Source organism: Budorcas taxicolor, chromosome Y, assembly GCF_023091745.1.
Source record: "Budorcas taxicolor isolate Tak-1 chromosome Y, Takin1.1, whole genome shotgun sequence".
In the NCBI taxonomy this organism is placed as follows: Eukaryota; Metazoa; Chordata; class Mammalia; order Artiodactyla; family Bovidae; genus Budorcas; species Budorcas taxicolor.
Genome location: NC_068936.1, coordinates 2800963 through 2873051, shown reverse-complemented (window position 1 = coordinate 2873051; position 72089 = coordinate 2800963). Strand labels below are relative to the sequence as shown.

Below are 72089 nucleotides of genomic sequence, written 5' to 3'. Positions count from 1 at the left end.
CTTGGATGAGAAGAATCAATATCATGGAAATTATTATACGACCCAAAGCAATCCAAAGATTCAGTACAATCCTTATCAAAATACAAATAGCATTTTTCACAGAATGAGAATAATTTGTATAGAAACACAAAAGACCCTAATTAGTCAAAGCAATCTTAAGAAATAAAAACAGAGCTATAAGAATCAGGCTTCCTGAAGTCAGACTATACTACAAAATTACAGTATTCAATACAGTTATGATACTGGCACAAAAACACATATACAATCCAATGGTAAAACAAACAAACAAAAACAAGCCCAGAGATAAATCTACACCTATGGTAACCTAAATGTAAAACAAAGGACAGAACATGCAATATAGAAAAAACAGTGTCTTCAATAAGTGATGCCAGGAAAACTGGGGAGCTACATGCCAAAGAATGAAATTTGAACACTTGCTGAAATCATACACAATAATAAACTCAAAGTGGATCAAAGATCTAATGCAGGATGAGACAGCATAAAATTCTTAAAGGAAAAACACTCCTTTTTCTGTAATGAAAATGAAAACAAGCAAATGGGACATCATTAAACTTCCAGGCTTTTACATTAAAAAGGAAACCTTAAACAAAATTAAAACACAACTCTAAGAATGAGGGAAATTATTTGCAAACAAAGTAACAAAGGATTCGCCTTCAAAATACACAAAGATCTCACATAGCTCAATAGTGAAAAAAAAAAAAAAAAGAAAAAAAAAAAAAAAAAAGGAAATAGCCCAATCAAAAAATGGGCAAGGACAACTCTGGTGGTCTAGTGGTTAAGAATCCCACTGGCAAGGCAGGGGGCTTGGGTTTGATCCTTGTTCTGTGAAGATTCCACCTGACAAAGGGCAACTAAGCCCATGAACCACAAGTACTGAGACCACACACTGCAGCAACTCAGACCTGCAAGCCCTAGTGCCCTTGCTCTGCAACAAGAGAAGGCACTCAATGAGAACTCCTCATACTGCAACTAGAGAGTAGCCCACACACTCACTGAAACTAGAGAAAAGCCCACGCACAGCAAGGAAGACATAGTGCAGCCAAAAATAAAAAAATATAATATAAAAAATAAATAGGCAGAATGCCTAAATAGACATTCCTCCCAAGAAGACATACAGATTGACTAGATGTACATGAAAAGATGCTTGATATCCCTACTTGTTGGAGAAATGCAAATGAAACTAAAGTGAAGTATCATCTCACAACAGTCATAATGGTCACCATCAAATACTCTATAAATAACAAATTCTGGAGAGGATGTGGAGTAAATGTAACCCTCCTACACTGCTGGTTTTAGCTTACGTTTGTACAGCCACATGGAAAATGGTATGGAGGTTCCTCAGAAAAGTAAAACTATAATTATCATGTGATCTAGAAATTCCATTCCAGATAAAACTGTAATGTCAAGAGATACATGTACTCTGATATTCATAGCAGCACTATTCACAATAGCTGAAAAATAAAAACGTTCCAAATGTCCATTGAAAGTGAATGGATAAAGAAAAAATGGTACATATACAAAACGGAATCATACTCAGCCCTAAAAAGTGAAATGATGCCATTTGCAGCAACATGGATGGATTTAGAAATTATCATACAAAGTGAAATAAGCCAGACAGAGAAGGACAAATACCAAATGTTATCACTTATATGTTGAATCTAAGTATGACACAATTGAGCGTATCTATGAAAGAGAAACAGACTCATGGAAACAGAGAACAGACATGTGGTTTCCAAGAAAGAGGGGGTTGTGGAGGAAGAAATAGGAGGTTTGGGTTAACAGATGTAAACTATTATATATTAAATATATAAACAACAAGGTCTTTCTGTAGAGCACAGAGAACTTTATTAAGCATCATTTGATAAACCATATTGGAAAAGAATATAAATATATGTATATATGGGATTTCCCTGGTGGTCCATTTCCCTGGTGGTAAGACACTGTCATTGCAGAAGGTGTACGTCTAATCCCTAATCAAGGAAATAATCTCACATACCTGGCAGAATATTTTTTAAAAATAAGATTAACTATCTATCTATCTATCTATATTTATTTATATTTATATATATATATATACACACACATACACAATGTGTATAATGTGTATACATACATATATACATATAACTGAATCACTTTGCTATGAAGCAGAAATTAACAGAATATTATATACTTAAATTTTTTAAAATTAACATAAATGGGAATGAATTGGTATATTTCATTGAATGTAAGTTTATATGCAAAGACTAGTCCTTAGACAAATACAGCTCATCAATTCATGGCAGGCTTGCAGAAATACTTACAAAGATGCGTACTGAAGGCGGCAGTTTATCACAAAATACACCAAGGAATAAGATGCACTGATGGATGGATAGTGGGATGGACAAATAGATAGACATATGAGAAAGGAGGTATTGTAAAATAGTTACAGTAGAATCCAGGTGGGATATCTTTGTGTATTAGCTAGAAAAAAATGTTTAACCTCTTTGAATGTTTGGAAATTTTTATAATAAACTGCTGCATTTAGGTATCAGGACTTTATAAAGGGTGATTTAGGTTGATCCTCTCACCCCTCCCAGCCCCATAGGCCTGGGGTGATGGGGTAGGCTGAGGCATGTTCTCACCGGAGACAGGATGAGAACAGAACCACTTTGAAAGGGCCTCTGTACAATAAATATGCTTACTTCAATTCCTCTGGCACTGGTGAGTTGTGGCCCTTAGCGAGATACTGCCCTTAGCATCTCTGTATTTAGAGATATTTCACTCCTAAATCTCTTTCTATAGTGATAATTTCATGTCTGTGTCACATTTTTACTTGTGGGCAAAAGTTTTATATGAGAAGCATGGAACTCAGTATTTCACATATGAATATATGCATGTCATTTTGCTGTAGTAATATGGAATTCTCTGTATTTCACCTGTGAAGATCTCAGCTCAAACATTCCAAAATGAACATCTAATTCTATATATTTCATATGAAAATCTGTGTACACATTCTTCTATGTGAAATTTGGAATCCTACATATTTCACACATGAAGACCTGGGTGCTGACTTCCCCCCAATCTGGAATTTTGTATATTTCACTTATAAACATTTGGCCATTTATGTTAGTACACAAAAAGCAGAAATTTGATGATTTTATATATGTAAATCGGGGCATTTTGAAGGAAGTTAATATGGCCACAATAGGGAAGCAGAGATGTGCCTGCAAACGGGACTCTCTGCTCAGGCAGAATGTGCTTGCAAACAAGATGTTCTGCCAAGGAGTCTGGACACAGCCTTGAGTTTAATGGTCCCTTGCAAATGAGGGAACAGTCCCTTCCTGTGATAAGGAGGAAGAAAGGGCTCTGGACAGACTCTACAGTAAACAGGAATTTCACTCCCTTTTGCTGTATGATAACATTTATGCACATGCGCTGTACTGAGAAGGCTTAGTCATGCAGTCTGGAATTCTGCCAAGGGGGCCTTATAAAAATAAACCGCACCTTGTTTGCACAGTTCTTCTCCTCCGGCTGGAGTTGTGTCTTTGTCTGTTTCTTGTGTGTGTGTCTTGTCTTTATGTCATTTCACTCGCAACGTCTGGTGCCCAACGTGGAGCTCGAGTCAATCAGAAAGAGTGAGTAACCCAGGGAGGATTTTATATCCATAGCAGGGGAACTTTCGGGAAAATCATGGGGAATTCCTAATCATTACGGACCCAATACATGGAGTTGGTCAAAGGACTTCTCCACTCCATAGGCGTTAAGGCCTCAACCCACCGATTGAGTGAGCTCTTTTGCTTGGTGGAACAATATTGTTATTGGTTTCAATATCAAACTAAATTGCAGTTAAATTTGAAGGAGTGGAAAATAATTCAAAAAGAATTGAGAAAGCAACATCAGAAGGGTAATGTGATCCCTTTGAAGCTGTGAATTTTATGTAGTGCTATAACACAGGCTTTGACTTTGCTATCTACTGATAGTGAAACTAAATCCAATGTTTCAATGAAAGGAGAGGCAATTTATGAGGATGTGCCTGAGGTTGGTGGGGCTTCTGCACCGCCTGAAGGTAAGGATACAGTTGCGCCTCCTCCTGTAAATGGTGAGACATCTGATAGTTAGGAATCAGATTCAGAGGCTTCTTCGGTTTTGTCAGAGGAGGGCAAAGAGATTAAAGAAATGACCCATCTATTCCAGGAGTGATAGAAACCCCGTAAAGAAGAGAAGAAATCTGCACCTTCTGCTCCTCCTTATGCTTCTCTGTTCCCCACTGGGGTTGATCGGCCTGATATAGGCATGAACATTGTCAGTTCTCCTTTCCTTTGTCTATGCTTCATGATGATGACTTACCTGCTCCCCCTGGTGGATTCATCGATCCTCCACAATTATTTCCTATTCAGAAACAGCAAAATGCCGATAAGATAAATGTTCAATATACTCCTTTGAAATATAAATTATTTAAAGATCTTAAAGCTGCAGAACTCTGGGAGATGGTGATGAACAGGGAGGCCTGGCATGCTGCGATTCATGGGGTCACAAAGAGTCAGACACGACTGAGTGACTGAACTGAGCTGAACTGAACTGAAAGCTGCAGTAGCGCAATATGGTCCACAATACCCCTTTGTTTTGGCTATGTTAGAATCATTGGGAAAAGGCAAATTAATTATTCCATTAGATTGGGAATCCATTGCCCAAGCTGTCTTGGAGGGTTCTCAATGGTTGCAACTCATAGTTGGTAGGAAGAGGAAACTAGAAAGCAGGCTCAGATTAATGAAGGACAGAATCCCCCTGGTCCTCTTGAGGACATGCTAATGGGAGAGGACCATTAATGAGCTTTACAAGAACAGGCTCAGTACTCTAACCAGGACTTACAACAAGTTCGCCAGGTCTTTTTACGAGCATGGTGCCATGTGGTGCCTACTGGCCATGCCCAGCCTTTCTTTGTCAAAACCATACAGGATTCCAATGATCCATATACTGATTTTCTAGCAAGATTGACAGTAGCTGTGGAAAGAGCTGTAGGGAGGGATGAAATTTCAGAGATATTATTACAAACCTTAGCACTTGAAAATGCAAATCCTGAATGTAAGCATATACTGGGACAATTAAAGGGACAGTGTACATCTTTGGCTGAATATATCAGAGCCTGCTCTGTAGTAGAAGGAACAGAGCATCAGGCTAATGTCTTTGCTACAGTTTTGGCCAAAGCTATGAGACCACCAAAGGGAGGTAACTGCTTCCATTGTGGAAAACCTAATCATATGAAAAGAGAGTGTTGGAAATTAAAATCTGATCAAGTTGCAATTCCTAAAGACAGATCTCTTGCTGGGAAGAATAAGACTCCTCTTGGACCTTGCTGTTGGTGAGGGAAGGGGCTTCATTGGACTAATGAGTGCAAATCTAAAACAGATAAAATGGGCAACCCAATACTGGGAAACTATCCTGTGGGCCTAAGTCCTTGGGGCCCAGGAAAAATACCGGGGACTTCTCCTCCCTGCCCTCCTGCCATCCCACCTATCCCAACACTGTTCCCCTCCAACAACCGTTACGAGTCAATGCCCCATTAAAAGGACCTCAAATGATGATCTCAGATTTGTGGTCTGCTACTTCAGGGAGTGCTGCTGCTGATTTGCCACTAGCTGAAAATGGTCTTTTGTCACCAGGAGGAAGCATTTACAAGTTAAAAACAAATGTATTTGGACCACTGCCTAAGGGTACTTTTGGCCGTAGCAGTGCTGCTTTGAGAGGTCTAACCATAATTCCTGGGGTAATAGACTCTGACTACGTTAGGGAATTTTTTTTATGGTTTCTACTTCTACCACACTTTCATTGTTGGCTGGGGAACATATTGCTCAAATATTTCTCCTATATTATCATCCTTTTTAGGCTCTTCCTAATGAACGAACAAGAGGCTTTGGAAGTACTGGGCGACATATATTTTGGGAAATGCTTATCAAGGATTCTCGCCCTGTTCTCTCCCTGATTATACAGGGGAAAAACTTAGAGGGACTAGTAGACACAGGGGCAGACGTTTCAGTCATTTCTTCTCAACAATGGCCCCAAGATTGGAATAAAGAAAAAAGCCCTCTAATGCTGACGGGACTGGGCTCAATTGCAGATGTCTGGAAGAGTACCCATCCCTTACAATGTCAATTCCATAATGGAAGATCAGTGTTTGTTACCTTTTATATTGTAAATATACCTATTAATATATGGGGAAGAGATCTTCTCTTTCCTTTGGGGGCTTCTGTAACCATCCCATCGGAAAACTAATAGCCACTGCTCAAATTCCTTGAGCACTCTCATTAAAATGGTTAACCAATACTCCAACATGGACTGAGCAGTGGCCATTACCACCAATGAAGCTCGAGGCGTTAGAACGATTAGTACAAGAACAACTCCAACTTGGTCATATAGAACCCTCTACCTCCCCTGGGAATTCTCCTATTTTTGTTATAAAAAAGAAATCTGCAAAATGGAGAATGTTAACCGATTTAAGAGAGGTTAATAAATGTATTGAACCTATGGGAGCATTGCAATTGGGACTCCCCTCTCCAGCTCTAATTCCTCAGAATTGGTCCTTAATGGTGATAGATCTTAAAAACTGTTTTTTTGTGTTGTTTTTTTTTTTATGATTCCTCTGCAATTGCAAGATAGAGATAAATTTGCTTTTACAGTTCCTGTTCTTAATCATGCTCAGCCTGTTAAACATTATCAATGGACAGTTACCACAAGGAATGATAAATAGTCCTACCTTATGCCAAGAATTCGTAGCTCGTTCTTTATGACCCATCCGTCAAGAATACCCCAATTATATTTTATATCACTATATGGATGATCTATTAGCAGCTCCTCGTATTGCTGAACGTGATGAATTCTTTCTAAAAGTACAGGAGGCTTTAAGACAATAGAATTTGCAAATAGCTCTGGAAAAAGTTCAAAAAGACTTTCCTATTTCATATTTAGGGACGGTATTGGAGCAACATAGAATAAAGCCCCAAAGCTGCAAATTAGAGGAGATCATCTCAAAACCTTAAATAATTTTCAAAAGTTATTGGAAGATATCAATTGGCTACACCTGGTACTTGGGATTCCTACTTATCAGTTATGACATTATTTTTCTACTTTAGAGGGAGAAATAGCTCTGGATAGCCCCTGGACATTAACCCCATTGGCTTTACAGGAACTTCAATTTGTTAAGAAACGAATAAAGGAAGGCTTTTTGACCTATTTACATGCGTCTCAACCTATTTCATTTGTAATATTTCATACCCCTAATTCTCCATCTGGTGTAATCACTCAAGAAAAAGGATTAATAGAATGGGTTTTCTTACCTAACAGCTTTTCAAAAAGATTGACTACATATATGGATAAATTAGCCTTCCTTATACAGAAAGATCGCCATCATATTTTACAATTGTCAGGATGTGAACCACACCAGATTGTTACTCAATTAACAACTGCTCAAATATCTCGATGTTTACAATTTAATGAAAACTGGTAGATTTCTCTTGCTTCGTTTCCTGGTTCGTTTTCTAATCACTATCCATCATCTAAATTGATTGATTTTCTTGGAACTAACTCTATGATATCTCAATTCCCAATTTCAGATGTTCCCGTTAAGGGACCCACTATTTTTACTAATGCAAAAAAAAAAAAAAAATACTGCTGGATATTGGACCCTGGAAAGTTCTAAGGTTCTGCCCAACTCATTTTCTTCTGTACAGCCTGCTGAGTTGTGGGCTATCTATTTAGTCTTCCAAGATTTTCCCCGACTTCCTATTAACATCATTTCAAATTCTCGATATGCTGTTCTCTCTTGCCTAAAGCTTCCCCATGTCTCCTTTCCACTGACCCTTAAAACAGCTATTGATAAATTGTTTTACCAAGTACAACAATTGCTCTTTCAGCGTTCAGAGTTAATTTTCTTTACTCACATCCATGCACATTCTGCCCTTCCTAGACCCTTATCATTTGGAAATGCTACAATTGATGCCTCACTTTATCCTATAGAAGCAACAAAACAAGAACATCTCTTACAGCATACCAATTCCACAGGGTTACAAAAATCTCAAGCTATTACTTGAAAACAAGTTCAAAATATTGTTCGTTCTTGTTCCATAAGTGCACCCTTTGCTTTGCTGTTTACCCCACCAGATGTCAACGTGAGAGGACAACAAGCAAACCAGATATGGCAAATGGATATAATTTACATTTCTTCTTTTGAACAACAAAGATGTGTGCATTGTACTATAGATACTTGCACACATTTTCAATGGGCCACTGCATTACATTCTGAAAAGGCTGACGCTGTTATTACTCATTTGTTATCTTGTTTTGCAGTTATGGGACTAACAATTGAATTGAAAACTGATAATGCACCTGCGTACCAATCCACGAAATTAGCTCACTTTTAATCCCAATACCATATAACTCATACTTTTGGTATTCCTTACAATAGTCAAGGGCAAGCTATCATTGAAAGGGCTAATCTTACCGTGCGTGAATATCTTGAAAAAAAAAAAAAAAGGGAAAACAAGAGAGATTTATGAAACCAAAAGACATTCTGAATAAAACCCTACTTACCCTAAATTTTTTGAATATTTGGAGCAAGGGAAAACTATCAGCAGCAGAGATGCATTTTCAAGGGAAAGAAGAGGATAAGAAGATCTTGAATATGCCTATTTGGTATAAAGAGAAAAAGAAAGGTTGGATCCCAGCATCATTAATATATCTGGGACAAGTGTATGCTTTCATTTCTGTTAATAATTACAGGTTTTGGACCTCAGCGATATTGATCAAAATCAACAATGGCTGATCCCTTTGTTCAAAAATTCGAAGAGCTTACTATGCACAGAAGCTTTACTTTCCTTACAAGGGAAGCAAAACCTCCTATGTGGGGTCAAATGAAGAAGTTGACCCAGGAAGCAGAGAAGACATGAATGAAGGCGGGGCAACCTCTGAATCCTACCAACATTTTGCTTGCCATGATAGCGGTGGTGACATGTCACGTAATCAGTGTATCGGCAAGTAATCATACATATTGAGCATATATACCTAATCCCCCATTAGTAAGAGCAGTTTCCTGGGGGGAACCAGAAGTACAGGTATGTAGTAATGAGACTGCCTTCTTTCCCCCACCAGCTTGTGGGGGAATAGAACAACTATCTCCTTATAAACAACAATATAATATTAGTAATTTGACCATTGCAGTGGAAGGTATTCCTTTGTGCATAGGAGGACACCCTTTTTGTCTGTCCACCAGGGAACATTCTCATCATTCCTATAATACATGGGGGGTAAAGTATAATAATTATCATTTTGCTACTTTTACTGTGCTTGTTTCCACCAGGGGATTTAACACCTCGACAGAACCAATAGACATTCCTAATGGAATATATATGTCACTATGTCCTGTTAAATTTTTTGCTCCTTCTTTAGAATCTTTGGAATGGGAACGTTGCCAGGGTCATCGACCCTTTAAAGTCATGAAATTTTCTGGGTCTATCATTGTAGATTGAAGTCCATATCATGGGCAATTCTTAGAAAAATGGGCAAATAAATCTCTTACGTGGCATCGTGCAAATAGCACTTTGATGGGCAATGGTAATGAAACAGTTAAGTGGGAACAGTTTGCACTTGTCCCTCCTCAATTACAATTGCAAGGATATCTGCACATTCAAGGGGATATTTGGAAACTATGGGCAGTTTCTGGTAATCTCACTATATGATCTGGAAACTATACTTTGGATAGCGGTGACTTCTCAGGTCCATTTCATGTTAATTTACATGTTAATAAGTCTTATCTCGCAATGGCATGTGTAAAATATCCTTTTGCATTGTTATATGGGAATTGGACTTGGAATGATACTGTGGGGTCCGTACCACGTGATTATTGTAATCTAACTCATTGTGTAAATCAGTCTTGGTGGGAAGAATTTGACAGACAAGCTAATAACTCCAATTTTTCATTAGTAATTGTTAAAACTCAGACAGAAGTATGGTTACCTATAAATCTGACTCGGCCATGTTCGGATTCTTTTGCTGTTTCTCATCTAGTAACCATTGTACAGACTTTGCTATATCGATCTCGACGTATGCTTAGTGTGGTCATTGCTTCGATTCTAGCAGTTGTGTCAGTAACTGCAACAGCAGCAGTGGCAGGCCTTGCATTTTACCAAGGAATTCAAACACCTGATTTTGTTCAGGACTGGCATAAAGACTCCCATTTGTTATGGCAACAACAGCGAGATTTGGATGCCCAACTTGCTACCGACATGCTCAATCTTCAACACGCAGTTTCCTGCCTTGGGGATCAAGTAACTGTTTTATCTACACGAAGTGTGTTGAAATGTGATTGGAATTCTTCTCAGTTTTGCATAACACCTGTACCATTTAGCATGAGTGAGGGATGGGAAAGAGTAAAACGATCTTTGACTGGGCATCAAAATCTCACTACGGAGATTATGGACCTGGAACGACAAATTTTGTCTACTTTTAGCAGGACTTTACCTGATATTCCGGGGTCTGATTTATCGAAAAGTCTTCAAGACGGTATGGATAACTTAAATCCATTAGGGCATGTATCCGCACTAATTGGGTCTACATTTGGGAACGTTGTGTTTATATTAATTTTATGTTGTGTTGTTTTTCTAGTCTTCCAGTGATGGGGGAAAGGGAAACAACTAAAGTGCAAAGCAGAGAAGATCCAGACCATGCTACAATTTATTAAAGCAAATAAAAAAGGGGGAGATGAAGGAAGTTATTACGGCCACAATAGGGAAGCAGAGATGTGCCTGCAAACGGGACTCTCTGCTCAGGCAGAACGTGTTTGCAAACAAGATGTTCTGCCAAGGAGTCTGGACACAGCCTTGAGTTTAATGGTCCCTTGCAAAAGAGGGAACATTCCCTTCCTGTGATAAGGAGGAAGAAAGGGCTCTGGACAGACTCTACAGTAAACAGGAATTTCACTCCCTTTTGCTGTATGATAACATTTATGCACATGCGCTGTACTGAGAAGGCTTAGTCATGCATTCTGGAATTATGTCAAGGGGCTTTATAAAAACAAACCGCACCTTGTTTGTACAGTTCTTCTCCTCCATCCAGAGTTGTGTCTTTGTCTGTTTCTTGTGTGTGTGTCTTGTCTTTGTGTCATTTTGCTCGCAACACATTTATTTTCCTCTCTTGAGAAAGGATTTTCCTATATTTCACGTAAGAAAATCTCGGCAGAGATTGAATCCATGAAATAATGAGTTTTCTATATTACAATAGGAAAATCTGGGTCGTGGTTTTCTGACATGAAATATTCAATTTTCTATATTTCGCAAATGAAAATCTAAGCATCGGTTTTTCTACACGAAATACGGATTTCTCTACTTTGGCATTTGAAACGCTAGGCACAGAGATTTTTCCATGAAATATGAAACTCTTGTATCTCACACTGAATTGGGAATAAACATGGTCATGTTTTGTAACATGAAATAAAATGGAATTTTTCATATTTCTCATTTGAAAATCTGTACGCCAACTTTTCTTCATGAAACACGGAATGCTGTATATTTAATATTAGAAAGACGGCATCAATTTTCCCACAAAAAAATATGGAATATTCTATTTCATATATGAAAGTGATTTTCACACTTGAGGTATGAAAGTCTCTATATTTCACCCAAGTCTCTATATTTTCACTCCATTTGCATGACGCTTTCCCAATATGAAATATGGAATCTTGTATAATTCATATTTACAACCTGGGGACAGATTTATCTCATATAAAATATGAAATCTCAAGTATTCACATATGAACATTTGTATCAGATTTTCACACATAAAATACGGAATTTTCCATGATTCGGAAATTAAGATCTGGGGCAAGCAGTCAAATACACAATCAACTATATTTCATGTATGAAACTTTGGTCACAGATTTCCCTATTTGTGATTCTCTTGATTTCACCTGTGAAAGTCTGGGTAAAGGTTGCCCCACGTGATATATGGAACAATCTATATTTCACACATGAAAATCTAGGTGCCAATATTTCTACACGAAATGCATAAATCTCTAGAGTAACATTTGTATTTCTAGGTTTTGATTTTTCCACATAAAATATGCAAATCTGTATGTTTCTCATATGAAATTGCGGATGCCGTTTTTTTTCCTGCATGAAATACGGAATTCTCTGTGAAGGCCTTACTACATGAAACTCTGTATATTCATCACAAAAAAAAAAAAAAAAACAAAAAACTGGGCATCCGTTTTCCTACATTAACTATGAAATTATAAAAATTGCCAAGATTTACATCAGAGCACAGATTTAATCACATAAAATACAGAATTATTTACATTTCATATCTGAAAGCCAGGGTGCAGATTTCCCTGAACGAATTATGATATTATTTATATTAATCGTTTGAAAATCTGGGCACCATTTCTCCCACAAGAAATATGGAATCTCTGTGATTCCTCCACAAAACTGAGGGTGGCAATATTCTTACATGAATTTTGGATTCCATTATATTTCCCATATAAGAATCAAGGCACATATTTTCTTGCATGAAATATGCTATTCTTTATATATCATATTTCACCATCTAAGTGTAGATATTTCTAACTGAAATATGGGAACTTTGGATGTCGCATATTTAAGTCTGCAAGCAGATTTTCCTGCATGCAACATGGAATGCTCTATATTTCACATATGAAAACCTGATGAGGAATTTTTGACATGGAAATATGCATTGTTTTTTGTTCACTTGACGTAGGAAAACCAGGGTACAGATTTTCTTAGAAGACATATGAGCTGCATATATTTCAGATATGAAATGTTGACTGCAGCTCTTGTATAAGAAACACGGAATTTTCAGTATTTCAAATATGGAAATCTTACTTCAGATATTTGCATATGAAATACAGAATATTTACGTTTATTGTGTGCAATTTGCTACATGTCACATGTGAATTACCGGGTATAGTTGCTTTTATTATTTCCTGTATTTCCCTTATCAAAATATGAGCACAAGATTATTTTGTAAAACATGCAGTTCTTCATATTTAATATTTGAAAATACAGGTGCTTTTAATATTATTTCTACATTGAATATGTAATGAGATGGATTTCTGTATATTTCACATTTGTAACTCCAGGCACAGATTTTCTTACATGAAACAGGGAATTTGGTCTATACTGGAATGAAGTATTGAAATGCAGACCCCAGTTCGATTCCTGGCTCGGGAATATCCACTGTAGAAGGATTAGGCTACCCATTCCAGTATTCTTGGGCTTTCCTGGTGGCTCACCTACTAAAGAATCTGCCAGCAAGACGGGAGACCTGCGTTTGATCCCTGGATGCAAAACCCCCAGGCCACAAAGAGTCAGACATGCCTGAGTGACTCTCACGTTCACTTATCTTTGAAATTCGGGGTGCCATCCATGGCTCAGTGGGTAAAGAATCCGCCAGCAATGCTGGAGACATGGGAGATGCACATTCGATTTCTAGATCAGGAAGATCCCCTTAGGAGGTGCAACCCACTGCAGTAGTTTTGCCTGAAAAATCCCAAGGACAGAGGAGACTGGTGGGCTACTGCCCATGTGGTCACAAAGAGTCTGACTTAAATGAATGATTGAAATTGAAATCATCCTGCATAAGGAGTAAGAAGAAAATGGGGGAAAAAATAAAGTAACAGAGACTACAGGATTATCCAGCGAAATGTGAAATATATACCTTCCCCTGCCCCCGGAAGGAATTCAAGGCCTCAGGGTATATACATTGGCAGTCCTAAGTGAAGAGGAGAGAGAGAATGGGGAAGAATAAGTACTTCTAGAAGGCATGCGCCATAGACCCTTCAAATACAGCAAAAGATGAAAATCTACACATCAACTTAAACTATGGTCACACTTTTCCCTTCCTGAAGCCCGTGTGTTCCTTCAACACCACCTAGACAACAACATCGCTTGGTGGCTTGGATAGTGAAGATTCTGCTTTTCCGTGCAGGTAACCTGAGTTTGATCCGTAGGTCAGGAAGATCCCCTGAAGGAGGAATTGGCAACAACACCCCACTTTTCTTCCCTGGGAAACACCATGGATAGAGGAGCCCAACAGACTATATAGTCCATGGGATCGAAAAGAGTGAAGACGTGACAGAGGGACTATCTTGTGACTTACTTAATCCTCTGGGTAAGGGTCTGCCCAATGATTTGGTATGCAGTATGCCTGGTGGGCTGCCGTCTCTGAGGTCACACAGAGTCGAACACGACTGAAGCGACTTAGCAGCAGCAGCAGCAGCATGCTATTATTAGGAGAAGGCTACGGCACCCCACTCCAGCACTCTTGCCTGAAAAATCCCTGGTAGGCTGCAGTCGGTAGGATTGGGAAGAGTCAGAAACGACTGAGTGACCTCACTTTCACTTTTCACTTTTAGGCATTGGAGAAGGAAGTGGCAACCCATTCCAGTGTTCTTGCCTGGAGAATCCAAGGGATGTGGGGGATGGTTGGCTGCCATCTATGGGGTCACACAGAGTTGGAAACGACTGAAGCAACTTAGCAGTAGCAGCAGCAGCATGCTATTATTAACTGATTATGCTCCCCCCTTTCACTGGGCTATAGCAGGTCACTGAAGACAATAATTCTTTAGCGATTCTTTCTTCAGAGAGAGGCAAGCTCTTCTGTGAGTGATGCTTTACTTAAATTCATGAAGAAATTCTCCTTGGGGAACGTCAGTTTAAAGACCAATGCAAGAATTCATGGGGAGAGGTAAAACTCAATTCCTTCATTTCTGCAGTAATGTTTAAAGAACATTTAAAAAGTCAACCGCAAATATTTCCTGACAGATAAAAAATTTCCTAACATGCATTCACACAATATCTTTGCCTTTTGTGGTCCTAATTAATATTCTCAATTAACCATTGATCTTGATCCTTAGATGTTTTTCTAAGCATGTAGGTATTCTTGTTTCCAAACGTGTGTCCCTGTTAACTATATGTGCAACAAAGCATTTCTTGCTTTGTACAAAGAACATGGAATTCATTTAAAAGGTCACAGTTCAAAATAGTGGAAGAAATTGATCCAGGAATGAAAGGGTCAAATTCACAAGCAATCTAACAAAGATATACAAACTTAAAAAAACAGGAAAAAATTAAAATGAGTGAATGCAAGCAACACGAGGCAAGTCTGTTGAACGGGAATATGCAAATACTGAGACAACTATGGCAACAGAGCTGGCACAAGCATGGGTGCAACATCAAAGAGATGAAGGCATAAGCAGACCCTTAAGAAACATCACCTCACATTCAGAGAGTGCCAGTTCTTGAGGAAACACAATAGAGACAGTCAATCTTCATTCTAAACAAAAGAAAACACAAACACATCCAGAGTCCAGGAAACAAATGCAGTTTGGAATGATTGACCCAGATGCTCATGAATTGATGAGTAATCCTAAGAGTTTCACATGCACTGATATTCAGTGGAAGAAAATCTTACACAACACGGCCAAATGTACATTCAGCTCTAACAACATGTAGACTTTAGGGTCCAACTGAAACCCCTAAAGAGACTGGGACGGAAGTCATGGCAAGTTTCCAGAGAATGACAATCAAGTCAGCTAACCATGATTAAGTTTTACAAACCGATCCATGAATCAGCTTTGCACGCTTCACTCTGGGACAGGTTAGAGATAAGACTATCCCTGGTACTGAAGCATTGGCAGAAAATATTAGGCACTGGGGGAACTTCCCCAAACTTTTCTGGTCTTTTAAGTTCTTCACAAAATCTTACTAAAACTTCTGAATGTGGATAAACATCATTGAGTCGCTAGAATGAGTCCTGTCTAAGGTCCCGCAAACCACGTACTGATATGCCATCTCACACCGACTGCAGAGTTATTAGAGCACAGTTTGTGTTCCATTTTGTTTTTAACTAGCACTGAGAAAGACAGGTACTAGCCTGTGGGAGCACCAAGGTTTCTTTGAAGTTAACAGATTAAGAAAGTAAGAAGACATATTTACACAGTGTTTCCTGAACTGGTTGTTCAGACAGCACCCACAGAAGGCCAGGCCTTTACTTCTAGAGCTTTAGATGCTCCTCTGTAGAAGGGCCAAAGCTAGGCTACAGTTATTCAAATGCAAAAGCTGGCACTGAGCAGGAGCTCTCATTCAGTGCACCTTGAAGTGGGAATCTATAAACCCATGTACTTTGATGGTCAACCCTGACCTTTTGCCCTGAAAAGAGATGTTGCTTTAGGGAGAAAAGTTGTGGAGTGAGAACTCCATGTGGGACAGAAATATCACCCTCATGCATGCCCATGTTGGAGCCATTGTGTCTGGGTTGAGAGAACAGGGTGGGACAATAGCTGAACTCCCCCTACACTATTAGTGCCAGTCTGTCCTTTGCCCTGTCCAGAAGTGGACATGTTTCCAAGAAGCAGTCATCTCCTTAGCAAGGACCACCCTAAGCTCACCCTCACCAATCACAGGTGAGTTCCATATCCCCAGGTACTCGCGTCACCAGCCCTTGGCCCACAGCGTAGTGACAAAAGCCCAAAAGAAGGACAAGTCCCTTGTGGTTGAAAACAGTTTCTGTCGAGATATTCCATAACGATGAGACATTGCCACCAGAGGGTTTGTGAGACAAATGTTGAAATTTCTGCACCTTGGCTTGATAGAGGGCTTTGAGCAAAGAGCAAACACCAATCTGGAAATTGGGATATTAATCACTGAGTCATCATGGACACAGAGCGCATGGCTGAGTGGGCTAGCCCTTGCTGTTTCACATGCCCATTCCCGTCTCTTCTGCCCCTGTACACTTTGTACCTTAACTGAGTTCCTGGGGAAAAAAAAAAAAAACAAAAAAACGACTTCACATGAGCTCAAACATATATTACAGGATCTATTTTTGTTCGCTTATCTGTTTCCTGGAAGATTTTAACTTTTCACCTGATAATCCTCACTGCCTTCCCACCCTTCTCTCTCTCTCTCTCTCTCTCTCTCTCTCTCTCTCTCTCTCTCTCTCTAGGCCACAGCCCCTCAATATACCTTATCCTCCCATTCCCTAAGATGTTGCCTGGAACCCTGGCTCTGGGAAGGTGACTGTCTCAGCAAAAGATAACATGCTACTATACACAAGGAGGCTATCTGGTTCACGGTGAGTTGAATGTTAAGGCTTTTTCCTTGTTCTATATTCTTAAACTGTCTGATGATATTGAACAGAGAGGATACTTGGGGTGCCACCATCAAACAAAATTGAGTTCCACTATTTCAAATTCTGGCCCTTGTTTAGAACACCCTTTCCATGAATGTGCAAAATGGCCAGCCCACAGTTAATGGCCCCTCATCTTCTTTCCCCTTCATCCCCAATCCCCACCCCACAGAAAGAACTGTATCCTCTGACACACACCCAAAGTATGATTAACCCCCTCTGCAAATCTCCATGACTGTTAATTCCCACACATTAAACTGAGAAGCCTACATGGAGCTGAAGTATTTGTCCTGAGGACATGCCCAAACTATACACAGACACATACAGTCGAGGCTGTTTATTTTATCTTTCAGAATTATTTGAGGTTTACTAGTGTCTCCTTTGCTTTTCACCTCTCTTCTTTTCACAGCTATTTGTAAGGCTTCCACAGACAGCCATTCTACTTTTTTGCAAAGGAGAAAAGGAAAGATATAAGCATCTGAATGCAGAGTTCCAAAGAAAAGCAAGAAGGAATTAGAAAGCCTTCTTCAGTGATCAATGCAAAGAAATCGAGGAAAACAATAGAATGGGAAGGACTAGAGATCTCTTCAAGAAAATCAGAGATAACAAGGGAACATTTCATGCAAAGATGGGCTCAATAAAGGACAGAAATGATCTGGACCTAACAGGAGCCGAAGATATCAAGAAGAGGTGGAAAGAATACATGGAAGAACCATACAAAAAAAGATCTTCATGACCAAGATAATCACGATGATGGGATCACTAATCTAGAGCCAGGCATCTTGGAATTTGAAGTCAAGTGGGCCTTAGAAAGCATCACTATGAACAAAGCTAGTGGAAGTGATGGAACTCCAGTTGAGCTGTTTCAAATCCTGAAAGATGATGCTGTGAAAGTGCTGCACTCAATATGCCAGCAAATTTGGAAAACTCAGCAGTGGCCATAGGACTGGAAAAGGTCAGTTTTCATTCCAATCCCAAAGAAAGGCAATGCAAAAGAATGCTCAAAACACTGCACAATTGCACTCATCTCACATGCTAATAAAGTAATGCTCAAAATTCTCTAAGCCAGGCTTCAGCAATACATGAACCGTGAACTCCCTGATGTTCAAGCTGGTTTTAGAAAAGGCAGAGGAACCAGAGATAAAATTGCCAACATCTGTTGGATCATGGAAAAAGCAAAAGAGTTCCAGAAAAACATCTATTTCTGCTTTATTGACTATGCCAAAGCCTTTGTGTGGATCACAATAAACTGTGGAAAATTCTGAAGGAGATGGGAAAACCAGACCACCTAACCTGCCTCTTGAGAAATCTGTATGCAGGTCAGGAAGCAGCAGTTAGAAATGAACATTGAACAACAGACTGATTCCAAATACGAAAAGGAGTATGTCAATGCTGTATATTGTCACCCTGATTATTCAACTTATATGCAGAGTACATCATGAGAAACACTGAGTTGGAAGAAACACAAGCTGGAATCAAGATTGCCAGGAGAAATATCAATAATCTCAGATAGGCAGATGACACGACTCTTATGGCAAAAAGTGAAGAGGAGCTAAAAAGCCTCTTGATGAAAGTGAAAGAGGAGAGTGAAAAAGTTGGCTTAGAGCTCAACATTCAGAAAATCAAGATCATGGCATCTGGTCCCATCACTTCATGGGAAATAGATGGGGAAATAGTAGAAACAGCGTCAGACTTTATTTTTGGGGGCTCCAAAATCACTGCAGATGGTGACTGCAGCCATGAAATTAGAAGACGCTTACTCCTTGGAAGAAAAGTTATGACCAATCTAGATAGTATAATCAAAAGCAGATGCATTACTTTGCCGACTAAGATCCATCTAGTCAAGGCTATGGTTTTTCCTCTGGTCGTGTATGGATGTGAGAGTTGGACTGTGAAGAAGGCTGACCGCCGAAGAATTGATGTTTTTGAACTGTGGTGTTGGAGATGACTCTTGAAAGTCCCTTGGACTGCAAGGAGATCCAACCAGTCCATTCTGAAGGAGATCAGCCCTGGGATTTCTTTGGAAGGAATGATGTTAAAGCTGAAGCCCCTGTACTTCGGCCACCTCATGCGAAGTGTTGACTCATTGGAAAACACTCTGATGCTGGGAGGGATTGGAGGCAGGAGGAGAAGGGGATGACGTAGCTGGATGGCATCATGGACTCTATGGACGTGAGTCTGAGTGAACTCCGGGAGATGGTGATGGACAGGGAGGCCTGGCGTGCTGCGATTCATGGCATCACAGAGTTGGACACGACTGAGTGACTGAACTGAACTGAACTGAACTAGTGTCTCCCTCTCTATCCATTTCACAACCAGACTGCCGGGGTCCAGCCCCAGTGGATCCATGGTGATTCGAAGGTGTGGACAGAGTTGGAGTCCTGGAAAAAACTTATTTAATTACAGATATAGAAGGAGATTAGAAACAGATAGTGCAGTAGGAGAATTAGTGGAGAAAAGAGGCTGAATAACTGATTTACATGGAATACCAATCACCACCTACGTAGGCCACAAGCATCTTTCTATTTTCCCAAAGGAGAGGAGGCACTGAGGCCTCCCTGGCCCAATCTCAGAAACACAGGTGGAATTAGCAGGCTTGGTGAGTACCCACATTTCAGATGGGAATTCAGCCAGGAAAATGGGAAGCGAGAAAGAAACGACACGGGGGAATCAGTCTTTCTGGAATCTGATCCGATTTCTTTATTTTTCAGGTTTGTTTATATACCTTTTTGTTATACATAGGGATGAATACAGTCATGTGGGGGTCAGCAGACCTGACCCTTGTCACAATCAGGTGCTTCATATAAAATTATACAAAGGTCTTATGAGTTTCATCATCTTTTAGCCATGAGGTCTGCTGACATTTTATGGCCCTTTCTGATACCTGTGAGTTAACCAGAAAACTTATTTTTCCAGGGGTGATTTTTTTCGTAAATCAGGCGCCACCCTCCAAATAAAGTTGCATTCGTATAGGGTGAGGGTGTAGTGAGTTACAATCAAGAAAGGAATTTACTTAACCTAAGGTTTAACATGGTTAATCTTAAGGGTTAATACTTATTTCTCCTATAAGCTAGTTATATTCATTATAAGGGCAGGAATATGAAGTTTTAGCAGCAAATATTGGCTCAACAAATGTAAACCCTTTACCAATGTTCCCCTTAAGATCTATAGTGATAAAGTTACATTTTTGCATAGCAAGGACATAGTGATTTATAACAAAGTACAGTGATCTATAACAAAAGAGAAGATTCATTAACTCAAAAAGTCTAGTATTGCTAACATTAAAAAACTACTATATTTCCTTTTCTATATTCCAAATACATTGATTAGTCTATTCCCAGGTGCCTAAGGATATGGAGGTCTGGTGGCAATCATTGACTCATTAATGAAAAAAGCCCTACACTAATATTCCATACTCTCTGTGCTGTTTATGGTTGAGGGGTTGTCACACAAGCTAGTCTGTCAGCAGAGAGGTTTGACCTGAGACATCCTTGTCACACCCAGGGCAGGGAATTAACAGTAATTATTGGCAGGACAAATGAAAAAACCCTTCACCAATATAATTCCTAATCATCCTACTAATACTACACAAATGATCTTCTAACTTCTCAAAAGAGTCTGTTTTTAGAAAGTTTTAAAACATCCCATGCCTCTCACAGTTGGGAGGCTGTAAACAATCACATGCGGCCGGACAAGCCTGATCAGGCAGGCCAGAGAACCTTCAGAGTTCGTAAGTTGAAATACTCTTATCATGCCCAGAAATTTTTATTAACTGGAGCTGCAAGTTAGCTCCTTCTCTGAGAGAAATGGTTATGGGGGAGAGTTCCCCGTAAAGTACTCTGGTTTTGGGGTAGATGCTCGGAAACAGGGGTTTCCTGAGGCTTGATCACACCTTTGCGTATGCCAAGCTTCCTTCCTCATGACCTTTGCCATGGGCAGAGTTCCTCACGCTGGCTCCCAACACCAGACCACTCTTTGTTACTTTCCTGTGCATGAGAACTATGCTTGCCATTGATCTTCATGTGAAGCAGCTTCTTTAGCTTTCTATTTTAGGTAAAAAGGGATGCTCCATCATACATTTCTCAAAATTGAAGGGTTCCTTTCAAAACAGACACAGACACAGATATATAAACCTATCTTCTCTGAACAATCCTAAAGATAGCTTTACTCTTTCAAGACGGTTCCCAAGAGAGAGTCTGTGATCTTTCACATTTCCTAAAAGCAAATATTAAAAAAAAAAAATGTACCCCAATCATCACTGAAGAACTATTTACAATATCTAGGACATGGAAGCAACCTAGATGTCCATCAGCAGATGAAGGAACAAGGAAATTGTGGTACATATACACAATGGTATGTTACTCAGTTCTAAAGAGGAATACATCAAAGTTAGTTTTAGTGATGTGGAGTGAACATGAAGCCTTTTACACAGAGTGAAGTAAGTCAGAAAGAGGAAAATAAATACTGCATGTTAACACAAATATATAGAGTTTAGGACCACGTTCGGGGTATGGACCATCCAATATGCAGGGCAACAGATAAGATATAGACATAGAGAACAGACTTTTAGATTCAGTGGGAGAATGTGAGGATGCATGATTGAAGAAAATAGCCCCAAATCACGTAAATTGTCAATGCAACACAAGTGATCAGTGAGAGTTTTGTGCATGAAGCAAGGCACCCAAAGTCAAGCTTTGCGGCAACCCAGAGGGATGGGGTTGGCAGGGAAGTGGGTGGGTTGGTGGGGGTTAAGGAACTGGGGGAACATGTATACACGTATGGCTGATTCATGGTGACCAATGGATGGCAAAAACCATCACAATGTTGTAATTATCCTCCAGTTTAAATAAAGTAATCTCATGATCCTGCACAATGGCCAGTATTTTTGGAATGACTGTGGTGGGTGAAAAGGTACAAAAGAAAATTAGCAAAGAAAAGTGATGATCAAAATGGAAGCAAATGATGGTCAGTGTGGTATACAGCCTTGCACAAAGAAGACTCACAGACCGTTTTGGAAATGGGACTTCATGAGGAATAGTAATTGGGATCCAATTTATGAGGAACCTGAGGGCAGAGTTGTTGGCCCTGGAATGATAGTTCAGATATGCACAGCTGAGTCAAATTGAAATCAGAGTAACTTGGGACTGACCAGGCTAATTCATTTACCTCCAGCTTCCCTAACTAGAACCTGTTTTTCACACTTGCTGTCTCATGCTGATGCCCTCATGCCCTGGTGTCACTCTGTATTCCATGGAGTCTCAATTTCTCCATGTATGAAATAAGTGACCAAGGCTCCTGGAAAACACTTACGTCAGTGCCCAGTCCCTGGTCTTCTCACCTCTTGTCCTCCCAGTACACCCCTGTGGTGGAGCCTTCCTCCTCATGTAGTACTGCAAAGGATTGGGCCACAGATCCTTAATGATGATCTCCCAGGGAAACCAGCAAGGTCAGCACAGAGCTGGCCAGACCCCAGGCCCTCCAGTGTGCTGCCAAGAACTCCAACATCAAATGCATACACTGGCCCAGTTGTCCAATGAGACCCCATCTCAGCCATCCTGCTGGATCCTGCAAAGTTATGGTCAAAGAACCAGTTGAAGAAGTTAATGATATTGTTGTGGTATCTCTGGATGTATGCCTTACATTCAATCCCTGGTGACACTGAATTGGAGTGGAATGAGATGCTAGGTATCCTGCAAGTAAAGGAGTATGGGAGAAAGACCTAAATCACTTTCCAAGTTCAACCTACCCCTTTCTGTCCCCACACCCCGAATCCAGTGAGCTGCTCTTACCAGTGATGTTAATGAGACACTCCTTAACAATCACTTCGTTCTGCAAATACCTGTTCTTCTGGAAAGACAATGTGATCTTGCACCAAAGAGTGGGATACCTGAGATGCTCCACAGGCCAGGACAAAGTGAGGGAGGTGGCATGGGGGTGGGGTGTGTATGAAACCTCTTTATAGAAGAGCTGTCCTTTACTATTTTCAGGGATATATCATTTCCCCTCCCCTCCCCATGCACCTCCCTTCCCAATTATCAGTGTCCCCTGCCTGACCTTTAAGTTGGTCATGTAGTTAAGTATGTCTTTATCTGGTTCACTCATCTTGACTGACATTTGGGGGTGGTTCATAAATTACTTTAGGTCAAGGAGCCTGTAGATATGCTGGGAGAACAAAGGTAGCCTAAAGAGTAGCCTGGCATTGTCTGACTTCAACTGGCTCCTACTGAACTCCTTACATCTGTGTGGAGTTAGTACACACAGACCATGTGAAGGCCCAAGAAGCCCCAAGGCTATGCCTATCAATGCAAACAGGTTCCGTTCCTAACAGGAAGGTCCTAAGCTCCATCTCAGACTTCTAAAAGTTAGTTTATTTCTGGAAAACAAACACTCCTAGCTGCAACTAGCATGAGCACTTACGCACTGCAACGTCAGCCCCCAAATTCATTCAGATTTTGGAGAAGACCTGTATTCCAGATAAGCTTTTTCTATGAGGGGTCTGGTAATAATGACAATTCTTATTGGGACCTGTGCAATTAAAGCCCAAGTATCAGTTATTCTTGCTAAACCAAACAGCAAATACATCAGCCATCTAATTACCCATCATCAAATACATACATTTTGTACCAAAACTGCAACATCTGTAAACTGTGTTTGCAACAGCACAGGTAAAACCAATTCCACAAGCACCACACCAAGGATAAAACTTTGACCCAGAGCCATGAATTCCCTGGATGATGGTGTTTCTGTATTCTAAATGCAGCTTCCGCCTCTGACAATTCTCGGCTTTCAGCTGAGAGAGGGCCCTTTGGGCTTTCTTATTCACAGGATCCAGCTTCACCTGCAGGACTTCCAGCACCCCCAGTGGGGGCCAGTCACTCAGGACTCCGGGCCTTAGATGTTCCTGGCTCTGCTCCTCCAGCTTTCCCTCCCACTCCTCTGAAGAAACCTGCTCCAGATCCTCCTTATCCACTACCTCCACCTCCTCCATGTCTTCCAACAACAGCCGGTACTGCTGCCTGATACCTGACACCTCTCCCTCTTCCAGGGCTGTGCCTTTCTCTACCACTTATCCCCTGAAAAGGGAAGCCTCTTCTCCTGGTGTGCCACCTGGGACCGGCATCTCCTCTGCCTCCCCCACTGGGCAGGCAGGGCCCAGGGACCCTGCCCTGTAAAGAGCTGGGTTCACAACTAAAATCCAGGATCCTGGGGAGCTTCCGCTTTCCTCTGGCCCCATCTCACTCTCCATGTGACCCTGGCCATGGCCCCGACTTGCTAAGTAGCTGGATAGGAGAGCACATCAAGTGTTCCACACAGCCTGCCCACCCGCTGCAGTCTACTCTGCGACAGCAACTGCTTGCTTCCCAACAGTCTACCTGCAGGGAAGGGGAAACACGCATACACAGAGCTTTGAGACAACCATCCTCAAGTTTTAAATTGCCTCTGGTGAAGCGGAAGGTTACATGTGTTCAGGGACAGACACAGGTGAGACAGGGTTCCTGGTTACGTCCAGGACATAGTTGCTCACCTTGGATCCAAACTGCAAGCCATGGCAGAGCATGGGGGTGGATGTAGGGACATACACTGACCTCACCGTGTCTCAACTGTTGCAGAGTCCATCCCTATACTTGTGCCTTAGGCTAGAGCAGTATCAGGAATGCAGCCATCATCTGAGGAAGAAGCACATCAATTCCCTCTGCTTGCTGTCTGGGCCCCAGGTGGCAGCCCCAAGGCAAACCACCATGGAAGACCTTGACCCAAGGTCTGTCAGCTCTCAGCCTTCACCACCCAACCCTACCCTCCACCACCAGCCCAGCCTCCCCCACCACCTTGGCCTGGGCTTAGAGCAGGGACAAGGGTACCTAAGGATATGAACCAGGTGCACAGATGCTTTTCCCAGAGGAGGAGAGCTCCTCACCCAAGTGTTTCAGGGTGACAACAGCGCCCCTTCTGGGCATTGAGTTCAGTTCAGTTCTGTTGCTCAGTAATGTCCGACTCTTTGCGACCCCTAGAATTGCAGCACACCAGGCCTCCCTGTCCATCTTCATCTCCTAGAGTTCACTCAAACTCACGATCAAGTCGGTGATGCCATTCAGCCATCTCAACCTCTGTTGTCACCTTTCCTCCTGACCCTAATCACTCCCAGCATCAAGTCATTTCCAATGAGTCAACTCTTCACAAGAGGTGGAGAAAGTACTGGATTTCAGCTTAAGCATCATTCCTTTCAAAGAACATCCAGGGCTGATCTGCTTTAGAATGGACTGGTTGGATCTCCTTACAGGCCAAGGGATTCTCAAGAGTCTTCTCCAGCACCACAGTTCAAAAGCATTAATTCTTCAGCCCTCAGCTTTCTTCACAGTCCAATTCTCACATCCATACATGACCACTGGAAACACCATAGCCTTGACTAGTAGACCTTTGTTGGCAAAGTAATGTCTCTGCTTTTCAACATGCAATCTAGGTTGGTCATAACTTTTCTTCCAAGGAGTAAGTGTCTTTTAATTTCATGGCTGCAGACACCATCTGCAGTGATTTTGGAGCCCCCAAATAATAAAGTCTCTCACCATTTGGACTGTTTCTGCATCTATTTCCTATGAAGTGATGGGACCAGATGCCATGATCTTCATATTCTGAATGTTGAGCATTAAGCCATCTTTTCCATTCTCCTCTTTCACTTTCATCAAGAGGCTTTTTACTTCCTCTTCACTTTCTGCCATAAGGGCGGTGTCATCTGCATATCTGAGGTTATTTCTCCCAGCAAACTTGATTCCAGCTTGTTCTTCTTCCAGCCCAACCTTTCTCTGGGTGTTAGTTGCTATCTACCTCCTGGCCAGATAGCTAACATGGGCACACTCATCTTAAGTGCATAAAGAGATGCCATGCTCACACTCTGTCTCCTGGGATGCCTGAGGTTTCACACTGAGTGCATACCTTAGACTGGAGAACACACACACACGAATTTAGCACACACTTATACACACACACACACACACACACACACATTCATGGCACAGGGATACAAATGCAAAGAGGGAACACAGATGTTTCAGGGGCTAAAAGAACTACTGGTTCATATGAAATGTAGAGATTTCCTAATGTCTTATAGGAAAATTCCATTCTGATCTTCAGATGTGAAATATAGAGAAGTCCAAATCTCATGAAAGATAATTAATGCCTAGATTTTGATACACATAATGCAGAGAATTCCATACTTCACAGTTAACAATCACTCTCATACATACATATGTCTATAATATCTATCTGTTGGAGATAACGAGTGAAATGACACAAAACAAGACACACGCACACAAGAGACAGACGATACACACACTCCGCCTGGAGGAACAGAACTGAGCAAACTATTTGTGCTTTATATATTATAAAGCCCCCCTCCCAGGCAGAATTCCATACTGCATTAATAAGCCTTTTCGGTACAGCGTAGGTGCATACATGTTATCATACAGCAAGAGGGAGTGAAATTCCAGTCTACTGCAGAGTCTGTCCAGAGCCCTTTTCACAAGAAGGAAATGTTCCCTTATTTGCAAGGGACCATTAGTCTCAAGGCTGTGTCCATCTCCTTGGCAGAACATTTTGTTTGTAAGCAGCACATGTCCACTTTCCCTACTGTGGCTGCATTAACTCTTCATCTCCCCTTTTTATTTTATTTAAGCCCTTGAGACATTTGTATTGAATTCTGTAGAGCAAGGCGTAAAGCTGTAGGCGGCCAACTTCCAGCCTTGCCAGCCCCTCTCATGGCTGTGCCTGTCTTAGGTTCCCCTCCTCTGAGGGTCTTATCCATCAGTGGCTACCCAGCCACCTCTTGGGGGCTAGGGGGAATCTTTCTAGATGATGGGCATCTAGAACTCTTTTTATTTGTATGTCTTGGTTAATCTCTTGAAGGGCTCATGTTAAATGGTACAGGTGTTATACAAAACTGAGAAGAATTCTAATCACATTTCAACACACTTCATGTAGATAAAACAGCCAATTGAACTCCAAGCCAGGAAATGGTGTGTTGCAGATTGAGCACGTCGGTAGCAAGTCGGGCATCCAAGTCTCGCTGTTGTTGCCATAACAAATGAGAGTCTTTATGCCAGTCCCAAATAAAACCAGCTGTTTGAATTCCTTGGTGTAACGCAAGACCTGCTACCACCGCTATTGCAGTTACTGATGTGACTGCTAGAATAGAAGCAATGACCACACTAAGCATATGTCAAGTTTGGAGTAGCAAATTCTGTACAGTGGTTACTAGATGAGAAACAGCAAAATAATCTGACCATGGCTGAGTCAGATTTATAGGTAACCATACTTCTGTCCATGCCTTAACAATTACTAACGAGTAATTGGAGTTATAGGCTCGTCTTTCAAATTCTTCCCGCCAAGACTGATTTACACAGAGTTAGATTACAATAGTCACATGACACAGACCCCATAGTATCATTCCAGGTCCAATTCCCATATAACAATGCAAAAGGATATTTTACACATGCCATTGTGGAATAAGATTTATTAACATATAAATTAACAGGGAATGGACCTGAAGGGTCACCACTGTCCAAAGTATAGTTTCCTGACCAGATAGTGAGATTATCAGAAACTTCCCATAGTTTCCAAATATCCCCTTGAATGTGTGGATATCCTTGCAATTGTAACTGAGGACGGACAAGTGCAAATTGCTGCCATTTAACTGTCTCATTACCATTGCCCATCAAAGTGCTATTTGCACGATGCCACCAAAAAGATTTATTTGACCATTTTTCTATGAATTGCCCATGATCTGGACTCCAGTCTACAATGATAGACCAGGAATACTTCATGACTTTAAAGGGTTGATGACCTTGGGAAAGTTCCCACTCCAAAAATTCTAGACAAGGAACAAAAAAGTTAACAGGACATAGCAACATCTGTTTTCCATTATGAATGTCTATCAGTTCTGTCGAGGTGTTAAATTCCCTGGTGGAAACAAGCATAGTAAAAGCAGTAAAATGATAATTATTATACTTTACCCCCCATGTATTATAATGATGAGGATGTTCCTTGGTGGACAGACAAAAGGGGTGTCCTCCTATACACAACGGAATACCTTCCACTGCAATGGTCAAATTACTAATATTATATTGTTGTTTATGATGAGATAGTTGTTTGCTTGCGGGGGAAAGAAGGCAGTCTCATTAGTACATACCTGTACTTCTTGTTCCCCCCAGGAAACTGCTCTTACTAATGGGGGATTAGGTATATATGCCCAATATGTATGATTATTTGCCAATACACCAATTACCTGACATGTCACCACCGCCATCATGGCAAGCAAAATGTTGGCAGGAATCAGAGGTTGCCCTGCCTTCATTCATGTCTTCTCTGCTTCCTGGGTCAACCTCTTCATTTGACCCCGTGTAGGAGGTGTTGCTTCCCTTGTATGGGAAGTAAGGCTTCTCTGCATAGTAAGCACCTTGAATTTTTGAACAAGGGGATCAGCCATTCTGATTTTGATCAATCTGGCTGGGGTCCAAAACCTGTAATTATCAACAGAAATGAAAGCATACCCTCGTCCCAAATATATTAATGATGCTCTCTTTATCTTTATACCAAATAGGCATATTCAAGATCTTCTTATCCTCTTCTTTCCCTTGAAAATGCAACTCTGCTGCTGATAGATTTCCCTTGCTCCAAACATTCAAAAAATTTAGGGTATGTAAGGTTTTATTCAGAATGTCTTTAGGTTTCATAAATCTCTCTTGTTCCCCCCTTTTTAATTTTTTTCAAGATAATCATGCAAAGCATGATTAGCTCTTTCAATGATAGCTTGCCCTTGACTATTATAAGAAATACCAAAAGTATGAGTTATATGGTATTTGGATAAAAAGTGAGCTAACTTTGCAGATTGGTAGGCAGGTGCATTATCAGTTTTCAATTCAACTGATAACCCCATAACTGCAAAACAAGATAACAAATGAGTAATAACAGCGTCAGCCTTTTCAGAATGTAATGCAGTGGCCCATTGAAAATGTGTGCAAGTATCTATAGTATGATGCACACATTTTTGTTGTCCAAAGGAAGAAATGTAAATTACATCCATTTGCCATATCTGATTTGCTTGTTGTCCTCTTATGTTGACATCTGGTGGGTTAAATGGTAAAGCAAAGGGTGCACCTATGGAACAAGAACGAACAATATTTTGAACTTGTTTTCGAGTAATAGCATGAGATTTCTGTAACCCTTTGGAGTTGGTATGCTGTAAGAGATGTTAATGTTTTGTCGCTTCTATAGGATAAAGTGAGGCATCAATTGTAGCATTTCCAAATGATAAGGGTCCAGGAAGGGCAGAATATGCACAGATGTGAGTAAAGAAAAGTAACTCTGAATGCTGCAAGAGCAAATGTCGTACTTGGTAGAACAATTTATCAATAGCTGTTTTAAAGGTCAGTGGAAGGGAGACATGGGGAAGCTGTAGGCAAGAGAGAACAGCATATCAAGAATTTGAAACGATGTTAATAGGAAGTTGGGGAAAATCTTGCAAAATTAAATAGATAGCCCATAATTCAGCGGGCTGTATAGAAGAAAATGAGTGGGGGAGAATCTTGGAACTTTCTGGGGTCCAATATCCAGCAGTATTTTTGTTTGCATCAGTAAAAATAGTGGGTCTCTTAACTGGAACATCTGAAGTTGGGGAATGAGATATCACAGTGTTAGTCTGGAGAAAATCAATCAAGTTAGATGATAGATAAGGATTAGAAAACGAACCAGGATATGAGGCAAGAGAAATTTGTCAGTTTTCATTAAATTGTAAACATCGAGATATTTGAGCAGTTGTTAACTGAGTAACAACCTGGTATGGTTCACATCCTGACAATTATAAAATACGATGGTGACCCTTCTGTATAAGGAAGGCTAATTTATCCATATATACAGTCAATTTTTTGTAAAAACTGTTAGGTGAGTAAACCCATTCTATTAATCCTTTTTCTTGAGCAATTACACCAGATGGAGAATAAGGAGTATGAAACATAAAAGAAATAGGTTGAGAAACATGTAAGTAAGCCAAAAAGCCATCATTTAGGCATTGCTCAACAAATTGAAGTTCCTGTAAAGCCAATGGGGTTAATGTCTGGGGGCTATTTGTTTTCTCCAGTAGAAAACAAATGTCGTAATTGATAAGTAGGAATCCCAAGTACTGGGCGCAGCCAATTAATATCTCCCAATAACTTTTGAAAATCACTTAAGGTTTTGAGATGATCTCTTCTAATTTGCAACTTTTGGTGCCTAATTCTATGTTGTTCTAATATGGTCCCTAAATATGAAATAGGAAAGCACTTTTTAATTTCTTCTGGGGCTATTTGCAAATTGTATAGTCTCAAACCCTCCTGTACTTTTAAAAAGAATTCATCACATTCAGCAATACTAGGAGCTGTTAAAAGGAGACCATCCATATAATGATATAGAATATAACTGGGGTATTCTCGACGGAGGGATTGTAAAGAACAAGCTACAAATTCTTGGCATAAAGTAGGACTATTTATCATTTCTTGTGGTAAGACTGTCAATTGATAATGCTTAACAGGTTGAGCATGATTAAGAACAGGAACTGTAAAAGCAAATTTATCTCTATCGTGCAATTGTAGGGGAATGCTTAAAAAAAAAAAGTCTTTAAGATCTAGCGCCATTAAGGGCTAATTCTGAGGAATAAGAGCTGGAGAGGGGAGTCCCAATTGCAATGCTCCCATACGTTCAATACATTTATTAACCTCTCGTAAATCAGTTTACATTCTCCATTTTCCAGATTTCTTTTTATAACAAAAACAGGAGAATTCCAGGGTGAGGTAGAGGGCTCTATATGACCAAGTTAGAGTTGTTCTTGTACTAATTGTTCTAACGCCTCGAGCTTCATTTGTGGTAATGGCCACTGCTCAACCCATTTTGGAGTATTAGTTAACCATTTTAATGGGAGTGCTCGAGGAATTTGAACAGTGGCTACTAGTTTTCTGATGGAATGGTTACAGAAGCCCCCAAAGGAAAGAGAAGATCTCTTCCCCATATATTAATAGGTATATTTACAATATAAAAGGTAACAAACACTGATCTTCCATTTTGGAATTGACATTGTAAGGGATGGGTACTCTTCCAGACATCTGCAATGGAGCCCAATCCCGATAGCATTAAAGGGCCTTTTTCTTTTTCCCAATCTTGGGGCCATTGTTCAGAAGAAATGGTTGGAACATCTGCCCCTGTATCTATTAGTCTCTCAAAGTTTTTCCTTTTATAATCAAGGAGAGAACAGGGCGAGGATCTTTGATAAGTATTTCCCAAAGTATATGTCGCCCAGTACTTCTGCATCCTCCTGTTCATTCATTAGGAAGAGCCAAAAAAGGTGATAAGGTAGGAGAAGTATTTGAGCAATATGTTCCCCAGCTAACAATGAAAGTGTGGTAGAAGTAGAGACCATAATAAAAATCTCCCCAACATAGTCAGAGTCTATTACCCCAGGAATTATTGTTAAACCTCTCAAAGCCGCATTGCTACGGCCTAATATCAAGCCAAAAGTGCCTTTAGGCAGTGGTCCAAATGCATCTCTTTTTAATTTATAAATGCCTCCCCCTGGTGACAAAAGAACATTATCAGCTAGTGGCAAATCAGCAGCAGCACTTCCTGAAGTAGCAGACCATAAGTCCGAAATCATCATCTGAGGTCCTTTTAATGGGGCATCAACTTGTAATGGTTGCTGGGAGGGAACAGGGTTGGGGCAGCTGGGATGGCAGGAGGGCAAGGAGGAGAAGTCCCCGGTATTGTTCCTGGGCCTCAAGGACTTAGGCCCACAGGATAGTTTCCCGGTATCAGGTTGCACATTTTGTCTGTTTTGATTTGCACTCATTAGTCCTATGAAGCCCCTTCCTGCATCGACGGCAAGGTCCACAAGGAGTCTTATTCCTCCCAGCAAAAGATCTGTCTTTAGGAATTGAACCTTGATCAGCTTTTAATTTCTGACACTCTCTTTTCATATAACCAGGTTTTCCACAATGGAAGCTGTTACCTCCCTTTGGTGGTCTCATAGCTTTGGCCAAGGCTGTAGCAAAGACATTAGCCTGATGTTCTGTTCCTCCTACTCCCGAGCAGGCTCTGATATATTCAGCTATAGATGCACCCTGTCCTTTTAATGGTCCCAGTATACGTTTGCATTCAGTATTTGCATTTTCAAATGCTAAAATTTATAATAATATCTCTGAAATTTTATCTTTCCCCTAATTTGTCTTTCCCCAATGAATCCAGCATAGCCAAAATAAAGGGAGATTGAGGACCGTATTGTGCTACTGCAGCTTTAAGATCTTTAAAAAAAAAACTTATATTCCAAAGGAGCATATTGAACATTTATCACATTGCCAGTCTGGATGGGAAATAATTGTGGAGGATTGATAACCTCACCAGGGGGAGCAGGCAAGTCATCATCATGAAGCATAGACAAAGGAAAGGAGAACCGACTATGTTCCCTGCCCACATCGGGCTGATTAACCACAGTGGGGAAAAGAGAAGCACAAGGAGGAGCAGAAGAGGTAGATTTTTTTTTCCCCTCCTTATGGGATTTCCACCATTCTTGGAATAGACGGATCATTTCTTTAATCTCTTTGCCCTCCTCTGACGAAACTGAAGAATCCTCTTAATCTGATTCTGAACTACCAGATGTTTCACCATTTACAGGAGGAGGCTCATTTGTATCCTTGCCTTCAGGAGATGCAGAAGCCCCATCAACGTTTGATACATCCTCCTAAATTATTTCTCCCCTCCTTGAAGCATTAGATTTAGTTTAATTACCAGTAGAGAGCAAGGTCAAAGCCTGTGTGATAGCATTACACAAAGTCCATAACTTCAAAGGGATCACATTACCCTTCTGATGTTGCTTTCTCAATTCCTTTTGAATTATTTTCCATTCCTTCAAATTTAACTGTAACTTAGTTTGATATTGAAACCAATGACAATATTGCTCCACCAAGCGAAAGAGCTCACTCAATCAACGAGTCGAGGCTTTAACGCCTATGGAGTGGAGAAGTCCTTTGACTAACTCCATGTATTGTGCCCGTAATGATGATGATGAATTCCCCATGATTTTCTGAAAGTTCCCCTGCTAGGGTGAGGAATTCCCCATGATTTTCTGAAAGTTCCCCTGCTAGGGTGAGAAATTCCCCATGATTTTCCTGAAAGTTCCCCTGCTATGGATTTAAAATCCCCCTGGGGTTACTCACCCTTTCTGTTTCACTCGAGCCCCACGTTGGGCGACAGATGTTGGAGATTACAAGTGAAATGACACAAAACAAGGCACACACACACAAGAGACAGACAATACACACACTCCGGTCAGAGGAACAGAACTGCGCAAACTATTTGTGCTTTATTATTATAAAGCCCCCCTAGGCAGAATTCAAGACTGCATGAATAAGCCTTTTCAGTACAGGGCAGGTGCATACATGTTATCACACAGCAAGAGGGAGTGGAATTCCGACCTACCTCAGAGTCTGTCCAGAGCCCTTATCACAAGAAGGAAATGTTCCCTTGTTTGCAAGGGACCATTAGTCTCAAGGCTGTGTCCATCTCTTTGGCAGAACATCTTGTTTGTAAGCAGCACGTCTCCACTTTCCCTATTGTGGCCGCATTAACCCTTCATCTATCAGTTCAGTTCAGTTTGGTTGCTCAGTTGTGTCCAACTCTTTGCGACCCCATGAATCGCAGCACGCCAGGCCTCCCTGTCCATCACCATCTCCCGGAGTTCACTCAGACTCACGTCTATCAAGTCAGTGATGCCATGCAGCCATCTCATCCTCGGTCGTCCCCTTCTTCTCCTGCCCCTAGTCCCTCCCAGCATCAGAGTCTTTTCCAATGAGTCAACTCTTCACATGTGGTGGCCAAATACTGCAGTTTCAGCTTTAGCATCATTCCTTCCAAAGAAATCCCAGGGCTGATCTTCAGAATGGACTGGTTGGATCTCCTTGTAGTCCAAGGAAATCTCAAGAGTCTCCTCCAACACCACAGTTCAAAAGCATCATTTCTTCAAAACTCAGCCTTCTTCACAGTGCAACTCTCACATGCATATATGACTACTGGAAAAACCATAGCCTTGACTAGATGGACCTTAGTCAGCGAAGTAATAGCTCTGCTTTCGAATATGTTCTCTAGGTTGGCCATAACTTTTCTTCCAAGGAGTAAGCGCCTTTTAATTTCATGGCTGCAGACACCATCTGCAGTGATTTTGGAGCCCAAAAAAGTAAAGTCTGACACTAAATATATAAAAACCGTGGTGCCCAGAATTTCATTTGTGAAACAGAGATAATTTCAATTCTGTATTGGTTCCCCACATATTAGTTATATATGTCATGTCATTAAAATTTCATTGAGATTTCATATAGGAAATGTACACAATTTCACAATTCAAGCAGGAAAATGTATGTTCGTTCTTTCATAGGTGAAATATATAGACATCATTCATGTAGAAAAATGTGTGCACAGATATCCATATGTGAAACAGACAAGATTCTGTATTTGATGAAGAAAATTATACAAGTAGATTTTCATATATGAAATGCACATTTCCTATTTCATGTAGAAAAATCTGCACCCACTTTATGCAGGAAAATTCTTTTTCAGGTATTCGTATGCCTACAGCACGATATCCAAAGCCAGTGCTCTGGAACAACCCAGAAAATATAGGGAGGGAAGGAGGGAGGGAGGGAGTTGGAGAGAGCTTGCGGATGGGTGGGTCCATGTATACCTACGGCTCATTAGTGATGATGTATGGCAGAAACCATCACAATATTGTATACTTAGTAATTACACTCCAGTTAAAGTTTAAAAAAACTTACATTTTAAGAACAATAAAAGAACAAGGGACTCTATTCGGTGCTCTGCGGTGACCTATATGGGAAAGAAATCCAAGAATGATGGGATATATACACACATGAAATTGATTCACTTTGACATACATACAGCAGAAACAAAAACAAACATTATAAAGAGACTATAGACCAATGATAATTGTTTGAAATATATTACAAGTCAAGTATACCTCCAACCTTGAATAAATAAATGGTTCCACAATTGCAGTATATATGTTTTTTAACATTATGCTAAGTAAAATATTTCATTTACAGGAAGATAAATATTTTTTTCATCACATGATGCTGTGAATTTAAAATCCCTGTGATACAGAAACAGAGTAGACTGTGGTCATTGGGCTACTGCAAATGGCCCACAATGGTCCAAGTTACCAATTTTTAGGCATAGATTGAATAAACTCATCAAGACAGATGCTGTAATAGAGGCAGGGTGGACAATGGAGCTGCAGGCCTTAGCTCAAGATGATTAGTGAAGTTAGAAAGCCAACTCGACCAACAGAAAGCCTCTCAGCAGAGTCTAGTGAAAGACCTCTTACAGTTTTCCCCCAGGGCCCCCCAGTCCCTCTGGTGCTGGGCCGGGTAATGAACTGAGGAGCTTGGGGACAGGCTGTGGCTTGCAGAATCCCAGAGCCCTTGCTGGAGCCACTCACTGGCCTGGCCCAGGTTTCCAAGCAGTGACCAACATGTCCCATCCCCACCTGAATCTGTGTGGGTCACAGTCTATGGGTCCCAGTGCCCCACTGGGGTAGCCTGAGGAGTTTTCAGTCCAGTTGCATGCTGGGCACCTGGCTCCCTCATTGGAGATGGCTGGGAAGAGTAGGGGGACCTTGGGAGGGGGCACAGAAAACAGAGCTGACTCTTCCAGCTGGGACTGGGCACTGGTGGGAGGACCAAGACTGAGTGTTAGATGAATGCTCCCAGACAGGATAGCCAGTCTGCACAGAGACCCCCTCCTCCTTACCAGGAACTTGGAGGGTGAAAGTCCAGTTTGGGACCTTTCCTTTCATAATATGAAATACTACTTGCTTCCCTCGAGGATTAAAGGAACACAGTTACTTGACCACGACCTTACCTCAAGAACACAAGATCTGGCAGCAGGAAGTTTGCAATAGCTAAGGACACTCCTCCCTCACCTTTTCTGTATGTGATTTTGCAGAGAGCTTTAGGGGATTTCACAATTTTTAAAGGCATAGGCCCCCCATCTCCTTGTATGGCCCAAACTCCCCTGTTTTCATATTGTTTGGCCTAATGATGTTGGGTACACGGGTATCCAGTAAAAGCAGCACCGTATCTCTCAAGTCTATGGAGAGTAACAGACTCTTTGAGAGAATGCCTCATTCCAAAACCACATATACTCATAAAAGTATGAGCTGTTTATTCTTCTTCTATATAAAGCAAATTAGCAGACACAAATACCTCCCTCAATTTCTAGGTGAATTTAGGACAAAGTGTGACAAAGGTTGTCATCAGGTCTACTTGAGGACTACTTACTATTTTGAAAATATTTGTAATGAACTGATTTGATAGGATACATATATAAAATATTGAAGAAGGAAATGGTAACCCACTCCAGCACTCTTGTCTGGAAAATCCCATGGACAGAGGAGCCTGGTAGGCTACAGTCCACGGGGTCACAAAGAGTTGGACACGACTGAGTGGCTTCACTCCACTCTGGTGAGAGGCTTTTCACTTTCATCCATTTTCCCTCTGTTATATGCTTGCTTCCCTCATTCCATTTCTCCTGAAAATACTCCATGATGTCCCATGAATAGAAGACATCAACTTTGCTTTTAGGTATTCTGATGGAAAATATTCCCACCACTTAATAGCAACTGGGGAGATCCAACCAGTCCATTCTGAAGGAGATCAACCTTGAGATTTCTTTGGAAGGAATGATGCTAAAGCTGAAACTGCACCTCATGCGAAGAGCTGACTCATTGGAAAAAACTTTGATGCTGGGAGGGATTGGGGGCAGGAGGAGAAGGGGATGACAGAGGATGAGATGGCTGGATGGCATCACTGACTCGATGAACACGAGTCTGAGTGAACTCCGGGAGTTGGTGATGGACAGGGAGGCTTCGCGTGCTGCGATTCATGGGATCGCAAAGAGTTGGACACGACTGAGTGACTGAACTGAACTGAACTGAATAGCAACTATCATTTACCAAGAAAAGGAAAGTGGAAAGCATTCATACTGTAGCCTCAATTTAAGGTGAAATGCCACTGTCTGATGCTATTTACTATACCTGATACAAACCACTGAGATTTCCCTTTTTTTCCCATTTTTTAATGTATGCTCTTTGGCCATATAAGCCATGGGAAAATATCCTTTTCTTTGAAGCTGGTGATATTTGTTAGCTGAACTTGGGATGGATACCCAAAGTTGGTGGTTTTAACTTAAATAAACTGTACTTCATTTTTGGAGGGATAGGATTTTAATAATCTGTAATCAAGTCCAGACTTTATAAGATTAATACACTTAAAAATGTGTTTCTTACTGGTTCCATTATTTAGGTTATTTGTTTCAATACAGACCTCTACCCCAGAAAAGAGGTGAGTAATATCCCAAGCAAAAATAGATGTGGGATGTGATCATCTATTTCAATCGGAGAAGACAGTCTATCAAAGCACATCAAACAGGTCAATCTAAAATATCAATCTAATAACAATGTGTAAAGTCCATGAAAGCTTCATGAAGAACTTAAAATAAGATCTCATAGGCATTAACAAGAAAAAAATAATCAAGGGAAGCAGAGGAATGGCATACATGCCACAAGTAAATGACTAGAGCTAATCAGTTACTTTATGGAAGTTGCTGGATACATGTATGCAATAGATTATTACTCATTCCAAAGAGGATTGAAATCTAGTCATTTGTAGACATGTAGGTAGATTGAAAAAGTGTCATATAAAATGAAGTATATTGGAACAAGGAAAATAAATATATCTTAACACATATAGATGGAGTCTAGAAAACTTGTATCAATGATCTTATCTGAGTAGCAGAGGTAGGGAGGGACACTTCGACATAGCGATGAAAAATATGGATACCAAGGAGGAAACGGGTGGTGGTGGAAGGAATTGGGAGATTAAAACTGACACACAGACAATATTGATGTCTATGTACAGCAGAGAGAACTCTATTTAATGCACTGTGGAGACTTGAATGGAAAGGAAGTCTAAAACTGAAGGGAGAGATGTATGGTTGTTGCTCAATCACTAAGTCATGTCTAAGTCTTTGAGAGCCTAAAGACTGCAACATGCCAGCACTTTGCTGTAGAGTAGGAACTGTCAAAACCTTGTGAAGCAATTATATTCCAATAAAATTTACTTTTAAAGGTATATTATATTATTTTAATTTAAAAAAAAAACTTTACTATGTTAGTCTCACATGAATTAGGAAGTCAAAGAGGAACTCTCAATGTGAATACCGTAATGACAAATTCAATATAAAGCCCGAAAAAGTGTATAACACACTTGTGGAGAAAATAGTAAGAATGAAACTAAATGCCAGTGTACATCTACCAGTGTAGATGTACAAAAGACTGAAAGTTTTTCCTCAAAATAAAAATAAGCTTAAAAAATGTGTCAACAGAACCATCATCAGTCAGCTGGGCTTAGTTGAAACACTATATTTTGTATTTGTTATATTATAGTGTTTTAAATTTTTATGTATTTAATACTATTCAATTGCTTCTTTATTCATCACACAAAGCCTTTTACCAACCTATTATGGATGATTGTTAATGAATGTGATCTTTTAAACCTCTTTCACTCATTCATTTTCAAAATATTAGTTCTTCATTCACAAGAAATTTATATTTCCAAAAGTTTTAACCAGTTATATCTATATGTTCAATTGTTTTCCCACAATTGCTATCAGTTCAGTTCAGTTCAGTTGCTCAGTCTTGTCACACTGTTTACGACCCAATGAATTGCAGCATGCCAGGCCTCGCTGTCCATAACCAACTCCTGGAACTCATTCAGACTCACGTCCATAGAGTCAGTCATGCTATCCAGCCATCTCATCCTCTGTTGTCCCCATTCCTCCTCTCCCCAATCCCGCCCAGCATCAGAGTCTTTTCCAATAAGTCAACTCTTCGCATGAGGTGGCCAGAGTACTGGAGTTTCAGCTTTAGCATCATTCCTTCCAAAGAAATCCCAGGGCAGATCTCCTTCAGAATGGACTGGTTGAATCACCTTGCAATTCAAGGGACTCTCAAGAGTCTTCTCCAACACCACAGTTCAAAAGCATCAATTCTTCAACACTCTACCTTCTTCAGGGTCCAACTCTCACATCCATAAACAACCACAGGAAACACCATACCCTTGACTAAATGGGCCTCAGTTGGCAAAGTAATGTCTCTGCTTTTCAATATGCTATCTAGGTTGGTCATAACTTTTCTCCCAAGGAGTAAGCATCTTTTAATTTCATGGCTGCAGTCAACATCTGCAGTGATTTTGGAGGCCCCTTAAAAATAAAATCTCACACCGTTTGGACTGTTACCCCATCTGTTTTCCATGAAGTAATGGGACCAGATGCCATGATCTTCATTTTCTGAATGTTGAGCTCTAAGCCAACTTTATCACTCTCCTCTTTCACTTTCATCAAGAGGCTTTTTACTTCCTCTTCACTTTCTGCCATAAGGGTGGTGTCATCTGCACATCTGAGGTGATTGATATTTCTCCCAGCAATCTTGATTCAAGCTTGTGTTTCTTCCAGTCCAGTGTTTCTCATGATGTACTGTACATAATTTAAATAAGCATTGACACAATATACAGCCTTTACACAATATACAGCCTTGACACACTCCTTTTCCTATTTGGAACCAGTCTGTTGTTCCATGTCCAGTTCTAACTGTTGCTTCCTGACTTGCATACAGATTTCTCAAGAGGCAGTTTAGGTAGTCTGGTATTCCCATCTCTGGAAGAATTTTCCACAATTCATTGTGATCCACACAGTCAAAGGCTTTGGCATAGTCAATAAAGCAGAAATAGATGTTTTTTCTCAACTCATGTTTTCAATGATCCAGTGGATGTTAACAATTTGATCTGTGTTTTTTCTGCCTTTTCTAAAACCAGCTTGAACATCTGGAAGTTCACAGATCACGTATTGCTGAAGCCTGGCTTTACGAATTTTGAGCATTACTTTACTAGTGTGTGAGATGAGTGCAACTGTGCAGTGTTTTGAGCATTCTTTGGCATTGTCTTTCTTTGGGATTTGAATGAAAACTGACCTTTTCCAGTCATGTGGCCACTGCTGAGTTTTCCAAATTTGCTGGCATATTGAGTGCAGCACTTTCACAGCATCATTTTTCAAGGTTTGAAACAGCTCAACTGGAATTCCATCACCTCCTCTAGCTTTGTTCATAGTGATGCTTTCTAAGGCCCACTAGACTTCACATTCCAGGATGTCTGGCTCAAGATGAGTGATCACCCCATCGTGATTATCTTGGTCATGAAGATCTTTTTTGTACAGTTCTTCTGTGTATTCTTGCCACCTCTTCTTAATATCTTCTTCTTCTGTTAGGTCCGTACCATTTCTGTCCTTTGTCGAGCCCATCTTTGCATGAAAAAATACAAAGTATGAAAAGGCAAAATGATAGGATACTGAAAGAGGAACTCTCAGGGTTATTAGGTGCCCAATATGCTACTGGAGAGTGGAGAAATAACTTCAGACAGAATGAAGGGAGGGAACCAAAGCAAAAACAATAGCCAGCGGTGGATGTGACTGGTGATAGAAGCAAGGTCTGATGCTGTAAAGAGCAATATTGCATAGGATCCTGGAATGTCAGGCCCATGAATCAAGGCAATTTGGAAGTGGTCAAACAAGAGATGGGAAGAGCGAACGTCGACATTCTAGGAATTAGCAAACTAAAATGGACTGGAATGGGTGAATTTAACTCAGATGACCATTATATCTACTATTGTGGACAGGAATCCCTCAGAAGAATTGGAGTATCCATCATGGTCAACAAAACAGTCCAAAATGCAGTACTTGGATGCAATCTCAAAAATGACAGAATGATCTCTGTTCGTTTCCAAGGCAAACCATTCAATATCACAGTAATCCAAGTCTATGCCCAAGCAGTAACGCTGAACAAGCTGAAGTTGAACTGTTCTATGAAGACCTACAAGATCTTTTAGAACTAACACCCCAAAAAGATGTCCTTTTCATTCTAGGGGACTGGAATGCAAAAGTAGGAAGTCAAGAAACACCTGGAATAATAGGCAAATTTCGCTTTGAAATGCGGAATGAAGCAGGGAAAAGACTAATAGAATTTTGCCAAGAAAATGCACTGGTCATAGTAAACACCCTCTTCCAACAGCACAAGAGAAGACTCTACACACGGACATCACCAGATGATCAACACTAAAATCAGATTGATTATATTCTTTGCAGCCAACGAGGGAGAAGCTCTATAAAGTCAACAAAAAGAAGACCAGGAGCTGACTGTGTCTCAGATCGTGAGCTCCTTATTATCAAATTCAGACTTAAATTGAAGAAAGTAGGGAAAACAGCTAGACCATTCAGGTATGACCTGAATCAAATCCCTTATGATTATCCAGTGGAAGTGAGAAATAGATTTAAGGGCCTAGATCTGGCAGATAGAGTGCCATATGAACTATGGACTGAGGTTTGTGACACTGTACAGGAGACAGGGATCAAGACCATCCCCATGGAAAAGAAACACAAAAAGGAAACTGGCTGTCTGGGGAGGCCTTACAAATAGCTATGAAAGAAGAGAGTTGAAAAGCAAAGGAGAAAAGGAAAGATATAAACATCTGAATGCAGAGTTTCAGTTAATAGCAAGAAGAGATAAGAAAGCCTTTTTCAGCTATCAGTGCAAAGAAATAGAGGAAAAGAACAGAATGGGAAAGATTAGAGATCTTTTCAAGAAAATTAGAGATACCAAGGGACCATTTCATGCAAAGATGGGCTCGATAAAGGACAATTGCTGTAGGTACTTAAAAATCATATGTATATATATACATATGATTTATGTGTGTATATATATATATATATATGTATATGTATATGTGAAAATCATAAAAATCATATACCTGGCATCCGCTTCAAAGGTCTCCCTCTGAAACCAGCTATACAACTTCGTAAAAAGCTGTGTCACCTCAGCCGTGAAATGCCTGTTTTAAACATTCCTGGCTGACTCAGATAAGTAACATCTTGAATGACACTGATCTTTCCTCTAATCACTTTAGTTCCTGCTTTTATTTTTTAATTTAGCATCAGAATGTGAACCATCACAAGGATAGGCACCCCACCTCAGGTCACAGTAAATGCAGAACTCCAGGTCCATGTTGTTTCTTTTCCTTCAACTTTGCCTGTGGTCCTAGATGTGCTGTGATGCTCTTCAGGACCTGTGAGTAAGAAAGCCTGTTTGTCCAGAATTCTCTGGTGTTTGTGTCAATGTGTGCCCTGCAATCATTATAAGAATTGCAAGGGCTGGCCCAATATCTCTGGTTGGGAGAATATCTGTGGAAACTTAAGTCAAGGAGTAGAATCCCAGGTAAGTGCCTCAGTATTTGAGCCAGTAGTACCACTATGGCTGGGCAACAACTGATCCAAAACAACTGACATAGTCAGGAAGACTGCATTGCTCATGCAATTAACCCAGGGGAGTGACCTCAAGTGCACTTTGCTTGCTAGCTAGCAAACACAGGTGGGTAACACTGTCTAGGAAGGGAGCACTGCTTCTAGAGGTCTGGTGTCACTGCTATGGGTGCCTCACGGGCAATAACAATTCTATGTTTTCCACAGAGTAGCAAGATCAAGCCCATTTCGTCTGGTGAGATGACTGTGTAACTAATTATATAGGCCTTAATTGACTATCAGTGTGTGTGATGTCCCTCTACCCCTCGAGGCCAAGGAGACATAAAAGGTGGACCAGGTCCCAAGGCTATCATCACTGCCTACAGAAAGTCTATCAGCTAAAAGTATGAAAAGATATTCCCGTGGTAAGGAAGACAGAGACCTCTACTGGTAACCACAAACTCAATATGTAGTACCAAGACTATCCTTCTTAAACTGAAAAAAAGTGAAATATCATTGCCATAGGACTTCAATATCTCCATGAAAAGGAAAGGTGGCAGAAGCATTCTGATTGTTTTTCTTTTTTTACCCAAACATCAAGTCCTTAACCAGCCCACACCCAGTACTACTCTCTGTACATAGTTCCTATAATGCCAAGTGTTAGAGATACCTACCAAGAACAGCTCAGCACAAATGGAATACCTTGTTGATAAAATGGAAATGCTAGCTTTAGCACAAGCCTAACCTGATGTTTTGGGCAAAATCCAGGAGATACTGAAGGACAGAACATCTAGTGTCCCATCCTTGGGGGTCACAAAGAGTCATGACCAGGACATGATTTGGCAACTAAACCACAAAAACCACCTGACATTAAAAGTCTTTCTGAATTTCAGGAGGATGTGCTTTCCCCCAGGCTCCGACCCTTGCATGAGAGCCTTCAGGCAATGACACCAGTACTCTCACTTCCCCTTCTTCTGTAGATTTGTGGAGCCATATGGGACCAACAGTTTTAGAATAAGTATCAGTGTCATTTGCCAGTCGCAGCAACATCATTATAAGCAAGGCAGTCTCACTGGAGGTTTGTGGCATTCTGCCTGGTGTAAGGCATTGCTCTATTTAAAGGTAGCACTCCAGGCTCAACTTAGAGCTGTCCATGTAGTCTTAAAGAGGCCACAAACATGGGTCTTCCAAACAGTTGCATTTCCACAGATTGCTAGGCTGTTGCTAACAGTCCCCTCTGAAGATTGATTTCACCTACCCACTGCTCCCTTCTGCTGAAGCTTCCAGCTCTGCTGCCATAATCATTGACTTTTACATAAGATTCCTCTTTAAGACTGGTAGTCTGTTTCCTTACTAAAATTATTCTTGTTTCCTTGGGATCAATAGTTATATATGACTCTGATCAGTGAAACCATTTTAACTGTCAGAAATCTCAACAGTGGACTCTTCCACAGAATATTCTTTGGCACTTTCAACCCCAAAAAGCTGGCTCACTTGAGTGTCATAACAACCTTCTTACAGAGACACTCTTTAAAGTGCTTCTAGGCAAGGAGTCCCCCAAAGGGATGGGAAAGTAGCTCCACGCCCTCACCTTGCTCAACTCTTATCCACTGAATCTTCATCCTCATACAAAAATTATTGTACACTCCCCAAATTTCATGTGGGGTCTGTTTGGCAGTCCTTAAACTTTTACACCCTAAGACAATGTTATTTCTATTTTATTCTATGGCTCTACTTCCCCCTGCCTGCTGTAATTGTAGAATCATTTCACTATCTGCTCCACCTGCTTGCCTGATCAAGGAATGATGGCTCAATATGATCCCCTCTTTAAGCCATTTGGTGAGGCATCCCCAAAGAATGCCCCACAGAAACCCCTGACCCAAAACATCACAAGTTAGTGTGAGATCACCCTTTGGAAACCCTTAGAAACTGTGACATTATAAATGGAGCAACCTCCACAGTGGCTGCTCTCCCTGAAAGTAGTCATTAGAAGTGTTGGCTAAAACAACCAAATTTTGGGGGAAAGCAGATGGTAATTAGATAGGGGAATACCCAAACTATCTCAGTAAAATTACATGTACCTGTGGAACAACTCCCTGAAAATGAATAGGAGTCTGGCAGAAAGACCCTGTGTAACCAATGGTGTGATAAAGATATGCATACAGTCAGATAGAAAGGGAGGGGAAACAACTGGGATGGGATGTGGGCCACAAGGAAAGGACACAGAAGAGAATATCGTGGGCTCAGAGATCCTCCAGGGTATGATGGATTCAGACTGTGTAATGGGGCCCTATCCCTGAGATCTGACACCAGGAAGATGAGTCTGCTCAGCTGGTTTGAAATCCAGTGTAATTAGCAGGAAGTGAGTAAGAAATTTGAACTCCACTAGTGAAGAGGATGCACACCTTTGTTTAGTTCTGAACAAGGGCAGAATAATTTGATCTCATTTGCATCTACCAGCTTTCCAGGACCACCATAGTGTTCACCAACACATGATGAGTACCTACTCGTAATTCCTCTCACTCGACTGCTGCTCTCCTGGCCTGTGGTGAACTTTCCATTCCTGAGAAAGAGGAGAGCATGCACTCAAGGGAATAAGAATCAGTTTAGAACCAACCCTCAAGATTTCTGTTCCAAAACCCTGGGGCTAAATCCCAAAGTCAAGTGGTGTTTTTGGCCACTGTGCAGATAAAAACCTGCATACTTGTCAGTGGCATTAACCCCTCCATCTCCAGCCTCACTTCTAACAGTGTCAGCACTCCCAGCACACAGTGGGATATCACAAAACCCACATGCACCTCAGGTCCAGCCCTCCAACCAAAGCCACTGGGCAAATGTAGACTGCATCAGGAGTGTTCCCTCATAAGGACAGCCCCTTTAACCGTGATAGTCATTGTTTCACTTTATTTCATAGCCACTGAGAAAGATAAGCAATTAAAGTGTTTTAGTTTCAGATGAAAGAGTAAGGAAAAAAACCGTGAACAACCAACAAATGAAATAGAGAAATCATTTAACAGCATTCAAAACATGAATAACTAGAATACAAAAGCAGTGAGGGATAGTGGCGGCACTACATTTGATCTAGTCTAGTATGCTGAGGCATTAAGATTGTAAGGTTATAAGAGTTCGTTGAGGCCAGTGACTACATTTCTTTATTAAATTTGGAAATATGACCCCAGGCATGCAGACAGGTCTGGAGCTGCTCCTGCCAAATACGATCTCTGAAACCTCCCCATCCACATCCTTTCCAACTCCCTCCATCTTATCACCAACCTGTAGCATTCACTGTCCCTGGCCTGGGAATAATTCTTTGCTCTTTCAGTCCTCATCATCTTTTACAAGTGCCTGCCCATTGTCTATATCTTGAGCTGCCTGCTGATTGAATGAAAACATTTGAGGAATGGAAATTAGAGGCTGCAGGCAGGCCTAGACTGAAACGTCTTGATTAAGTTCCATAGAGGCAACCTGCACTGCCTTTTAGCTAAGCTGAATATTATCAGTGATTTGAATCCTATTGACCTGATCATCTGAGAGATGATCATTTTCTCTCTGAAACTGGCACTAAAAGGCTTTTATATGACTTCATTTTGGGTATATGCCATCTCCAAGGCACCCTGTACTTGTCCTGTTGCCTCAAAATACTCTCTGTTGAGCACGCCTTGGGCCTGATGTGCTGCAGTACCGTCTGTCTTTTAGGCGTGGGTAAGGTGGAAGGTAGAGAGGTCTTTTTGACAGTTTCTTGAGTTGCTAGAGGACTCAAAGTATGCATTCTTTGTCAGTACTGGGCACATGTCCCTGGCATGGTTCCATGTTTTAATGGTTAGGTTGCCTGGAGCTGTGGTTTTATTGCTCATCACAGCCCTTGTTGGGACTGAGCACCACAGGCATCTCCAAGGGTTTGGGTGCTTTAGTTTGGACTGTATTGTAGTCTTTTTATTTTTGTTTTCTTTCAGATATCTAGATTGAAAGGTAGAAGGGTGGTCTCTAGGAGGGGGTTGGGTCTCAGGAATCCAGAAGACTGGGGAGAAGAGTGGTGGCCATAGACAACAAACTCTGCCATGGAGAAGGTGACACCAACACACCTGTTCACCTGCGTGTGTGGACAGACCCAGGCAGCTGCAACAATTTGGGAGGCCTTGTGATCCTTTCAGCTGCCCTGTGGCTTCTGCAGCCTAGTGTCTTGTAAGGGGATGTTTAGGGAGGCATGGTTAGCATGACATCACAGCTTTGAGATTCCACTAAAGCAATAGGCAGTGATGCCTTGGTCACCACCCTTTGCCTCCTAGAGATTTAAAAAGAGATGTATGGGAAGGATAAAAGGAGAAGACAGTATGATTTTCATGAGATCAGTCTGCCTTCCTTATGTGCCTGTTTTCCTCTACCATTTCTTGTGAATTATGCTCATTCTATTTCCTAGGTCAACTTGACACATGGAATAGGAATAAGTTCTAGCCTAGCTGAGTCTCTAAAGAGACCATGAAAGCTCTTAGGGAGGATTAGGAATCTGTGAGGATAATCAGTTGATGGGGAAGAGAGTCCTTTGCCAGTTTCCATTCACTGATAATCTATGTAAGTAAAGGAGGACTCTTTTGGAATTGACAGCTTCTTCTCAAGAGGAAGTGTGTGTGTTGGTTTGCCAGGGTTGCCATAACAAAGTGCCGCATACCAGGTAGCTTCAATAAATGATTTCTCAAACTTCTGGGGAACAAAGCAGCACTCAAAGGTCCAGCCAATTTGGTCTTCAGATGCCTCTTTTGGATTTTGACTGCCATTGTCTGGCTTTGTCTTCACACAGCAACATCTCTGTGTTGTCTGTGATTGATCTCCTTTTCTTATAAAGTGCCAGTCATATTAACACAAGTACCTATATTGAGGTCCAATTTCCAAACAGGGCCAGAAAGAAATTATAATGTATACAGTTTGACTACATATAAAGTGCAGAGAGTTAGAGCTTCAACATACACATTTTGAGAGAATAGGATTTATCCCGTAATATTGATATTCTTGTTTCTACTTGGTACTGCTGTATATTCATTTGTCTCCCAGAATTCACCTCCACAACACAGAAAGCAACTGGTTGAGAAAAAAAGGGCTCTTGGGGATGATATAGATGGAAACACAATTCCGAATTTCTTACCAATCTAGAAATCCTCTCCAGAAAGACATAAGGGAAGGAAGACATTTCTATTTCTGAGTAAGTATTAAACCATAATGGGAGGCACATGATAAGAAAACTACTAAAAGATTGATGGCAGCCCACCAGGCTCCCCCATCCCTGGGATTCTCCAGGCAAGAATATTGGAGTGGGTTGCCCTTTCCTTCTCCAATGCTTGAAAGTGAAAAGTGAAAGTGAAGTAGCTCAATCATGTCAGAATCTTCATGACCCCATGGATTGTAGCCTATCAGGCTCCTCTGTCAATGGGATTTTCCAGGCAAGAGTACTGCAGAAGGTTACCATTTCCTTTTCCAATACTCTATATGTGTATCCTAGCAAATCAGTTCATTACAAACATTTTCAAAATAGTAAGTAGTCCTCAAGAAGGACTCCTTTGTCACACTTTGTCCTAATTAGTAATTGGGGCAGCTATTTGTGTTGGCTAATTTGCTTTATATAGAAGAGGGATAAACAGCTCATACTTTTACGAGCATATGCGGTTTTGGAATGAGGCATTCTCTCAAAGAGTCTGTTACTCTCCATAGACTTGAGAGATACGGTGCTGCTTTTACTGGATACCCGTGTACCCAACATCATTAGGCCAAGCAATATGAAAACAGGGGAGTTTGGGCCATACAAGGAGATGGGGGGCCTATGCCTTTAAAAATCATGAACTCCCTCAAAGCTCTCTGAAAAGCCACGTACAGGAAAGGTGAGGGAGGAGTGTCCTTAGCTATTGCAAACTTCCTGCTGCCAGATCTTGTGTTCTTGAGGTAAGGTCGTGGTCAAGTAACTGTGTTCCTTTAATCCTCGAGGGAAACAAGTAGTATTCCATATTATGAAAGGAAAGGTCCCAAACTGGACTTTCACCCTCCAAGTTCCTGGTAAGGAGGAGGGGGTCTCTGTGCAGACTGGCTATCCTGTCTGGGAGCATTCATCTAACACTCAGTCTTGGTCCTCCCACCAGTGCCCAGTCCCAGCTGGAAGAGTCAGCTCTGTTTTCTGTGCCCCCTCCCAAGGTCCCCCTACTCTTCCCAGCCATCTCCAATGAGGGAGCCAGGTGCCCAGCATGCAACTGGACTGCAAACTCCTCAGGCTACCCCAGTGGGGCACTGGGACCCATAGACTGTGACCCACACAGATTCAGGTGGGGATGGGACATGTTGGTCACTGCTTGGAAACCTGGGCCAGGCCAGTGAGTGGCTCCAGCAAGGGCTCTGGGATTCTGCAAGCCACAGCCTGTCCCCAAGCTCCTCAGTTCATTATCCAGCCCAACACCAGAGGGACTGGGGGGCCCTGGGGGAAAGCTGTAAGAGGTCTTTCACTAGACTCTGCTGAGAGGCTTTCTGTTGGTCGAGTTGGCTTTCTAACCTCACTAATCATCTTGAGCTAAGGCCTGCAGCTCCTTTGTCCACCCTGCTTCTATTACAGCATCTGTCTTGATGAGTTTATTCAACCTATACCTAAAACTTGTTAACTCGGACCATCGTGGTCAATTTGCACTAGTCACAGTTCACTCTGTTTCTGTATTGCAGAGATTTCAACTTCACAATGTCATGTGATGAAAAAAATATTTATCTTCCTGTAACTGAAATATTTTACTTAGCATACTGTCTTCAAGAACATATATACTGAAACTGGGGTAACCATTTGTTTATTCACAGTTGGAGGTATACTTGACATGTAATATATTTCAAACAATTATCATTGGTCTATAGTCTCATTGTAATGCTTGTTTTTATTTCTGCTCTACGTACATCAAAGTGAATCAAATTCATGTGTGCATATGTCCCATCGTTTTTGGATTTCTTTCCCATATAGGTCACCACAGAGCACCAAATAGAATCCTTTGTTCTTTTATTTTCCTCACAAGGTAACTTTTTTTTTTTTTAACTTTAACTGGAGTGTAATTACTAACTATACAATATTGTGATGGTTTCTGACATGCTGCTACTGCTGCTAAGTCTTTTCAGTCGTGTCCAACTCTGTGTGACCTCATAGATGGCAGCCCACCAGGCTCCCATATTCCTGGGATTCTCCAGGCAAGAACAATGGAGTGCGTTGCCATTTCCTTCTCCAATGAATGAAAGTGAAAATTGAAAGTTAAGTCATTCAGTCATGTCAGACTCTTAGCGACCACATGGACTGCAGCCTACCAGGCTCCTCTACCCATGGGATTTTCCAGGCAAGAGTACTGAAGCGGGTTGCCATTGCCTTCTCCGGTTTCTGCCATACATCAACACTAATGAGCCATAGATATGCCTGGGCCCCACCCATCCTCAAGCCCCTCCACCTCCCTTCCTCCCTCCCTCCCTTCCTCCCTACATTTTCTGGGTTGTTCCAGAGTGCTGGCTTTGGATGCCCTGCTGTATACATGTGAATGCCTGAAAGATTACTTTCCTGCAATAAATACATAATTTTCTATATTTCACATGTAGATGCAGATTTTTCTAACTGATATAGGAAATGTGCATTTCATATTTGGAAATCTACTTGTATAATTTTCTTCATCAAATACAGAATCTTGTCTTTCACATATGGATATCTGTGCACACTTTTCCCTACATGATTGAGGAAGCCTATATATTTCTTCTATGAAAATTTGAGCATACATTCTCCTGATTGAATTGTGATATTGTATGCATTTCCTGTATTTCCTATGTCAGTGAAGTTTTACTGACATGAAGTATATAATTAAGATATGGGGAACCGATATGGAATTGGAATTACCTCTATTTCACAAATGAAATTCTGGGTACCACTGAGTCTTCATGAACTATCATATTCTTTGTATTTATATAATTCTCATATATATTTATGAGAGTGACTATTAACTGTGAAATATGGAATTCTCTGTATTACCTGTATCAAAATCTGGGCATTAATTATCCTTCATGAAAGTTGAACTTCTCTATATTTCAAATCTGAAGGTCAGAATGGAGTTTTCCTAAAAGAAATTAGGAAATCTCTGCATTTGCTATGAACCACAGGTTCTTCAGCCTCTGAAAGATCTGTGTTCCCTGTTTGCATTTGTGTCCCTGTGTCTTGCATGTGAGTGTGTGTGTGCGTGTACAGGAGTGTGCGTGTATAGGTGTGTGCTATGTTTGTGTGTCTTTCTGTGTATGTGTGTTCTCCACTCTAAAGTAGGTGCTAAATGTGAAACCCCAGGCATCCCAGGAGACAGACTGTGAGCATGGCATCTGTTTGTGCACTTAATATGAGTGTGTCCATGTTAGCTATGTGGCCTGGAGGTATAAAGTAACTAACGCGCTGGAGGGGCACTTTTGTCCCCCTGAAACACTTGAGTGAGGAGCTCTCCTCCTCTAGGAAGTGCATCTGTGTGCCTAGTGCATATCCTTACGCACGCTGTCCCTGCTCTAAGCCACAGGCAGAGGTGATGGGGGAGGCCAGGCAGGAGATGGGGGTTAGGGTAGGGGGACGGCGGCAGAGAGCTGACAGACTTTGGGCCAGGGTATTCCAGGGTGGTTTGCCTTGGGGCTGCTGCCTGGGGCCCAGACAGTGGGTGGAAGACATCCTTCCTCAGATGATGGCTGCATTCCTGACACTGCTCTAGCCTAAGGCTCAAGTTTAGGATAGGACTCTTTATCAGTTGAGCTACGGTGAGGTCAGTGTATGCCCCCACAGCCACCCCCACGGTCTGCCATGGCTTGCAGTTTGGATCCAACGTGAGCAACCATGTCCCTGACGTAACCAGGAACCCTGTCTCACCTGTGTCTCTCCCTGAACACACGTAATTGTCCACTTCCCCAGAGGCAATTTAAACCTTGAGGATGATTGCAGCGTCAAGTTCAGGTTCCTTTTCTTTGCCTCCCAACTGGCCTGACTCTCCCATCTCTCGTCAGGCACTTCACTGGCTGGGCAGGCAAACTGCTTGAGTGAACGGGAGTCCTCTGCATTGAGCAGAGTTTGGCCGCTGGGTCACCCACTCCCAGAGTGCCCAGAATTCCAAGGGGTGTGTCCCGTGAACAACTACCTTTAGGGTCCATTTGATTGGCTCATGATGAAGTCTGACCGTCAGGATGTAGAGTTCGGCTGCTTCCCACCAACATATTAGGAGCATGCGTAGCGTCACAAAGCTTTGTGCTTGCATGTATCCCTTTCCCTGCCAATAGACTGTTGGGAAGCAAGCAGTTGCTGTCCCGGAGTAGACTGCATCGGGTGGGCAGGCTGTGCGGAACACTTGCTATGCTCTCCTATCCAGCTACTTAGCAGCTTGGGGCCACGGCCAGGGCCACACGGAGAGTGAGACGGGGCCAGAGGGAGGCGGGAGCTGCCCCAGATCCTGGATTTTAGTTGTGAGCACGGCTCTTTACAGGGCAGGGTCCCTGGGCCCTGCCTGCTGGGTGGGGGAGGCAGAGGAGATGCTGGTCCCAGGGGAGGAGGCCACCGTTTTCATGGTGGAAGCGGTAGAGAAAGGCACGGCACTGGAAGAGGGAGAGGTGGCGGGGATCTGGCAGCAGTACTGGCTGCTGGTGGAAGACACTGAGGAGGTGGATGTGGTGGTGAGGGAGGAGATGGAGCAGGTTTCCTCATAGGAGTGGGAGGGAAAGCTGGAGGAGCAGAGCCAGGAATATGCAAGGCTAGAGCCCTGGGTGAAAGGCCCCCACTGGAGGAGCTGGCAGTCCTGCAGGTGGAGCTGGATCCTGTGAACAAGAAAGCCCAAAGGGCCCACTCTCAGCTGAAAGACGAGAACTGTCAGAGGCAGAAGTTGCATCTAGAACATAGAAGCGCCATCATCCAGGGAATCCGTGGCTCTGGGTCAAAGTTTTATCCTAGGTGTGGTGCTTGTGGAATTGGTTTTACCTGGGCTGTTGCAAACGGAGTTTACAGATCTTGCAGTTTCAGTACAAAATGTATGTATTGGATGATGGGTAATCAGACGGCTGATGTCCTTCCTGTTTTGGTTAGCAGGAATAATTGATACTTGGGCTTCACTTGCACAGCTCCCGATAAGAATTGTCGTTAGTACCAGGACTCCTCAGAGAAAAAGCTTGTCTGGAATACAGGTGTTCTCCAAAACCTGAATGACTTTGGGAGTGATGTTGCAGTGGGTAAGTGCTCATGCTTGTTGCAGCTAGGAGTGTTTGTTTTCCAGAAATAAACTAACTTTTAGGAATCTGAGATGGAGCTTAGGATCTTCCTGTTAGGAACAGAAGCTCTTTGCATTGATAGGCCTAGCCTTGGGGCTTCTTGGGCCTTCACACGGTCTGTGTGTACTAACTCCACACAGATGTAAGGAGTTCAGTAGGAGCCAGTTGAAGTCAGACAATGCCAGGCTACTCTTTAGGCTACCTTTGTTCTCCCAGCATATCTACAGGCTCCTTGACCTAAAGTAATTTGTGAACCACCCCCAAATGTCAGTCAAGATGAGTGAACCAGATAAAGACATACTTAACTACATGACCAACTTAAAGGTCAGGCAGGGGACACTGATAATTGGGAAGGGAGGTGCATGGGGAGGGGAGGGGAAATGATATATCCCTGAAAATAGTAAAGGACAGCTCTTCTATAAAGAGGTTTCATACACACCCCACCCCCATGCCACCTCCCTCACTTTGTCCTGGCCTGTGGAGCATCTCAGGTATCCCACTCTTTGGTGCAAGATCACATTGTCTTTCCAGAAGAACAGGTATTTGCAGAACGAAGTGATTGTTAAGGAGCGTCTCATTAACATCACTGGTAAGAGCAGCTCACTGGATTCGGGGTGTGGGGACAGAAAGGGGTAGGTTGAACTTGGAAAGTGATTTAGGTCTTTCTCCCATACTCCTTTACTTGCAGGAGACCTAGCATCTCATTCCACTCCAATTCAGTGTCACCAGGGATTGAATGTAAGGCATACATCCAGAGATACCACAACAATATCATTAACTTCTTCAACTGGTTCTTTGACCATAACTTTGCAGGATCCAGCAGGATGGCTGAGATGGGGTCTCATTGGACAACTGGGCCAGTGTATGCATTTGATGTTGGAGTTCTTGGCAGCGCACTGGAGGGCCTGGGGTCTGGCCAGCTCTCTGCTGACCTTGCTGGTTTCCCTGGGAGATCATCATTAAGGATCTGTGGCCCAATCCTTTGCAGTACTACATGAGGAGGAAGGCTCCACCACAGGGGTGTACTGGGAGGACAAGAGGTGAGAAGACCAGGGACTGGGCACTGACGTAAATGTTTTCCAGGAGCCTTGGTCAATTATTTAACTTGTGCAGATACTGGGACTCCATTGAATACAGAGTGACAGAGGGAATAAGGGAGCTTGTGGTAGATGAAGTGGCCTGGTCAGTCCAAAATCACTCTGATTTAAATATGACTCAGCTGCACATCTGTGAACTGTTGTTCCATGGCCAACAACTCTGCCCTCAGGTTCCTCTTAAATTGGGTCCCACCTACTATTCCTCATGAAGTCCCCTTTCCACAAAGGTCTGTGAGTCTTCCTTGTGCAAGGCTGTACCCTACTGACCATCATTTACTTCCATTTTGATCTTCACATTTCTTTGCTAATGTTCTTTTGCATCTTTTTAGCCTGCCACAATCTTTCTGAAAATACTGGCCATTGTGAAGGATCATGGAGACTATTTTAACTGGAAGATAGTTACAATATTATGATGTTTTTCTCCATATGTCAGCCAACATGAGTCAGCCATAGGTGTACACATATTCTCCCAGTTCCTGAACCCCCCACCCACTGACCCACACACCGCCCTGCCCACTCCACCCTTCTGGGTTGACCCACAGCTAGACTTTGAGTGCCTTGCTTCATGCATCGAACTCACACTGATCGTCTATGTTATATTGGTAATTTATGTGTTTGGGGGCTATTTTCTTCAATCATTCCACCCTCACATTCTCCCACTGAATCTAAAAGTCTGTTTTCTATGTCTATGTCTTATCTATTGCCCTGGATGTTGGATGGACTGTACCCCACACATGGTCCTAAACTCTACATATTTGTGTTAACGTGCAGTATTTGTTTTCCTCTTTCTGACTTACTTCACTGTGTGTAAGAGGCTCCATATTCACTCCACCTCACTAAAACTGACTTTGATGTGTTCCTCTTCAGAACTGAGTAGCATGCCATTGCGTATATGTACCATGATTTCCTTATTCCTTCATCTGCCAATGGACATATAGGTTGCTTCTCTGTCCTAGATATTGTAAATTGTTCTACAGTGAAGATTGGGGTACCTTGTTTTTAGTGTTTGCTTATAGGAAATGTGAAAGATCACAGACTCTCTCCTGGGAAATGACTTGAAAAAGTAAAGCTGTCTTTAGGAATGCTCAGAGAGGATAGGTTTATATATCTGTGTCTGTGTCTGTTTTGAAAGGAACCCCTGAATTTTGAGAAACGTATGATGGAGCATCCCTTTTTACCTAAAATAGAAAACCTAAGAAGCTGCTTCACATGAAGATCAATGGCCAGCATAGTTCTCATGCACAGGAAAGTAATGAAGAATGGTCTACTGTGAAACGCATGCAGTGGGAGACATCAGTAAGCCTGAAATAATTCTGAAAGATAAATAAACAGCCTTGACTGTATGTGCCTGTGTATTTTTTGGGCAGGTCCTCAGGACAAATGCTTCAGCTCCATGTAGACGTCTCAGTTTACTGCTAGTCCATAGAGAGTTGCAGAGGGGGTTAAGTCAATCTTTGGGTGTGTGTCAGAGGATGCAGTTCCTTCTGTGAGGTGGAGTTTGGGGATGAAGGAGAAAGAAGACAAAGGGCCATAAACTGTGGGTCTGGCCATTTTGCACATTCACGGAAAGGGTGTGGTGAACAAGGGCCAGAAATTGAAATAGTGGAAATCAATTTTATTTGATGGCAGTGCCCCAAGTATCCTCTCTGTTGGATATCATGAGACAGTTTAAGAGTACAGAACAGGGAAAAAAGCCTTAACATTCAACTCACTGTGAATCAGATAGCCAGACTCTTTGTGTATATAAACATGTGGTCTTTTGCTGAGACAGTCACCTTCTCAGAGCTAGGGTTCCAGGCAACATCTTAGGGAATGGGAGTATAAAGTATATGGAGGGGCTGTGGCCTAGGGAGAGAGAGAGATGGGTGGGAAGGCAATGAGGATTACCGGGTGAAAAGGTAAAATCTTCCAGGAAACAGATAAGCAAAGAAAACAAATCCTGTATTATATATTTGAGCTCATGTGAACTCTTTTCTTCCAGGAACTCAGATTAGGTTCAAAGTGTACAGGGGCAGAAAAGAGGGAATGGGGCATGTGAAACAGCAAGGGCCTGCCCACCCAGCCATGCACTCTGTGTTCCATGATGACTCAGTGTCTAATATCCCATTTTCCAGATAGGCATAAGCTCTGTCAGCTCCAAGGCCCTCTATCAGCTCACGAACCCTCTGGTGACAGTGTCTCATCCTTACTGAATGGCTCAGCACAGACTGTTTTCAACCAAAAAGGACCTGTCCTTCTTCTGGGCCTTTGTCACTATTCCATGGGCCAAGAGCCAACGGGAGCACATGGGGCATATGGAACTCATCTAGTGACTGGAGAGGGTGAGTTTAGGGTGGTCCTTGCAAAGTAGATGATTGCTTCCTGGAAACATATCCACTTCTGGATGGGGCAAAGGACAGAGTGGCACTAATGGTGGAGGGAGAGTTCAGCATTTGTCCCACCCTGTTCTTCTCTCATTCCACATACAATGGCTCCAACATGGGCATGTCTGAGGGTGATAATTCTGTCCCACATGGAGTTCTCACTCCACAACTTTTCTCCCTAAAGCAACATCTCTTTTCAGGGCAAAAGGTCAGGGTTGACCATCAAAGTACATGGGTTTATAGATGTCTGCTTCAAGGTGCACTGAATAAGAGCTCCTGCTCAGTGTCAGCTTTTGCATTTGAATAACTGTAGCCTAGCTTTGGCCCTTCTACAGAGGAGCATCTAAAGCTCTAAAAGTCAAGAGTTGGCCTTCTCTTGGTGCTGTCCGAACAACCAGTCCAGGAAACACTGTGGAAATGCATCTTCTCACTTTCTTAACCTGTAAATTTCAAAGAATCTGTGGGGCTCCCGCAGGATGGTACTTGTCTGTCTTAGTGCTAGTTAAAATGGAACACAAACTGTGCTGTAATAACTCTGCACTTGGTGTGAGATGAAATATCAGTGCGTGGTTTGCAGGACCTTAGACAGGACTCATTTTAGGGACTCCACGATGTTGATCCACATTCAGAAGTTTTAGTAAGATTTTGTAAGTAACAAAAGACCAGAAAAGTTTGGGACAAGTTCCCCCATTGCCTAATATTTTCTGCCAGTGCTTCAGTACCAGGGGTAGTTTTATCTCTAACCTGTCCCAGAGTGAAGAGTGCAAATCTGGTTCATGGATCAGTTAGTAAAACTTAATCATGGGTGGTTGACTTCACTGTCATCCTCTGGAAATTTGCAATGACTGCTATCCCAGTCTCTTTAGGGCTTTCAGTTGGCCCTAAAGTCTACATACTGTTAGAGTTGACTGCACACTTGGCCATGTTATGTAAGATTTTCTTCCACTGAATATCAATGCATGTGAAACTCTTAGGATTACTCATCAATTCATGAGCATCTGATTCAGTCATCTCAAACTGCATTTGTTTGCACTCATTTCAAACACTCTGGATGTGTTCATGTTTTCCTTTGTTTAGAATGAAGATTGGATGTCTCCATTGTGTTTCCTCATGAACTGGCACTCTCTGAATGTGAGGTGATATTTCTTCCTGTGGGTCTGCTTATGCCTTCATCTCCTTGATGTTGCACCCATGCTTGTGCCAGCTCTGTTGCCATAGTTGTCTCAGTATTTGCATATTTCTGTTCAACAGACTTGCCTCGAGTTGCTTGCATTCACTTTTTTTTTTTTTTTAAGTTTGTGTATCTTTGTTAGATTGCTTGTGAATTTGACCCTTTCATTCCTGGATCAAATACTTCCAGTATATTAAACTGTGACTTTTTAAATGAGTTCCATGGTCTCTGTGCACAGCAAGAAATGCTTTATTGCAGATAGAGTTAACAGTGACACAAGTTTGGAAACAAGAATATCCGCACACTTAGAAAAATGTCCCAGGAGCAAGAAGATCAATGGTTAAACTGAGAATATTAATTAGGACCACAGAGGGCAAATATGTTATTGGAATGCCTCTGTCAGGAAATTTTTCATCTGTTAGGAAAGATTTGGGGTTGACTTGTTAAGTGTTCGTTAAACACTACTACAGAAATGAAGGAAATTGAGTTTTACCTCTCCCTATGAATCCCTGCCTTAGTCATTAAACTGACATTACGCATGGAGAATTACTTCACAAATTTAAGTAAAGCATTACTCACAGAAGGGCTTTCCTTTCTGTGAAGAAAAAGTTATTAAAGAATTCTTGTCCTCAGTGACCTTCTATAGCCGAGTGAAAGGGGGCACATAATCAGTTAATAATAGCATGCTGCCGCTGCTGCTGCTGCTGCTGCTGCTGCTGCTGCTGCTGCATCGCATCACTCGTGTCCGACTCTGTGTGACCACATAGACAGCAGTCCACCAAGCTCCCCCGTCCCTGGGATTCTCCAGGCAAGCACACTGGAGTGGGTTGCCATTTCCTTCTCCAATGCATGAAAGTGAAAATTGAAAGCAAAGTCACTCAGTCATGTCCGACACTTCAGCCTACCAGGCTCCTTTGTCCATGGGATTTTCCAGGCAAGAGTACTGGAGTGGGGTGCCATCGCTTTCTCCTAATAACAGCATACTGCATACCAAATCATGGGACAGGCTCTTACCCAGAGGATTAAGTAATCACATGATAGTCCTCTGTCATGTCTTCACTCTTTGTGATTCCATGGATTGTAGCCTGTTGGGCTCCTCTATCCATGGTGTTTTCCAGGAAAGAAAAGTGGAGTGGGTTGCCAGTTCCTCCTTCAGGGGATCTTCCTGACCTACAGATCAAACTCAGGTTACCTACATGGAAAGGCAGAATCTTCGCTATCCAAGCCACTAACTGATGTTGTTCACTAGGTGGTGTTGAAGGAACACAAGAGCTTCAGAAAGGGAGAAGTTCCTGCAGATTAAGCTGATGTTAGACTTGCATATTTTGCCATATTTGAAGGGTCTGAGGAGCATGCTTTCCAGAAGTACTTATTCTTTCCCATTCTCTCTCTCCTCTTTACTTGGGACTGCCAATATGTATGCCCTGAGATCTTGAGTTCCTCCTGGGGGTGGGGGGAGCTATATATTTCACATTTTGCTGGTTAGTCCTGTAGCCTCTGTTACTTTTTTTTTTTTCTTTCTTTCTTCATTTTATTCTTGCTCATGACTCAGGATAATTTCAATTATTGCTCAATTGTTCATTTGTGTCAGACTCTTCGTGACCCCATGGGCAGTAGCCCACCAGGCTCCTCTGTCCCTGTGATTTTTCAGGCAGGACTACTGCAGTGGGTTGCACCTTCTGAAGGGGATCTTCCTGACCCAGGTATCGAATATGCATCTCCCATATTTCCAGCATTGCAGGCAGATAGTTTACCCACTGAGCCATAGAGGACCCCTAATTTCAAAGAAAAGTGAACGTAAGAGTCACTCAGGCATGTCTGACTCTTTGTGATCCCACTGGATTGGGTAGCCTCTCCCTTCTCCAGGGGATTTTTGCACCCAGGGATCAAACGCAGGTCTCCCACATTGCAGGAAGATTCTTTAGCAGGTGAACCACCAGGAAAGCCCAAGAATGCTGGAGTGGGTAGCCTATCCCTTCTCCAGTGGATATTCCGAAGCCAGGAATCAAACCCGGGTCTGCAGTTCAATATTTCATTCCAGTATAGATCAAATTCCCTTTTTCATGCAAGAAAACCTGTGCCTGGAGTTTCAAATGTGAAATATAGAGAAATAAATCTCATTACATATTTAATGTAGAAATAATATTAAAAGTACCCATATTTTCAAATGTGAAATATGAAGAACTTCATGTTTCATAAAATAACCTTGTGCTCATATTTTGATAAGAGAAATACAGAAAAATCCATATTTCATGTAGGAAAATCTATACCTCACAATTCATATGTGACATGTAGCAAATTGCATACATTATGAGAAAACTCAGTGTCCAGACTTTATACATTAAATGTAAGGGTTCTATTTCATATGCAAATATCTGAAGTAAGATTTCCATATTTGAAATACTGAAAATTCTCTGTTTCTTGTACAAGAGCTGCACTCAACATGTCATATCTGAAATATATGTAGTACATATGTCTTCTAAGAAAATCTGTACCCTGGTTTTCCTATGTCAAGTGAACAAAAAAATGTATATTTCCATGTCAAAAATTCCTCATCAGGTTTTCATATGTGAAATATAGAGGATTCCATGTTACATGCAAAAAATTCTGCTTGCATACTTAAATATGTGACATACAAAGGTTTCCATATTTCAGTTAGAAATGTCTACACCTAGATGGTGAAATATGACATATAAAGAATAGCATATTTCATGCAAGAAAATATATGCCTTGGTTCTTATATGGGAGATATAAAGGAATTCAAAATTCATGTAAGAATATCGCCACTCACAGTTTTGTGGAGGAATCACAGAGATTCCGTATTTCTTGTGGGAGAAATGGTGCTTAGATTTTCAAACGAGAAATATAAATAATGCCATAATTCATTCAGGGAAATCTGCACCCTCGCTTTCAGATGTGAAATGTAAATAATTCTGTATTTTAGGTGACGAAATCTGTGCTCTGATGTAACTCTTGGCGATTTTGATAATTTCATAGTTAATGCAGGAAAACAGACGCCCAGATATTTTGTCAATTAATATACAGAATTTCAAAGCTTCATGTATTAAAACCTTCACAGAGAATTTTGTATTTCTTGCTGAAAAAAAAAAAAACGGCATCCGCATTTTCATATGTGAAACATATAGATTTGCATATTTCATGTGGAAAATTCAAAATCTAGAAATACAATTGTTACTCTAGAGATTTATACATTTCGTGTAGAAATACTGGCACCTAGATTTTTATGTGTGAAATATAGATTATTCCATATATCGTGTGGGGCAACCTTTACCCAGACTGTCATAGGTGAAATCCAGAGAATCGCAAATAGGGAAAACTGTGACCAAAGTTTCATACGTGAAATATAGTTGATTCTATATTTGACTGCTTAGCACAGATCTTAATTTCTGAACCGTGGAAAATTCCATATTTTATGTGTGAAAATCTGACACAAATGTTCATACATAAATACTTGAGATTTCATATTTCATATGAGAAAAATCTGTCCCCAGGTTTTCAAATGTGCAATATACAGGATTCCATATTTCATATTGGGAAAGCTTCATGCAAATTTTCTTGGGTGAAATATAGAGACTTCCATACCTCAAGTGTGAAGATCACTTTCATATAAAAAATAGAAAATTCCATATTACTTGTGGGGAAATTGATGCCAAGTCTTTCTAATGCTAAATATACACCATTCCGTGTTTCAAGAAGGAAAGTTGGCACACAGATTTTCAAATGAGAAATATGAAAAATTCCATATTTCATGTTACAAAATGTGACCATGTTTATTCCCAGTTCAATGTGAGATACAAGAATTTCATATTTCATGGAAAAATCTCTGTGCCTAGCATTTCAAATGCCAAAGGTGAAATCCATATTTCATGTAGAGAAACCGATGCTCAGATTTTCATTTGTGAAATACAGAGAATTGAATATTTCATGTCGGAAAATCATGACCCAGATTTTCCTAAATGTAATATAGAAGAAAAGAAAAGAAAAAAATTCATTATTTCATGAATTCAATCCTTGCCAAGATTTTCTTATGTGAAATATAGGAAAATCCATACTCAACAGAGGAAAATCAGTGCCCCTATTTGCATATATAGAATCGTCAAAATTCCACTTCTTGTGTACTAACATCAATGCCAGATGTCCATAAGTGAAATATACAAAATTCCAGATTTCATGTGGGAAAGTCAGTACCCAGGTCTTCATGTGTGAAATATGTAGAATTCCAAATTTCACATAGAAAAATGTTTGCACAGATTTTCATATGATATATATAGAATTCCACTTTTGTTTTGGAATTTTTGTGCTGAGATCTTCACAGGTGAATTACAAGGAACTCCATATTTAATACAGCAAAATGACATGTATATATTCATATGTGAGATATGGACTTCCATGCTTCTCATAGGAAACTTTTACCCACAAGTCAAAATGTGACACAGACATGGAATCATGTCTATAGAAAGAGATTTAGAGGTGAAGTATCTCTAAATATAGAGATGCTAAAGGCTGTGACTCACCAGAGTCAGAGGAATTGAACTCAGCGCATTTATTGCACAGAGGCCCTTTCAAAGTGGTTCTGTTCTCATCCCACCTCCAGGTGAGAACACACCCCAGCCTACCCCATCAGCCCAGGCTTGTGGGGCCAGGAAGGGCAAGACGATCAACCTAAACCACCCTTTACAAAGTTCTGATATCTAAACCCAGCACTTTATTATAAAAATTTCCAAACATTCAAAGAGATTAAACATTTTTTCTAGCTAATACACAAAGATATCCAACCTGGATTCTACTGTAACTATTTTACAATACATCCTTTCTCATTTGTCAATCCCTCTATCCATCCATCAATTTATCTTATTCCTTTGTGTATTTTGTGACAAATTGCAGACATCAGTATGCATCTTTGTAAGTATTTCAGCAAGCCTGCCATGATTTGATGAGCTCTACTTGTTTAAGGACTATTCTTTGGATATAAACGTATATTCAAAAAAATACACCAATTTTTTCCCATTTACATTAACTATACAAGACAGCCAAAAAGACACAGATGTGTATAGCGGACTTTTGGACTCAGAGGGAGAGGGAGAGTGTGGGATGATTTGGGAGAATGGCATTGAAACATGTATACTATCATGTAAGAATCGAATCACCAGTGTATGTCCAATGCAGGATACAGCATGCTTGGTGCTGGTGCACGGGGATGACCCAGAGGGAAGTTGTGGGGAGGGAGGTGGGAGGGGGGTTCATGTTTGGGATCGCATGTACACCCGTGGTGGATTCATGTCAATGTATGGCAAAACCAATACAGGTTTGTAAAGTAAAATAAAGTAAAAATAAAAATAAAATAAATAAAATAAAAAGTAATGTTCTTTTCAAGGCAAAAAATAAAAATAAAAAAATAAAAATGGAAGTATACCGTATTCTGTTATTTTCTGCTTCATAGCAAAGTGATTCAGATATATATCTTATTTTTTTATAATATGCGCAAGGCATGTGGGATTAGTTCCATGACCAGGGATTGGACATACACCTCCTGCAGTGACAATGTAAGACAGAATCTTACTGCACCACCAGGGAAATCCCATATATATATATATATGCTTTTCCAATATGGTTTATCAAGTGATGCCTAATAAAGTTCTTTGTGATCTACAGAAAGACCTTGTTGTTTATACATTCCATATGTAATAGTTTACATCTGTTAACTCAAACCTCCTATTTCTTCCTCCCCAACCCCCTCCTTCTTGGAAAGCACAGGTCTGTTCTCTGTCTCCATGAATCTGTTTCTCTTTCATAGATATATTCATTTGTGTCATACTTAGATTCCACATATAAGTGATACCGTTTGGTATTTGTCCTTCTCTGTCTGGCTTATTTCACTTTGTATGATAATCTCTAAATCCATCCATGTTGCTGCAAATGGCACCATTTCACTTGTTAGGGCTGAGTACTATTCCGTTTTGTATATGTACCACTTTTTCTCAATCCATTCATTTTTCAATGGACATTTAGAATGTTTTTATATTTTGGCTATTGTGAATAGTGCTGCTTTGTACGTAGGAGTGCATGTATCTCTTGAGATTACAGTACTATCTGTTTATGCCCAGGAATGGAATTTCTGGATCATACAATAATTCTAGTTTTAATTTTCTGAGGAACCACCATACAATTTTCCATGTGGCTACGCCAACATTCATTCCCACCAACAGTGAAAGAGGGTTCCTTTTCTCCACATCATCTCCAGAATTTGTTGTTTGTAGAGTTTTTGATGGTGACCATTATGACTGTTGTGAGATGATACTTCAATTTAGTTTCATTTGCATTTCTCTAACAATTAGGGATATCAAGTATCTTTTCATGTACATCTAGGCAGCCTGTATGTCTTCTTGGGAGAAATGTCTATTTAGGCCTTCTGCCCATTTATTTTTTATATTTTATTTCTTTATTTTTGGCTGCACTATGTCTTCCTTGTTGTGTGTGGGCTTTTCTCCAGTTTCAGTGAATCTGGGCTACTCTCCAGTTCCAGTATGAGCAGTTCTCACTGAGTGGCTTCTCTTGTTGCAAAGCAAGGGCACTAGGGCTTGCAGGTCTGAGTTGCTGCACTGTGTGGTCTCAGTACTTATGGTTCATGGGCTTAGTTGTCACTTGTCAGGTGGAATCTTCACAGAGCAGGGATCAAACCCAAGTCCCCTGCCTTACCAGTGGGATTCTTAACCACTGGATGACCAGGGTTGTCCTTGTCCATTTTTGATTGGGCTCTTTCCTTTTTTTTTTTTTTTTAAATGTTGAGCTATTTGTGATCTTTGTGTATTTTGAAGGGGGATCCTTTGTTTCTTTGTTTGCAAATAATTTCCCTCATTCTTAGAGTTGTGTTTTAATTTTGTGTATGGTTTCCTTTTTAATGCAAAAGTGTTGAAGTTTAACTGTGCCCCATTTGTAGTAAAAGGAGTATGTCAAGGCTGTATATTGTCACCCTGCTTATTTAACTTATATGCAGAGTACATCATGAGAAATGCTGGACTGGAAGAAACACACGCTGGAATCAAGATTGCCGGGAGAAATATCAATAATCTCAGATATGCAGATGACACCACCCTTCTGGCAGAAAGTGAAGAGGAACTAAAAAGCCTCTTGATGAAAGTAAAAGAGGAGAGTGAAAAAGCTGGCTTAAAGCTCAAGACTCAGAAAACGGAGATCATGGCATCCAGTCCCATCACTCCATGAGAAACAGATGGAGAAACAGTGTCAGACTTTATTGGGGGGTGGGGGTGGGGGGGCTCAAAAATCACTGCAGATGGTGACTGCAGCCATGAAATTTAAAGACGCTTACTCCTTAGAAGAAAAGTTATGACCAACCTAGATAGCATATTCAACGAAGTGCCAGTCTATGTTCGATACAGGATACACGATGCTTGGGGTTGGTGCATGGAGATGATCCAGAGAGATGATATGGGGTGGGAGGTGGGAGGGGGTTCAGGATTGGGACCTTGTATACACCCGTGGTGGATTCATGTCAATGTATGACAAAACCAATACAATATTGTAAAATAAAATAATATAAATCATAATAATAAAAAATAAAATTTAAAAAAAAAAAACGGCAGAGACATTACTTTGCCGACAAGGTCCGTCTAGTCAAGGCTATGGTTTTTCCAGTAGTCATGTATGGATGTGAGAGTCGGAGTGTGAAGAAGGTTGAGTGTTGAAGAATTAATGCTTTTGAACTGTGGTGTTGGAGAAGACACTTGAGAGTCTCTTGGACTGCAAGGAGATCGAACCAGTCCATTCTGAAGGAGATCAACCCTGGGATTTCTTTGGAAGGAATGATGCTAAAGCAAAAACTCCAGTACTTTGGCCACCTCATGCAAAGTATTGACTCATTGGAAAAGACCCTGATGCTGGGAGGGATTGGGGGCAGGTAGACGGGGACGACAGAGGATGTGATGGCTGGATGGCATCATTGACTCGATGAATGTGAGTCTGAGTGAACTCCGGGCATTGGTGATGGACAGGGAGGCCTGGCGTGCTGTGATTCATGGGGTCGCAAAGAGTTGGACACGACTGAGTGACTAAACTGAACTGTTTGTTTTTATTTTCATTATTGTATGAGTTGGCTTTAAAAAATCTGTGATTTATGTTAAATAGTGTTTTTCCTTTAAGAATTTTTGCTGTCTTTTCTTACATTGATCCCCTTCGAGTTTATTCTTGTATATGATGTCAGGAAGTGTTCAAATTCCATTCTTTGGTATGTAGCTGCCCAGTTTTCCTGGCACCACTTATTGAAGACACTGTCTTTTCTACATTGTATCTTCTATCCTCCTTTGTTTTAAATTAGGTTATCATAGGTGTACATTTATCTCTGGGCTTTTTTTTTTTCCTTTTTCCGTTGGACTGCATTGGTGTTTTGTGCCAATATCATAACTGTATTGAAAACTGTAGCTTTGTAGTATAGTCTGACGTCAGGGAGCCTGATTCTTCCAGATCTGTTTTTGTTTCTCAAGATTGCTTTGACTAATTGCGGTCTTTTGTGTTTGTATACAAATTGTTATCATTCTGTGAAAGGTTCTATCTGTATTTTGATAAGGATTGTACTGAATCTTTGGATTGCCTTGGGTTGTATAATAATTTCCATGATATCGATTCTTCCCTTCCAAAAATATGATATATCTCTCCATCTATTTGTGCCATCCTTGCTTTTCCCATTATAGTTTTCTGAGTACAGTTCATTGTCAAGGTAAAGACACACAGTTTGCTTTTATTTATGTCTAAATGAGTGAAACAAAGCATTCACTGTCAGCTACAAACTTTTTAGCTTGAAAAGTACAAAATCTTCTCATATTGGAACATAAAATATCTTAATTTTCAGATATTTTGAGACTATAGACCAAACAAAATAAAATTATGTTACTTTGGGCTGCTTAAACTGTATCTATTGCAGATGTTTTTTTCTTACACTTTTACATTTTTTTCTTACACTTTTTATATTTCCTTTAGTTCATGAATATAACTAGGAATTTGTTCTATTGAAAGGATATTAAAAGATACTCTCTCTATTGTGTGGAACACACTGTTTATACTACTTTTGGAAGACTTTTATTTCCTAAAACCTTTTATAATTCAGCCCTACTGTCTAAGATTTGTTTGTTGCTGTTGTCATTGTTTTCTTTTTTTGTTTGATTGCTTTGTTTAGGTTGAGATTTTCTCATCTATTTCTTGTACCTTAAGAGTTGCTGTTAGGAATGTGTGTCTGTTGTTGTTTAGTTGCTCAATCTTTTCCAACTCTTTGCCATCTTATGGAATGTAAGCCCACCAGGCTCCTCATCCATGGGGATTCTCCAGGCAAAAATACTGGTGTTGGTTGCCAAGCTCTGCTCCAATGGACTTTCTTGACCCAGAAATGGAACTAGTGTCTGCCACAGCTCGTGCATTGCAGACGGATTCTTTACCACTGAGCCAAAGTATATCTTGTGCACAAGAACCTCACCTTAATTGTGAAGATTCATAATGATTGAAAAATAAAGATAGAGAAGCTCAAATCATACTTTTCTCTTACCAATTAAATAATAGGAAGAAACCTTCATTTTTTTTTGCTTTCATTTTTTAATGCTATTTTTTCTTTCTTTTTCTTTCATTTTTATTTTTACTATATTTTACTTTACAATACTATATTGGTTTTGCCATATGTTGACATGAATCCACCACGGGTGTACATGCATTCCCAAACATGAATACCCCTCCCACCTCCCTCCCCACAACATCCCTCTGGGTAATCCCCGTGCACCAGCCCCAAGCATGCTGTGTCCTGCATTGGACATAGACTGGCGATTTGATTCTTACATGATAGTATACATGTTTCAATATCATTCTCCCAAATCATCCCACCCTCTCCCTCTCCCTCTGAGTCCAAAAGTCCACTATACCCATCTGTGTCTTTTTTGCTGTCTTGCATACAGGGTCATCATTGCCATCTTTCTAAATTCCATACATATGTGTTAGTATACTGTATTGGTGTTTTTCTATCTAGCTTACTTCACTCTGTATAATCGGCTCCAGTTTCATCCAACTCATCAGAAGTGATTCAGATATATTCTTTTTAATGGCTGAGTAATACTCCATTGTGTATATGTACCACAGCTTTCTTATCCATTCATCTGCTGATGAACATCTAGGTTGTTTCCATGTCCTGGCTATTATAAACAGTGCTGCGATGAACATTGGGGTACATGTGTCTCTTTCAATTCTGGTTTTCTCAGTGTGTATGCCCAGCAGTGGGATTGCTGGGTCATATGGCAGTTCTATTTGCAATTTTTTAAAGAGTCTCCACACTGTTCTCCATAGTGGTTGTAATAGCTTGCATTCCCATCAACAGTGTAGGAGGGTTCCCTTTTCTCCACACCCTCTCCAGCCTTTATTGCTTGCAGATTTTTGGATCCCAGACATTCTGAATGGTGTGAAGTGGTACCTCATTGTGGTCTTGATTTGCATTTCTCTAATAATGAGTGATGTTGAGGATCTTTTCATGTGTTTGTTAGCCATCTGTATGTCTTATTTGGAGAAATGTCTATTTAGTACTTTGGCCCATTTTTTGATTGGATCATTATTGTTTCTGGAATTGAGTTGCATAAGTTGCTTGTATATTTTTGATTAGTTGTTTGTCAGTTGTTTCATTTGGTATTATTTTCTCCCATTCAGAAGGCTGTCTTTTCACCTTGCTGATATTTTCCTTTGTTGTGCAGAAGCTTTTAATTTTAATTAGATCCCATTTGTTTATTTTTGCTTTTATTTCCAGAATTCTGGGAGGTGGATCACAGAGGATCCTGCTGTGATTTATGTCGGAGAGTGTTTTGCCTATGTTCTCCTCTAGGAGTTTTATAGTTTCTGGTCTTACATTTAGGTATTTAATCCATTTTGAGTTTATTTTCATGTGAGGTGTTAGAAGGTGATCTAGTTTCATTCTTTTACAAGTGGTTGACCAGTTTTCCCAGCACCACTTGTTAAAGAGATTGCATTTTCTCCATTGTATATTCTTGCCTCCTTTGTCAAAGATAAGGTGTCCATATGTGTGTGGATTTATCTCTGGGCTTTCTATTTTGTTCCATTGATCTATATTTCTGTATTTGTGCCAGCACCATACTATCTTGATGACTGTGGCTTTGTAGTAGAGCCTGAAGTCAGGCAAGTTGATTCCTCCAGTTCCATTCTTCTTTCTCAAGATTGCTTTGGCTATTCGAGGTTTTTTGTATTTCCATACAAATCTTAAAATTATTTATTCTAGTTCTGTGAAAAAATATCGCTGGTAGCTTGATAGGGTTTGAATTGAATTTGTAAATTGCTTTGGGTAGTATATTCATTTTCACTATATTGATTCTTCTGATCCATGAACATGGTATATTTCTTCATCTATTAGTGTCCTTTTTGACTTCTTTCATCAGTGTTTTATAGTTTTCTATATATAAGTCTTTAGTTTCTTTAGGTAGACATATTCCTAAGTATTTTATTCTTGTCGTTGCAATGGTGAATGGAATTGTTTCCTTAATTTCTTTTTCTACATTCACATTATTAGTGTATAGGAATTCAAGGGATTTCTGTGTGTTGATTTTATATCCTGCAACTTTAGTATATTCATTGATTAGCTCTAGTAATTTTCTGGTGGAGTCTTTAGGGTTTTCTGTGTAGAGGATCATGTCATCTGCAAACAGTGAGAGTTTTACTTCTTTTCCAATTTGGATTCCTTTTATTTCTTTTTCTGCTCTGTTTGCTGTGGCCAAAACTTCCAGAACTATGTTGAATAGTAGCGGTGAAAGTGGACACCCTTGTCTTGTTCCTGACTTTAGGGGAAATGCTTTCAATTTTTCACCATTGAGGATAATGTTTGCTGTGGGTTTGTCATACATAGCTTTTATTATGTTGAGGTGTGTTCCTTCTATTCCTGCTTTCTGGAGAGTTTTTATCATAAATAGATGTTAAATTTTGTCATAGGCCTTCTCTGCATCTATTCAGATAATCATATGGTTTTTATTTTTCAGTTTGTTAATGTGGTGAATTACATTGATTGATTTGCGGATATTGAAGAATACTTGCATTCCTGGGATACGGCCCACTTGGTCATGGTGTATGATCTTTTTAATGTGTTGTTGGATTCTGATTGCTAGAATTTTGTTGAGGATTTTTGCATCTATGTTCATCAGTGATGTTGGCCTGTAGTTTTCTTTTTTTGTAGTTTCTTTGTCAGGTTTTGATATTAGGGTGATGGTGGCCTCTTAGAATGACTTTGGAAGTTTACCTTCCTCTGCAATTTTCTGGAAGAGTTTGAGTAGTATATGTGTTAGCTCTTCTCTAAATTTTTGGTAGAATTCAGCTGTGAAGCCGTCTGGACCTGGGCTTTTTTTTTCCTGGAAGTTTTCTGATTACAGTTTCAATTTCCATGCTTGTGATTTTCTATTTCTTCCTGGTTCAGCTTTGGAATATTATACTTTTCTAAGAATTTGTCCATTTCTTCCACGTTTTCCATTTTATTGGCATATAATTGCTGACAGTAGTCTGTTATGATCCTTTTTATTTCTGTGTTGTCTGTTGTGATCTCTCCATTTTCATTTCTAATTTTATTGATTTGATTTTTCTCTCTTTGCTTCTTAATGAGTCTGGCTAATGGTTTGTCAATTTATTTATCCTTTCAAAGAACCAGCTTTTGGCTTGTTGATTTTTATTATGGTCTCTTTTGTTTCATTTGCACTTATTTCTGCCCTAATTTTTAAGATTTCTTTCCTTCTACTAACTCTAGGGTTCTCCAATTCTTTCTATTCTAGTTGCTTTAGGTGTAGAGTTAGGTTATTTATTTGACTTTTTTTCTTTTTTCTTGAGGCATGCCTGTAGTGCTATGAACTTTCCTCTTAGCACTGCTTTTATAGTGTCCCACAGGTTTTGGGTTGTTTTGTTTTCATTTTCATTAGTTTCTATGCATATTTTGATTTCTTTTTTTGTTTCTTCTGTGATTTGTTGGTTATTCAGAAGTGTGTTGTTCAACCTCCATATGTTGGAATTTTTAATAGTTTTTCTCCTGTCATTGAGATCTAATCTTAAAGCATTATGGTCAGAAAAGATGCTTGGAATAATTTCTATTTTTTTTAAATTTATCAAGGTTAGATTTATGGCCCAGGATGTGATGTATCCTGGAGAAGTTTCCATGAGCACTTGAGAAAAAGGTGAAATTCATTGTTTTGGGGTGAAATGTCCTATAGATATCAATTAGGTCTAACTGGTCTAATGTATCATTTAAAGTTTGTGTTTCTTTGTTAATTTTCTGTTTAGTTGATATGTCCATAGGTGTGAGTGGGGTATTAAAGTCTCCCGCTGTTATTGTGCTATTGTTAATTTCCCCTTTCATACTTGTTAGCATTAGTCTTACATATTGTGGTGCTCCTATACTGGGTGCATATATATTTATAATTGTTATATCTTCTTGGATTGATCCTTTGATCATTATGTAGTGGCCTTCTTTATCTCTTTTCACAGCCTTTGTTTTAAAGTCTATTTTATCGGAAATGAGTATTGCCACTCCTGCTTTCTTTTGGTCTGTATTTGCGTGGTATATCTTTTTCCAGCCCTTCACTACAGTCTGTATGCTTCCCTTGTTTTGAGGTGGGTCTCTTGTAAGCAGTATATAGAGGGGTCTTGTTCTGTATCCATTTGGCCAATCTTTGTCTTTTGGTTGGGACATTCAACCCATTTACGTTTAAGGTAATTATTGATAAGTATGATCCGATTACCATTTACTTTATTGTTTTGGGTTCAGTTTTATACACCCTTTTTGTGTTTTCTGTCTGGAGAATATCCTTTAGAATTTGTTGGAGAGCTGGTTTGGTGGTGCTGAATTCTTTCAGCTTTTGATTGTAAAGGTTTTGATTTCTCCTTCGTATTTGAATGAGATTCTTGCTGGGTACCATAATCAGGGCTGTAGGTTATTTTCTTTCATCACTTTAAGTATGTCTTGCCATCCCCTCCTGGCCTGAAGAATTTCTATTGAAAGATCAGCTGTTAACCTTATGGGAATCCCCTTGTGTGTTTTTTGTGGTTTTTCCCTTGCTGCTTTTAATATTTGTTCTTTGTGTTTGATCTTTGTTAATTTGATTAATATGTGTCTTGGGGTGTTTCACCTTGGGTTTATCCTATTTGGAACTCTCTGTGTTTCTTGGACTTGGGTGATTATTTCCTTCCCCATTTTAGGGAAGTTTTCAACTATTACCTGCTCAAGGATTTTCTCATGGTCTTTCTTTTTGTCTTCTTTTTCTGGGACTTATATAACTCGAATGTTGGAGCATTTCATGTTGTCCTGCAGGTCTCTGAGATTGTCCTCATTTCTTTTCATTCATTTTTCTTTTTTCCTCTCTGATTCATTTATTTCTACCATTCTATCTTCTATTTCACTAATCCTATCTTCTGCCTCCATTATTCTACTATTTGTTGCCTCCAGAGTGTTTCTGATCTCATTTATTGCATTGTTCATTATATATTGACTCTTTTTTTATTTCTTCTAGGCCCTTGTTAAACCTTTCTTGCATCGTC

General features: G+C 40.7%; 2 pseudogenes; one reads left to right on the top strand and one right to left on the bottom strand.

Annotated features, from left to right (window-relative positions):
• Nucleotides 1-16455: 16455 nt before the first annotated feature.
• LOC128070908 (testis-specific Y-encoded protein 4-like) lies at nucleotides 16456-24436 on the bottom strand (annotated as a pseudogene).
• A 26994-nt stretch (nucleotides 24437-51430) lies between these two features.
• Nucleotides 51431-55374, top strand: LOC128070906 (testis-specific Y-encoded protein 3-like; annotated as a pseudogene).
• The last annotated feature ends 16715 nt before the right edge of the window (nucleotides 55375-72089 follow it).